General features: G+C 42.2%; 4 protein-coding genes, 1 long non-coding RNA gene and 2 pseudogenes across 8 annotated transcripts in view; 3 read left to right on the forward strand and 4 right to left on the reverse strand.

Annotated features, from left to right (window-relative positions):
* ZFP57 (ZFP57 zinc finger protein) overlaps window positions 1–2,990 on the reverse strand; it is a 5,606-nt gene extending 2,616 nt beyond the window's left edge. The window contains exons 1-2 of the mRNA XM_054568666.1: window positions 2,889–2,990; window positions 321–530 (exon numbers count right to left, since the gene is read on the reverse strand). Coding sequence (XP_054424641.1) covers window positions 321–452 — 132 coding nt within the window. The 5' untranslated portion in view covers window positions 453–530; window positions 2,889–2,990. The remainder of the gene's footprint in view (window positions 1–320; window positions 531–2,888) is intronic.
* Window positions 2,991–18,873: 15,883 nt separating this feature from the next.
* LOC129066961 (elongation factor 1-beta-like) lies at window positions 18,874–19,540 on the forward strand (annotated as a pseudogene).
* Window positions 19,541–25,214: 5,674 nt separating this feature from the next.
* LOC129066962 (uncharacterized) lies at window positions 25,215–29,973 on the reverse strand. Its single transcript, XR_008528747.1, has 3 exons — window positions 29,861–29,973; window positions 26,340–26,415; window positions 25,215–25,928 (listed from the first exon to the last, which is right to left on the reverse strand). It is a non-coding gene; the product is annotated as an uncharacterized LOC129066962 (long non-coding RNA).
* Window positions 29,974–30,048: 75 nt separating this feature from the next.
* On the forward strand, window positions 30,049–33,244 carry POLR1H (RNA polymerase I subunit H). 4 transcript variants are annotated; one of them, XM_054568669.1, is made up of 5 exons: window positions 30,049–30,186; window positions 30,316–30,470; window positions 30,717–30,817; window positions 31,000–31,109; window positions 32,876–33,238. In XM_054568669.1, the coding sequence occupies exons 2-5, from the start codon at window positions 30,335–30,337 to the stop codon at window positions 32,898–32,900; spliced, it is 372 nt and encodes a 123-aa protein (XP_054424644.1). In that variant the 5' UTR covers window positions 30,049–30,186; window positions 30,316–30,334; the 3' UTR covers window positions 32,901–33,238. The 4 variants fall into 4 exon arrangements, with proteins under 4 accessions (XP_054424644.1, XP_054424642.1, XP_054424643.1 ...); XM_054568667.1 differs by having other exon boundaries at window positions 30,056–30,210; XM_054568668.1 differs by having other exon boundaries at window positions 30,056–30,195.
* Window positions 33,245–35,029: 1,785 nt separating this feature from the next.
* PPP1R11 (protein phosphatase 1 regulatory inhibitor subunit 11) lies at window positions 35,030–37,953 on the forward strand. The gene is made up of 3 exons (XM_054568999.1): window positions 35,030–35,281; window positions 36,345–36,453; window positions 36,893–37,953. Exons 1-3 carry the CDS (start codon window positions 35,213–35,215, stop codon window positions 37,093–37,095), a joined length of 381 nt encoding a protein of 126 aa, XP_054424974.1. The 5' UTR covers window positions 35,030–35,212; the 3' UTR covers window positions 37,096–37,953.
* A 229-nt stretch (window positions 37,954–38,182) lies between these two features.
* On the reverse strand, window positions 38,183–42,949 carry RNF39 (ring finger protein 39). Its single transcript, XM_054568998.1, has 4 exons — window positions 42,457–42,949; window positions 41,228–41,250; window positions 40,925–41,016; window positions 38,183–39,494 (listed from the first exon to the last, which is right to left on the reverse strand). Exons 1-4 carry the CDS (start codon window positions 42,817–42,819, stop codon window positions 38,917–38,919), a joined length of 1,056 nt encoding a protein of 351 aa, XP_054424973.1. The 5' UTR covers window positions 42,820–42,949; the 3' UTR covers window positions 38,183–38,916.
* Window positions 42,950–48,781: 5,832 nt separating this feature from the next.
* Window positions 48,782–49,558, reverse strand: LOC129066964 (40S ribosomal protein SA-like; annotated as a pseudogene).
* Window positions 49,559–70,525: the final 20,967 nt, after the last annotated feature.

A 70,525-nucleotide genomic window follows, 5' to 3' on the forward strand; every position in this document is an offset into this window, starting at 1 on the left:
GAGGAACAAAGCCATCAACTGGGATGCATAAAACAGAAAGGGATGAGGAGAAGAAAAATACAGGAGACAAGGGAGGGATACATACTGAAAATAAACAGGAAGGGAAACAAAGGGGAAAAAGCTGCCACTCTGACAAATTTCAGGAAGTACTCCATGAAGGATGCCAGGGTGGTGCAGGGGACTGAGAAAGGCCTTGTAGCCCCTTTCCTGGGTGTTCAGCTTGAAACAGCCTGAGATTCCATTTGACCTGTAGATGGGAAACAGATGAAAGAGCTACTGGAGTCCAGGACCCAGCCCCTCTCTCTGCCACATGGTCTCACCTTTGCCCAGGCCTTCCACCAGTACTCTCTCTTCACAGCTGCCTGCGGGGCCTCCTTGTTGGAATCAGTGCTGGGAAGCAGCCTCTGCCCAGGTTCCATCTGCTTCTGCTGGCCAAACACCTTCTCTTCCATGGTGTCTCCTCCAGGTTTTATACGCTTCTGGCCTTGTTCCCAGGGCAGACTGTACACCTCCCTGGGCTATCTACCACCCTGAGGTAGCAGAGAAGAGAAGGAGAGGCTTTACAAGGGCCCCATGGTTTGATAAGGTTTCCTGTGACAGATGTATCTGCTTCAAGGGGCTGTCTTCCTTTGGCTTCCTCAAAGCCTAGGCTACAGAGTTCAGGGACCTGGTCACACTTGGCTTAGCTGCCATTGTCCAGTATTGCCAGGTTGGGTCTAGGAAGGTCACTGCTTGTGTTTCTCCCTGCTTCTAACTGCTAGTTTATGCCCACCTCTGGGAGCCTGATGTCAAACAGAAATAAAACACATGAGCAACAGATGGGAGTGAGGAGCAACAGATGGGAGTGAGGAACAACAGCTTCCTTATTTGGTCAAGGAACTTCAAAAGTTATCAAAGTCCTGCTCTGTGCCATGGAATCTTCTCAGTACTAACATGTTAGGTAACAAATGACTAACAATTTTAACTAACATAAAGTGTAGAGAGGTTAAGTTGCTCAAGGATACTTCGTGTCCACAGCATAATCAGTGTTCCGAGCCTAGACTCTGTATCATAAAGTCATGATATCTGCTCTCCCAAAGCACACTCTAGAGCAGCATATGCCTGAGGCAACCAGCCCTGGGCTGGCACAAACACCTGCACAATTCTCTTCATTCTGATCTGGTTTCATTGGAAAATGAGATTAAAGGAGACACTCTTTAAGATCCCATCTAGGAGCAAAAAATGATTCTTTGGATTTTTAATATATACAAAACTTTGTAAAGAAGAATAGTGATAACAACCCAACATCAAGCACTTACTCAGGGTTCAGGCTGAGCCCAGCACAGGGTTGCCTGCCCACCTAGGATTTCCTGCTCAGAAGCAAACCTGTCTGAACTTCCCTCTGCCTGCTGACAGTCACTTACTCCACTTCTCCCTCTTGAGACAGAATGAAAAGAATAAAGACATAAAAATCTGTTGACTTTTTTCTTTCAATTTTTTGGACTGGTGATAGAAATGAAAATACCAGCAAGGAAGAGGGCATCTGACAGTGGAGTTAACCCAATCCCTAAGAAGAACGTTGACAGGAAAGGTGTATTTTTGGGATCTGAGGTTGAGTCTGTCTCTCCTTTCCTTTAAGACTACCCAGAGTCATCCTGTGAGGTGTGCAGATCTGGATTATTCTCCTACTTCAGCGATTTTCAACCAGTGTGCTGAACAAATTTTTAAAACATGCAATACCTGACTACTTAGTCAGGAGCACTCACTTGTTTCCCCTTAGATTGTCAAATAACAAAAAAATGACAACAGTCAACACACAACATCCATCCCGTGCGAATTAATCAAAATTATATCTATATATTTTGGGGGGTCAGACAATTGGTGTGCTACAGAATTTTTGAAATTAGTCTATGTGTGCCATGAGATGAAAAAGGTTAAAAATCGTTCTACTTTCCTGCTGAACATTAAAAGTAACCTTTCCAAATAGTATCAATAATAGTATCCTCAAGGCCCTGGCTTTCCCGTTCTCCAGCACGAAAGACCCATAACTAGTCCTCAAAAATCGCATTTGCTGGGTTTGGTGCAAACTGAACCCAGCTGTGGTAGGGGCAGCAGGGGCGTGGCTGTGAAGCTGACTGGCACAGGTTCTGCACCCAAGACCGGTGAGTGCAGGCAAAATGGGCCAACTCCAGAGACTGTTCCCGGCCTGTCCCGCCCTTCCAGAATGTCAATCCGTGAGGGAACGTGTCGCCATTTTCCAGTCCTGAGTCCACCCAGTCTCTAACTCGAAACCGATCAGTGGTTTACCGCGGCACAGCCGTGAGATCCGCCCTCCTGCCCCAACCTGGTGCTCCAGCCACTTGAGTTTTCTGCTCTTTAGCCTAACAGGACAGTCTTCGCGTCTCCACTCAGTCCCTCAAGGGCCCTTTCCAGCCAATGCCCAGCCCTGCCGTCCAGTTCTTGGCCCCCAGTGGGTGCGGGCCGACCCATCGTCCCCTACCTCCAGCGCTCCCGGCGCGGGCTGCTCCCGCACACCGTCCGGAGGCGTCCGGCAGGCAGATAATTGAACACCCACTCGGTGGGGCTTCTGTGCTCAAAACGTCTGTCTGTCCCCCGAACCTTCCTTTCTGGGACCCCCACTTTCCCAACACGTTCCAGGACAGGTCCTGGGCGCCGGGCCACACCGCGACCGGAATGGGCAGCTCACTGGACCACAGCCCTGACTCATCCAGGTCGCCCCCAGCTGCCCCAGGGGGTCGGAAGCTCCTCCAGAACGAGAGGCGCAAGGGCTCTCCCGGCTGGGAGATCTCGCTCACGGATGGAGGCGTGCTGGATAGAAGTCATCCATTGGCCTAGACCACGACGAGCCTAACGTCTCCGTGTCTACTCGCCTGCCACGAAGAACTCACCCGGGGCCTGCGGCGAGCTGCTCCACCAGCGCCCTTGGTCCCGGGCGGCCAGAGACAGGCCCCTGCGACCCGGCCAACCCACGCGACAGATGAAGCCGTGGGCCGGCGTAGTCTTCATGGGTCTAAAAAGCCTAGAAGGTAGAGACCCGCCCCGCCCCATTAGCCTATCCCTCCTACCAGTTTTAACCGCGGATGCCACCTAGCGCTGGGATCTTTCCTTATTCTCAACCTTAATTTACTCGGAAGATGATTACATTTTAAATTAAAGCCTCTGATTAAAGCAACCACAGACCATCATCACCTAGAGCCCAAAGGACAAAAATGAAAACCTAAGAGGTCCATACCATTTTAGAAAAGCAAAGGCTAAGGGCAGCATACACAACGGTGACTTACATGATTGTTACCGTAAATAGTCATTTGGAGGGGTGGGCTGCTGGAGAGCTGCGCAGAGGGCGCAAGGGGGTCGGGATCCGGGGCTATCTCTGGACTCCAAACGGCTCCCTTGGGTGTGCGGTCACCGTGTCCAGCGTAGGGAGGCTGGCTGAGGGCTGGGGCATCTCTAGGCTTCCAGACGGAGGTCCCGCAGCTCCACACTTCCCCTACGCCGCCGCCCCCTCCCCCCGCCCCCCCCGCCCCGCCCCCCCGCCATTGACAGTACAGTACGGTAGTCGGGGAACTCCAGGAGTCTCCCCCATTGGCCAGGATGGTACAGGAGGAGGTTCTTACACTGAGCCTCCGGAATGGTAGAAAGATGAATCGACAGGGCCAAGCTAAGGAGATAATTGGACAGTAGGGGGAAAATACCCTCCCCTCCCTAATCCTGTAAGAATGTTGGGTTTGAGCAGGTATGGGACAGAGGTCCACCATTCTCCCAGGCCCGCATCTGAATAAACCTCTTTTCCTTTTGCACCAGCACCTGTCTCACGGGTTTGGCTTTCACTGGGCAGTCAGCCAAACCTGTCCACACCCCCCTACGCCCCTTACATGATGACAAATGGCAGGCACATGTATGGGAGCAGAAAGGACCATGCCCAGGTAGAGTTCTACTTACCTTGGTCACTTAGCCAAACCCAACTCAACCTTTCTTGGCAACATCTTTTTATTTTTTAAATCAGCCCAATGGAAGTATTTCACATTGACATAGGCTCTTGCAATTCACAAAATGCTTTTGTAAATAGAGCCTTCATTAAAACCCACAAACTCCATGGGAGGTAGTAATTGTTATTCCACCTTTACAGACCCAGAGATATTGAACCTTAACAAAGCCCACATCCTGCTGCTCCAGGAACTAAACCAGACCCTCTACTTTCAAGTCACCACTCTGGTGCATGCGCTCCATGGTTAGTACTGGATGGCTGGCAGGTGTATGTTTTAAATCTCTGTGTTCCCAAAGTACATAACAGTGCTCTGCTTTACGGACAGACAATTCATGCTGGTGGACTGGAGTCTCCAAATAGTCAGTTGGTGGGAAAAGTGACAGGAAAAGCATGAGGTTGAAGTAGTCATGTACATTATCACTATCTTTAGACCAATGTGAAAACAGGCTAGGAAAGGGGATGCCAAATTAACCATGGATTCCCATTAACTATGAAGAAACTAAACCAGCCCTTCAAAAAAGACAGGATCTGCCCTGGCCAGGTGGCTAAGTTCGTTGGAGTGTCATCCCATGCACCAAAAGGTTGTGGGTTTGTTTTGGGAACATACCTGGGTTTCAGGTTTGATTCCTGGTCAGGGCGCATACTGTAGGCAACTGGTGGATGTTTCTCTCTCACATGGATGCCTACCCCCCTCAAATTAGTAAACATATCCTCAGGTGATGATAAAAAAAAAAGAATCTGACCCTGCACTGCCATGAAACTGCTTCACTTGTTTACTCTGTCAACATAAGAAACATTTAAACCTGCAAAGAATTTTTATGAATTTGAGCCAAACTGACAATTGCCAGGAAGTAAAATCTCAGGACTAAGAAAATGCTCTATATAATGGGTTTTGCAGCTAATTTTTTGAATCAGAATCAAAGGAAGAGGTGTATGGGGGTTACATGAAATCTATTTGTGGTGTTTTAGAGAGGCAGGAGAACACAAAGTGGGGAAACCTCTGGGATTGTATACAAAGTAAAAGGAATAGATGCATACTTCTTTTACATAAGTGGATATAGGATAGTAACAGTTAACAATTAACATGATAGTAATAACAATGAAAGGATTAGTGGTCTCAGCTCTGGTGTAGCCTGTGCTGTGGAAAAAAGGAAATTACCCTGACATTCCAAAGGTACGTTATCAGTAGATGCAAAAAGACAATGGACAGGCTCAGTTAAAGATTGACCTTTGTTTGACCTAGGATATGACTACCTTCCATGACTTGCTTTTAGTTAGAAAGTTTTCATTTCAGACCATCCTCTGTAGTTACTTCAGGTCTCTGAGTTTTTAAGGCCCACCATGCAGGCCTACCCTGAACTTGGCAGGTTTAGTATGTGGCCCTGTTTTTGTCCACAACCATCATGCCAGGCCTGATTCCAAATCACATTATTTACAAAACTAGGCAGCTGGCTCCTGGCCCATAGTTTACTGATTTGATCCTCAAATCTTGAGGATCATCAAAGAGATATGGGATGAATAAGGCATTTATTCATTCATTCAGTAAGCATTACACCATAGGTTTGGAGAAAGAGGGAATGGGGTGGATCCAGTTTTATTCTTCTCTGCATGCCTCAACAACACTCAGCACAATGTTTGCTTTGTAGTAGACTCTCAACTGAGTTAGAGGAGTTTATAATCAAGACAGGAGAGCAGCGCCATATGCACCTATAATGCAGTGCAAAGTCCTAAGATGGAGAAGCAACCAGGTCAGGGAAATCAATTCAACTCCATGACAGAGGCTGAGGAGCATTCTAAAGTGTAAGATAGTAATGGTGGCAAGGGCACTATGCTGAGGTGGAACAAGATATAAGATAGATATTGGGGTTTGAGTGTGAAGACAATGAGCTGGAGGAGAGCTGGCTATTGTGGAAAATCCTATATATGAAGCCTGGGTTTAGTAGAACCGAGGGCTAATGAGAAGGGGAAAAATGGAGGAGCCGTCCTGATTCTGATCTACATGGTTCCAATTAATGATACAAACCCTTGAGCTAACCACCAGATTGGTGACAAAGACCCTGGTCTGAAGTTTAGCCACAGTCAGGGCTCCATCTGGGTAACTGTCTTTGAATCAACTTCCTGGTTCTGGGTCTTTCACCATTGCCCCAATTCTTTCTTATTAATAGGCAATAAAATGGAAGTCCTCCACCCTATTGTCACAATCTAGCAAACTGTGGCAAGTTTTCTACTTCTGAAGCTACACAAACCTTTGAGCTACTGTTTGGGGAGGTCATTGAAAGGACATGACAGCCAGTAGACCTATCAGCTGGACTGGGTAATTGGAGGTTCCATAACCCCTCCCCTGTATGTTCTGCCCACCATTCCCACACTAGGAGCTGTTTCAAGGACATAGCCTTGAGAATAAGATGTTGTCAAGGCCATCAGGACTGAATATGTGACTAATTAAAACCTCTAAACAAACTTTTAAGGTTCTGATGTGTGTGTGTGTGTGTGTGTGTGTGTGTGTGTGTGTGTAGATCTACTCATCTTGCCATCACCAAAGACAAACTTCATAGATAAGTTCCCTTGCTTATTTTTTAAAATATTTTATTTATTTTTAGAGAGGAGGGAGGAAGAGAGGGAAATATCAATGCGTGGTTGCCTCTCAAGTGCCCCCTACTGGAGGCACACAACCCAGGCATGTGCCCTGACTAGGAATCAAACAAGCGACCCTTTAGTTCACAGACTGGCACTCAATCCACTGAGCCACACCAGCCAGGGCAGTTTCCTTGCTTATTAAACTCTCCACCTACCAATCTGGAATGGCCTGCCTCTCAATCTCAGTGCCAGTATGCAGAACCAAAAATAGATGCTGTCACTTTACTTGGCAGGCACAACTCAAGACCAATTTCATCATCAATACCCTCTCCTTGATCGCTCTCCCTCTAATTTTACTGACTCTTGTGCTATTGGCCAATGGCCAAGTTATTTGGTCTGATACTTGAAAAACTAGACTAGTGAGACATCTCTCTTGGGAGCTTCAAACTGTGGAAATAAACCATAGCTGCTGACCTAACATATGGGTCACTGAGGTGAATGTCCACAGGAACAGTCTGCTTTCTGATGAGACTGACTGGAATCAAGCTGCTGATGGAGCCAATGTTGTGCAGATTGTCTCTACTGGTGCTTGGATCCATTATGACACCAGACATGGCAAGAAATTCACTATCTGGGCACAAAGTAAAGGACTCAATTTGATTTAGACTTGTCAATTTCTGTTAATTTTTACAAGGCAGGCCACATAGTGTTACCCAACAGGGATCAGTGTGGAACAAGTCCGCCTCGGGCTGGCCTGTAAGTGTGTGGATTCTTGACTCCATGCAGGGAAGATTTCACAAGAGTCTGGGTGATTTTTGGGAGTACATTTATTAAAGCTGGAACAGTGAAACAAAGGAAGGACTTAGGGTAGAAGAAGTAACCGGAGAGCCTATGCAGTGCTCTGCTTTGGCTCCCTAGAAACATTATAGGAAAGGAGTGAGCCAAGGCCAGGCTACTGTTAGCTCACTGGGAAGTGAAAATCACAGTGACAGAAATGAGCCAAAGTGGGTTTGCTTTTAGCTCACTGGGAAGTCAGAGAAAAAGGGTGTCTTGAAGACAGGATCAAGGCATAAGGGCAAGTTGAGCTGTCACTGCCCTCAACTCACCTGGCTGCAAGTCTCGTAGGGACGCTTAGGGTTTAGGAGGAAATAAAAAGTTTATGGCCAGGAAGAGGCATGGGCATGCTCTAGAGCAAGCCTACACTGAGTCTTTGTCCTGAGGGCTTTTTATCTTTCTTCTGTCAGTGAGAATATTAGAGGAGGGTTTCAGCCAAATATTTATCAGTCTTTCGGGTGCATTTTTAATAAGTTGATGTATTAAAATGAGTGTATAGGGGAGTTTGGGATTATTCTTTGGTCTGCTATACTGTTTTGTTTATCTGGCTCTAATGAGGTTTTTGTTATTTGTTGCCCTGACTTCATCTGTCCTTGGTTCTAGCTGGCACAAATGGTATTAATTGGGTCTCTGTTCTCTATTTCCCAGACCAAGGAAATTTAAGCTATGTATTCTTTTGTTAGGGAGGAGAGGTAGAAACCATTTGCTCTAAAGTGTCCTTGGTTAGGAGAGATAAGGTCTTCCAATTCACAAACTGGCTGTAAGCTGTTCCAATTGTTTGGTCATGTTTAATTTTTTCTCAGTTTCCCCATTCCACTTGCCCAGGAATTTTCCTAGCTTTTTACTATCCTGTCACAATAGCAAGGGGCATTGTTCACACCTGCTCCAGGCAATGAACTGCGGTGGATCTTTGAATCCTTCTCAGGGATATCAGTGATGCCTCACCACGGCTGACACGTTTTTAGGGCACAGTACAGTAATTTTAGTTCAATCAGCCTATTACAGAAACTAATCTGTCATGTTCTTGGCTTTCTGGACTATTTTTATTTTGAAAACAGTATCCCTTTTATTGTAAAGCTTCATGCTTCCTAACATCCTTCCTTCCTACAGGCTGAAACAGCCTTCTTAATAGTTGATTAGAAAGGATTTTTTACTCTTGCTCTCTCACCTCCTCCGGTCCCAGCTTAGTCACTGAATGCTGCTGTCCACCACCCTCCCCCCACAAAGGATCATCTCTTCATGGCCATTTCCCTCATAATAATCAGGATGAAAGGAATGGAAGATTATATAAACTTTGGAAATTCCTGGACATGGCACTCCTTTTTTCCCTAAAAGCCTAACAAACCCTGGCTGGCCTGGCTGGCACATCCTCTGGGTGGGTCAGCCCAACCAAATGGGGATGCCTAAGAGGTTCAAACTTAATTCTGGCCCATCTACTTGGATTTTCTTGTTGGATTTACTTGGTCCTAGATTATACAGATAATGATCACTTGATTGAGTACATTGCTCACTAAGTCCCAAGTCCTACACAAACCAAAGTGCAGGGCATAATGTATGTTTTATAGAAATGTTTTTGGCCTCTCCTGTTGAAACAGGGAAGAATTCTAATTGGTGCCATTAGGGTTACACCCTAATCTCTGCCAATCACTAGCTTGCACTAATGCCAATCATAGCCAAGAGATTGGGTTATGATGACTGACTGGGACTTGGGATGGGGGCAGTTTTCTGAAAGGAGGGTGGGATTTTGTTTATCAGAAAAAGGGACATTGGACAAGAACTACAAAAAAAAAAAACAAAAACAAAAACAAAACCCACCCATACTTATAGAACACATCTTTTAGTATATAAAATATAAAAATATCTGGATATGTCACACTCACATCCCAGAAAATTTGAGAAAGTCATTGGCTAAATTTCTTAATCCTTTCAATAGAATTTTCTGTCAATATGGGACATTTTAGTTCTTTCTCAATGAAGTCAGGATATATTAACTTCCCTGGAGCAAGATGTGTTGATGATTAAATAAAAAAAATAGATGGTGTTTTGACACATGGCAGACACTCAAATTTTATTTTCTCCCTCTATACCTTCTTTCTGCTATTGGGTTATGAACAGAAAATATGACTCATGACAGATGAGGTATAGTTTATTCACTCTATTGGCAGTAGGTAATACGTAAATTTTATTTTTTAATGTTAAATTATTTTTAAAATTGATTTTAGAGATAGAGGGAGAAATATTGATTTGTTATTCTACTCATTGATGCATTCATTGTTTGACTCTTTTATGTGCCCTGTCCAGAGTGAACCCACAACCTTGGTGTTTGGGGACGACACTCTAACTAACTGAGCTTCTCAGCCAGGGCTGATAACAGGTGGATTTTAGAAAGCCTATGCTATCCTGGCAATGCTGAACTGCTTACCACACCTCTTGTGGGATAAAATGTACTCTTGTTCAGCCTTATTATAATTTGTGATGCTAATACAATAAAAGACTTTATAATTAGATCTATTTAAAACAAAACACCAATCTTGTACACTTTACATTCTGAGGCTCAATTTTCAAACACTTCAACTTTCATGGCTAAAGATAGTATCAGGCATGTTTTAATTACTTCATTATCTCATGTACCTGATTTAGTATAATGGTTGTAATAATTATCTTTGTCTCCTGTCCCTGTAACCGGATAAATGTTCCCATTTTGGGCTTTCTTAACCCTCAAAAATTGGTTTAGTTCAGCCTAAGACTAAGACTTGTCCCATTCCTAGTGGATCCCAATTCAACAGTGCTATGGTCTGCTTTTGTCAGCCTTTCTTTTCCTATTCTGGCCTTTTACTCTGAATCCTGTAACTGCTTGCTTATCTTGTTCCCTTGTTCCAGCTCCTTAAATGGGTTCCATTGGTCTCTTGCCTGATCTCCAGCTCCTCAGGACTATTGATTTCCCTGCCTTCTTATTTTCTAAGGACTAGATTCCTACCCTTGAATTGTTGATCCCTCTCCCATGCTGCCTTTGCTGCCAAATGCCTGTCAAGTCTGCCTGTCCTTCTTTTTTCCAGCCCACCCTAACTGCCCATTGAATTTAGCTACATGGAACTCTCTGATGACTCAGTGAAAGGGGATTTGGTGGATTGATAAGCACTGAAGCCAGAATGCAGGCAGCTGGTACAGACTTTCTAAGATACCTGATTATGAAGGAATGCAAAGAAATAGCATGGTAGCTTATTTAAATGGGGAAAAACTTGAGCATATTTGTATCAGTAGGAATGATCCAGTTGAGAGGGGGCAGTTGCATATGGAAAGAGAAAGAATAGGCGATAACATGAAGTTATGAGAAAGCAGAGAGGCTCCTATCTTCCACTATGAGAACAAAGAGACATAGAAAACGAGTGAGCAGAATGAGAGAATGAGCAGATGCAAGGACAGATGCAGAAACAAGAGTTAGTAGGAGTACTGAATGCCTGGGTTTCAATCTCTTGTGAGGCACAATAATGTGAAACATCTTAAGATACTGCATACCAACTTTACTTTTCTTTATATTAGCCCAAGCAAGTTTCAAAGGCTTGAAAACAAGAAATTGTTACCATGATATTATTCTATTCCATTCATCTATTCTATTCTATTCATCAAATTTTTCGATGTTTATTTTTATTTATTTTATATATATATATATTTTATAGATTATGCTATGAGAGCTGTCCCATTTTTTTCCTCCCATTTGTTCCACTCTACTGTGCACCCCACCTCCCACTAGCATTCCCCACCCCCGCCTCTGTGCCTTAGTTCATGTCCATGGGTCGTACATATAAGTTCTTTGGCTTCTCCATTTCCTATACTATTCTTAACCTCCCCCTGTCTATTTTGTACCTACTATTTATTCTTCTTATTCCCTGTACCTTTCCCCCCATTCTCCCCTCTCCCCTCCCCTCTGATCTCCATTTCTGTGATTCTGTTCCAGTTCTAGTTTTTTGCTTAGTTTGTTTTGGTTTTTTAGGTTCAGTTTTGTTTTTTTATTTTTGCCCTCCTCCACTCATCCCCGCCCTCCCCCACCACTCCCACAGTCAATTCCCATACTGTTGTCCATGTCCATGGGTCATTCATACATGTTCTTTGTCTAGTCCTTCCACTCCTTTCCACCATTATCCTCCTTCTACATCCCCTCTGGTCACTTTCAGTCCACTCCATGTTTCCATGCCTGTAGTTTATTTTTCTCATTAGTTTATTTTGTTGAATAGATTCCACTTATAGGTGAGATCATATGGTATTTGTCTTTCACCAACTGGCTTATTTCTCTTAGCATAATATTTTCCAGGTCCATCCATGTTGTCGCAGGAGTTAGGAGTTTCTTTCTTCCTTTCTTTCTTTTTTATAAATGCAGATTGATTATATTTATTTTTTAAAAATGTCAAAATCCATTATAAAATATTAAAAGATTTAAATTCATTATAAAGTCTCAGCAATCAAACCAACATGACACCGCCACAGAAATAATCAAGTAGATCAATGAAATAAAATGAGCATCCTAGAAACAAATGTATATATCTAACAATGTAATATGTGATTAAGTTGATATTTCAAATCAATGGAGAAAATAAGGCTTATTCAACAAATAAAGTGCATGGAACACTATTACTTGAAATAAAACAAACATAGAACTCTATTTCACACATTATACAAAAAAAATTCAGGTGAGATAAAAATCAGTATGGACAATCCAAGGAGTTTTAGGAGAAAATACAAACTAATATTTTTCTTACCCTGAAGTAAAATATTCAAACCCAGAAGATATAAAGTAAAATATGGACAATCTGACTATATTAAACATTTAAGACTATACAATAATATACATATAAAAAACATTAAAAGACGAGTAATAGAATAGGAGAGTATTTGCAACACATCTAAAAAAGGGTTAATAGGTTTTTTTTAGGGAAAAAGTTCTACAAACATTTAATCAAAAATGGATAAAGAATACCAACAAGTCATTTAAAGCTTTTTAAAAATAATAGAAATATGCAAGAAATATACAAAAACAGGTTTAGTTTCAACAAATAATATAGGAAAGATTAAAATAACACATCATTGTCACAATCAGATTAATAAGTATTAAAAATATTGGTAATATCAAGTATTGGTGACTGTGAAAGGAAGTGGGTATTCATAGATCTTTTTCTTCATCTTAAAGTAGTCCCTTTAGCATATCTTGTAGCGCTGGTTTGGTGGAGGTATATTGTTTTAGCCTTCTTTTGTCTGGGAAACTCATTTCACCTTCCATTTTAATTGAGATCCTTGCTGGGTAGAGCAGTCTTGGTTGCCAACCTTTGCTTTTCATGACTTGGAATATTTCCTGCCATTCCCTTCTGGCTTGTAGTTTCTGCTGAGTAGTCAGATGCTAGCTGTATCAGTGCTCCCTTTTATGTTACTACCTGTTTCTCCCTTGCTGCCTTTAGGATTCTCTGCTTGTCTTTGATATTTCCCAATTTAATTAGGACGTGTCTTGGAGTGGGCCTCATTGGGTTCCTCTTGAATGGGACCCTATGTGCTTCCTGGACTTGTGTCACTTTTTCTTTCCTCAAATTAGGGAAGTTTTCCATCATCACTTTTTCAAAAAGGTTCTCTATCCTTTCCTCATCCTCTTGTCCTTCTGGTATCCCTATTATACAGATATTATTATGTTTCAGGTTGTCCTGCATTTCCCTCAATGCCTCTTCATTCTTTTTGAGTCTTTTTTTCCATTTCTTGCTCTTTCTGAAAGCTTTTTTCTACCTTGTCCTCCAGCTCACTGATTCGATCCTTGGCTTCATCTAGCCTGCTTTTGATTCCTTCTACTGTGTTCTTCAATTAAGAAATTGTATTCTTCATTTCCTCTTGTCTTTTATTGATGGTTTTTATGTCCTTTTTCATGCTGATATAGTTTACAGTAAGTTCCTCATAGTTTCTCTGTAGTTTTTGGTAATTCTCTCTGAGCTCACTGAGCTCATTGATCTTCCTTAGTATGCTGTTTTGAACTCAATATCTGATAGTTTACTTGCCCCTATTTCATTTAGTTCTCTTTCTGGTGATTCCTTCCTTCCCTTCGAGTGGGGGGTGTTTCTTTGTCTTCCCATTATATGTGAGACTCTTCTTTTTTTGCTTCTGCTTCTTAAATTGATCTGTCTTGATTTCCTGACTTTGCGATATGAACTTCTATGGTAGGAGATAGCTGTTTCTAATTTCTAGATCTCCCTCTGATGATGTCAGATGTTGTCCCTGTCTGACCTTAGGCAGTCTGTTTGAGACTTCTAGGAATCTACTGTCTGTGGCTGTCTCCTTCAGCTGTTAATCTGGTCACTCTGCACTCCGCAGTCAGGCTTAGACTGATAATACAGGGCGGTTAGAGCCCCTCCTGAGGGCAGGGTTATTAGATCCTCTCATACCACTGCTGCTCATGGGAGTGGCCCACCTCAGCCAGATGGCTGCTGCCCTATGTGGGAGGAGTCAGCACCAGGATCTTTCCAGCTATCTCTCTCTGTTCTCTCCCCAAAGCCTCCTTCCCCAGTCTCTCCTCTCATGTCTCTAGCCCACTGTGCCCCTGCCTTTGTTGGCAACCAGGGTAAGTGGCAGTAGGTTGTGCTAAAGCTGATTCTTCTGTCTGTCCAAGGTTGTAAGGTTTCTTTCTTGCTATTATTCAGTTGTTTGTTCCAGGTGATTTCTCCAGAATGTAGTTGTAATTCCAGATTATTCCTGGGACGAGGTCAGTGTGACTTCCATTCACTCCTTTGCCATCTTTGACTTTTTCCCATAAGGTTTCTTTTTGAGAAATCAGCTGATAGTCTTATGGTAGCTCCTTTGTAGGTAACTGCCTCTTTTTCTCTTGCTGCTTTTAAGATTCTCTCCTTATCTGTAATCTTGGGTAATGTAATTATGATGTGTCTTAATGTGTGTTTCCTTGGATCCAACTTCTTTGGAACTCTCTGAGCTTCCTGGATCTCCCGAAAGTCTATTTCTTTGGCCAGATTGGGGAAGTTCTCCTTCATTATTTTTTTTTTTTTCAAACAGGTTATCAATGTCTTGCTCTTCTTCTCCTTCTGGCACCCCTATAATCAGATGATGGAACATTTAAAGTTGTCCCAGAGGTTCCTAAGCCTCTCCTCATTTTTTTTTCTTTCTTCATTCTGTTCTGGTTGAATGTTTATCCCTTCCTTGTGCTCCAAATTGTTGATTTGAGTCCTGGTATCCTTCCCTTCACTGTTGATTCCCTGTATATTTTTCTTTATTTCACTTTGCATGCCTTCACTTTTTCATCCATTTTGAGACCATACTCAACCATTTCTGTGAGCATCCTGATTACCAGTGTTTTGAACTGTGCACCTGATAGGTTGGCTATCCTATTTTTGGAGCTCTGATCTGTTCTTTCACTTGGGCCATATTTCTTTGTCCCCGTGTACCTTTTATGTTGGAAGGGGCAGAGCCTTAGGTATTCACCAGGGTAAGGCAACCCACGTTGCTGCATTGTGATGTTGTAGGTGGGGGAGAGGTCCAATAGGGATCAATGTTGCTTGCTCGGCTCTCGGCTGGCTTTCAGTCACTTCCCTTGCTACCCACAAGCAAATTGGGCCCTTCTAGTGCTGATTTCTGGTTGAGTGGATTTGTGTATATTCTATTACCCTGTGGGTCTCTCCAACAAACTCTCCTGTGAGTCTGGGAGTTTCTCCCACTGCCGCATCCCCCACATTTTTACAGCCAGAGGTTTTGAGGCTTTCTTTTCCCACACTGGAACCCTGGATTGCACAGTCTGTCTCACTCCCAGCTGTTCCTCCTGATTTACCTGCACGCAAATGTGGGACCACCCGGTCTGCCATTTGCCACCTTGCTACGTTTCCTCTCTGCCCCAGCTGCCTGTCTCCATCCCTCCTACCAGCCTGGATGAATGTTTCTTCTTTAACTCCTTGGTTGTTGGATTCCCATACAGTCCATTTTTCTGGCAATTCTGGTTAATTTTTGTTTTTAAATTTTTGTCCTCCTTTTGGTTGTGCGGGGAGGCAAAGTGTATCTCCCTATGCCTCCATCATGACCAGAAGTCCTATTTATTTTTACAAGGACTTTTTAAGTTTACTTTTTAGATACATGGGGAGGGAGAAAGGGAGAGAAACATCGATGTGAGAGAAATATTGATCAGTTGTCTCTCATATGAGCCTTGACCGGGGACTGAACCTACAACCCAGGCATGTGCCCTGACCAGGAATTAAACCAGTGACCTTTTGCTTTGCAGTATGATGCACAACCAATGCGCCACACCAGTCAGGGCTCAAAGTTATTTTTAAAGGGTAGGCTCTTGAGTATAAGAAATTCCAGCATTCTTAGTACATTTGGAACTGACAATTCAGGACGTTTTTTCCTCTATCTCACCTCCTGCTTTATAGAGAAAATAAGAAACCATATGAACAAAACGCTTTCCTTCCTTTTCTTAATCTTCTTAAGTTACAACCTATAAATCATTTGATAGCATCTTTCATTTTGGACAGGTGTCCAAAATTGTAAAAATATATTCAAATGGAAAATCCCAATGGTTTGCAACTACATTGTTTTTACACACAATCACCAAGTTTGCTGCTTGGGATAAAGTTACCAAAATATTTGAAAATGCCAATATTCACAAACTACTTAGCAGGTCTCTCTGCAATTGCTTATAAAATCAGAAACCATTAATCATAGGCTGCCTCAGTATTTAAGTCCAGCATTCTTCTTTGTTCTTCAAACAAAATATTTTAATTGAAATCAAGTTCAAATGAACCTTAAAGTTATCTCTAAGGTAAACTTCACAATGATACTACTGTGGGGCATGTGAAGGAAACTGGAGGTAGGCTTTTCAATCAGCTGTGATTTAGATCTAGATGAGACAGGTTAGTGTAAGAGATGTTTTGGTATATATCCCTATAGAATTTTTTTTTGGCTGTTTTCATCTTTTAAAAACTTTTTAGAATTCAGTTTCCAACCCTATTTTAATAAAGGGTTGATGCCAATTGTATGACTACACTGAATTTTCACCAAAATGGTGGCTCCTTAATGCTGTTTTATTCAGTAATTTTCACTTCCTTTTACCCATCAGCCTTGTTCTCTGTCACTCTCAATTGTCTGAGTCAAACTGCTGCCATAAAAGATCCCATTTGTTCTGACCCTGATAATTTTTTTCAGCTTCCTCTACCACCACTCCTGTAGCCCTTACCCTCTGACCCAGTCACTTGCAGGTCATTTATACCTGCTGTTCCCTGGTCCATTTCCTTTCTCACCTGCTTATCAAATGCTCTATCCCTCAGTTCAGAAAGTGCCCATCTCTCCTCCATAGTTTTTCCAAGAGGTTCTTTAGCTCTATTCCAAAGGGCTAAGCAGTCTTTTTCCATTTTTTCTGAGGCACTTACAACATTTCTATTAGCTTTTCCTTCCTGTAATATATGTATCTATCTCTGTCTCTACTACTGGATTTTGTTCTCACAGTGCAGGGATCCTGCCTTACCCACCCTTATATCCCTGGCAATCAGCAGAGTACCTGACTAGCACAATTCTGTATCTATGGAATGGATGAATAAATGTGCTTTGTATCTAAAGAAAACACATTTTCACCTCCTGGATAATCACTTGCCATGGTCTTTATTACACCTACTTACCCAAGATTCTGCCTACCATGGGTATCCTTTGCTCGGGTATTTCAAACAAATGTACATAATACACACTTGGCAAAACTTGCTTTATTAACAGAGTAAATTTTTCATGCTTCTTTTTTTCCTTGTCTACAAACTGGCCTCTTTTCATTCATGTCTTTCCTTTTTCAAAAAAGATATAAATAATCTATTATTTATTTATTTATTTTTAGAGTGGGGAAGGGAGGCAGAGAGGGAGAGAACATGTGGTTGCCTCTCTCACACACCCTACTGGGGACCTGGCCCACAACCCAAGCATGTGCCCTGACTGGGAATCGAACCAGCCACTCTTTGGTTCTCAGCCTGGCACTCAATCCACTGAGCCACTCCAGCCAGGGCAGATTTTAGTAATTTTTTTAAATAGACGGAAAGGCAGAGAGAAAGGGAGGGACAGAAACATCAATGCAAGAACCATAAATGTGTTGTCTCTAGTAGGTGCCCTGACAGAGGCCCAAACCGGCAACCCAGGCATGTGCCCTGACTGGGAATCGAACCAGCAACCTTTTGCTTTGCAAACAATGCCATACCAACTGAGCCAACAGTCAGGGCTCCTATCTTTCTTATTTATTTATTTTTAAGTTTTATTAAATTTATTAGGTTGACATTGTTTAATAGGATTATGTAAGTTTCAGGTGTACAATTCCATTATGTATCTGTATATTGCCAAAGTCTAGTCTCCTCCCATCTATACATTTGATCTGAAACAATAAATTACATGGAAGAAAAAATATCTACTAAACCTATGGACCTTGGTCTTAGAGAGACTTCTGTGAACTTGACTCCAAAGGCAAGGTGAGTAAAAGCAAAATTAAATGATGAGGCTATATCAAACTAAAATGATGCTGTACAGCCAAAGGAACCATCAACAAAACAAAATATGAACCAACTGAATGGGAGAAGATACTGGCAAACAATGCCTCCAATAAAGGGCTAATATCTAATATATATAAAGAACTCATACAACTCAACAACAAAAAAACAAACATTCATCTTCTTTAGCATTCTTAAACTATGGGGTTTCCATGCCTTTAAGTAGAAATTTAAAGCAGAGCACAAAATTAGGGGAAGAAAACCAATAGGAGGACAATAATTCATATTCTGGCATTTTGTTTATAAAGTGCTTTATTCTTACCTCATGGGAACAATTGGGTGAGAAAGGTTTTACTAATCCAACAGTGATCCTAAGGGTAAGGGCTTCCTCACATCAGCCAGCCAATACATGGTTGAGTTAAAGCCCAAAACAAATCTCCAAATTTGAAACTCAATACTCTATTGGGGCTAAGTCATAGAATGCTTCAGGGCTAAGACACTTAGACTTTTGTACAACATACATCAAGAAACTGTTAGAGTCCTTGAATCTCCAGTGACTTTAGCATCCTGGTATTAGAAGGGAACTCCCAGTATTCCTTCTCTAGGAACCCTTTTGTTAAGACTTTAGTGAAACTTTATGATGCTGCCAGGTGTCTTAAGAGAACATGCAGGTGACCTGGTCAAGAAGGTGGAGAAGAAAGAGTTCTGGGTGGATCAGTTGGTTGGAGCATCATCCCACACACAAGAAGTTTTGATTCCTTCAAGGCATATACCTAGCTTGAGGGTTTGAACCCTAGTCGGGGTGTATATGGGAGGCAACGGATTGATGTTTCTTTCTCTCTCTCCCCCACTCCCTCTCTAAAAATCAATAAACATATCCTTAGATAAGGATTAAAAAAAAGAGAGAGAGGCTTTTCCCTTTTTGTCCTCGGTGCCCATTGCCTGCATTCCTCTTTTCTGTATTGCCACCAGGCTTCTGGGTCAGCCAACACCATGGGTTTTGGGGACCTGAAAAGCCCCACTGGTCTCCAGGTACTCAATGACTACCTGGCAGACAAAAGCTACATTGAGGGGTATGTGCCATCACAAGCAGATGTGGCAGCATTTGAAGCAATCTCCAGCCCACCACCTGCCAATTTGCATCATGCCCTATGCAGGTATAACCACATCAAGCCTTATGAAATAGAAAAGGCCAGCCTGCCTGGAATAAAGAAAGCTTTGGGCAGGTATGGCCCTGCTAATGTGGAAGACACCACAAGAAGTGGAGCTACAGATAGTAAAGATGATGATGACATTGATCTCTTTGGATCTGATGATGAGGAGGAAAGCGAAAAGGATAAGAGAACACCTTGCACAGCATGAGTCAAAGAAAGCCAAAAAACCTGCACTTGTTGCCAAGTCCTCCATCTTACTAGATATTAAACCTTGGGATGATGAGACAGATATGGCAAAACTAGAGGAGTATGTCAGGAGCGTTCAAGCAGATGGCTTGGTCTGGGACTCTTCTAAACTGGTTCCAGTGGGGTATAGAATTAAAAAACTTCAAATACAGTGTGTAGTAGAAGATGATAAAGTTGGATCAGATATGCTGGAGGAGCAGATCACTGCTTTTTAGGACTATGTGCAGTCCATGGATGTGGCTGTTTTCAACAAGATCTAAAATCCATTCTGGATAACTGCCCTTAAATAAAAGCTTGAAAGATAAAAAAAGAGAGAGAGATTCTGGGAAAGGGGATAGAAGAAAAAACAAATCTTGAATTTATTGGAAGGGTATTAAAAAACAAATTAAGTAAATAAATATATTTTAGTACCTCAGCTGAAATAGAAAACAAACAAACAAAAAGGTTGACTATGATTGTGTACAGACAGAAAGCATTAGTGGTATATTATCAGCTGTTTTTGTATTTTGGGCCTGCATCTCTTGGAAACAGTTCTGTTTCCAGCAGTTAACAAATGTTCTTCTCCCCGCCACCGACCTCAACTAATATTTATTAAGTATAATATGTGCCAGACTCTACAGAATAGACCTTCGGGTATAAAACCACAATGGAATAAAAATCTAACAAACTCCAAGCTTGTAGTAATGGTCACACTACAACTTACATACTCTGGAGAAAGACTTGCACGTGTGCACCAGGAACATGTTAAAGGAATGTTTACAGAAGTACCATTTGTAGAAGAAAACAAACCCAAAGCTAGAAACAACCAAAATGACACCAACAGTAGAGAAGGTCATCAAGTTTTGGCATATTTTATGTCATGAAAATGAACTACATAGAAATATGCATTTGGATTACTGGTGTATCAGGGTATAGATGATGTTAAAGCCCTAAAACCCAGTGAGATTAATGAGAAAGTTAGTGAATGGAAGAGGTCTAAGATTTAGCTCTGGAGCACTCCAACACACTGGAAGATTGAGAAGAAAAAAAATGAACTACAGTGCCACATATTAACATGAATGAACTAAAAAATGTTAATGAACAAAGGAAGTAAATCAGATACAATATATTTCCATTTACAAGAAGGCTATAAACAGGCAACTATTAGCAATTATGTCAGGAATACAACTGACCCATGAACAACATCATTTTGAATTGTATGAGTCATCTTATACGTGAATTTTTTTTTCAATAAATACGTAGAGTACTATGAATGTATTTTCCTTATGATTTTAATAACATTTTCTTATCTTTAGCTTACTTTATTGTATGAATACAATATATAATACATATACAAAATATGTATTATTCAACTGTTTATGCTATTGGTAAGGTCAACAGAACACTATTTGTAGTTAAGTTTTTGGGGAATCAAAAGTTATACATGGCGCCTAACCATTGTGCCTCAGTTGACTGGGCATTGTCCTGCAAATGGAAAGGTCTCTGGTTTGATTCCTGGTCAGGCACATGCCTGGTTTGCAGGTACAGTCCCCAGTCAGGGTACATAGGAGAGGCAACCAATCAATGTTTCTCTCTCACATCAGTGTTTCTTTCTCCTTCCCTTCCCCTCTCTCTAAAAATAATAAAATCCTTTTTAAAAAAGGTTTAAAAAAATGTACATGCAGATTTGATAGCTCGGGGCGGGGGGGGGGTGTTGGTGCCCCTAATCCCTGCATTGTGTAAGAGCAACTGTACATGCATAAATGGTAAAAACTATTAAAAGGTGACAGTTACTACAAAATTCAGGATAGTGATTGCCTCTAGGGCTGAGGAGAGGGGTGTGAATGGGGCAAGCACAGGGCTCGTGGAGTGTGGTGATGTTCCACTTCGCAGCCTGAGCAGTGGAAGCCTGGATATCTTTTACTGTTCTTCCAAATGCACGTATACATTTTCATCTGTATGTTACATTTCACAATGAAAAGAAAAAATACATAGGACGAAAGAGAGGCATTAAGTGTGACATTATTATGGCATTGTGAAAAGGCAGTGAAAATGCCCGGGCAAGTGGAATGGGGAAACTGAGACAAGAAAATTAAACAAGGCCAAACAGTTTGAGCACCTTACTGCCAGCTAGTGAATTGCAAGACCTTATCTCCTAAAAAAGGACACTTGAAAGTAAATGGTTTATATCTCTCCTCTCTAACCAGAGACTACACATCACCCTGGTTTGGGAAATAGAGAAAAGAGACACAATACCATTTGTGCTAGCTAAACCCAAGGACAGATAAAGTCAGGGAAATAACAAAAACCCTGTTAAAAGCCAGAAGGACCCAAGATAAAACAATATAGCAGACCAAAGAATAACCCCAAATCCCCCTATATGTTCATTTTGACCCATCCATATAGGAAAAATGCACCTAGAAAGCTGATAAATATTCAACTTAATGCCCCCCTCCTAGAGTCTTGCCCCAGGAGCAAGGGTGGGCAGTGACTAAGATAAAAGCCCTCAAGACAAAGATGCAGTGCAGCTAGCTCTGCTCTAAAGTATGCCACTTCGGGGCGTGAACTTTTTACTTCCCCCTAGACCATAAGGGTCCCCAAGAGACTTGCAGCCAAGGGAGCAGTGGACCATGGCAGCTCGACCCAGGCTTACCCCGTGATCCTGTCTCCAAGGCATCTTTTTTCTCTGACTTCCCAGTGGGATAAAAGCAACCCCGCCTTGGCCTACTCCTCTCACCGTGATCTTCACTTCCCAGTGAGCTAACAGCAGCCCAACCTTGGCTCACTCCTTTCCTATAACGTTTCTAAGGAGCTAAAACAGCACTGCCTAGGCTCTCTCCTGTTACTACTTCTACCCTAAGTCCTTCCCTTGTTTCACTGTCCCCAGCTTTATTAACATACTCCCCAAAATCACCTGGACTCTTGTGAAATCTTCCCTACATGAAGTCAACAGCCCACACACCACAGGCAGACCCACTCTGGTAACAGTAACATTCACATATAGAACAAGGAAATGAAAAGGTACATAGTTTCTGAGGTGGAGATATGGGTTCCAGTTTGGCCAAACTGAACCCAGACTTTTATTGTGAGCCCTGAGGTATTAAATCACCAGTTGCTTTTATGCTAGATTTGGAGTTGGAAGAGAGGGCAGCTGAACTCACCAATTCATAGGTACAGCACCGAAAATCTTCATTGTAAGCAATTACTAACAGTAATGCATTGTTACTGTAACAGAGAATATCAAGGTCCCCCCAAATGGGGAAGTTCCCCCACCAATCTGGCTGGGGGAATGGAAGAGCAGGACTATTCGAGAGTTACTTTGCATATCTAAAGAACTTGGCCAGTGTTTTAGTAATGCTAAACGCTAAGTGTGCCACAACCTCAGAGCCAGGGAGATGAGCGTGATGCTAACCCTGATACAGCTGTAAGGCAGTCCCAGGTTGCTCTGGTTGCTGCGCCTGTGCCAGTGGCTTGGAGGTGATTTCTGTCACAGGGCCACATGTGCCCAGACTAACAATGGCAGCCAAGAAAGGTGAAAGAGACCAGACTACAGGTAGGTGTAACCCTTTGTTGGAGGAGTCAGAAATAGGGTTACGGAGGAAGATCCGTGCTGGGACTTAAACCCAAGTGAGCTTCAGTCATGCTAGAGCCCTGGACCATGCGGCAAGGAGACTGGGAGAGCCATGAAAGGCTCTCTCCCTTGCATGCTCGACCATGTGGCTTGGGCAAGAGAAGCCTCTTCACCATGTAGCAGCTATACAGGGTCTTGGCCACGCGGTTTGAACGGATGCAGAAGGACCCCCCCAGCCCACCATGAGGATGCCGTTTTGGATTAAGAGAGCCTAGCCAAGCACAGTTGACTGGAAGAAGCCGGAATCTGCCCAGCTAAGCTACAGACTTATATTTCTTTTTCCAAAAGACAGTACTTCTAACTGGCCTGGTTTGGCAAAAGGAGGCAAGACTGTGTTTGTGGGTGGTTTTTTTGTTGTTGTTTCTAAAAGGCTTCCCTTTTAACAGCATTTACTGGCAGAATTCTGCCATTATTCTAAGTGTGTATAACTTTTGAATAGTTCCTTTCCTTTCATAAGACTCTGGCATTGGGAGTCATGGTTCTTATTGGCAGTGGGCAATAGAACCCTGAGCAATAGAATCCAGAGTGGTTCTGTTTCATTACTTTTCAGTCCACTCAACTCAAAGAGCTATTACCCTGTTGATTTGAATTTCTAAGTCTTCAACTCTTGCACTCTGATGATCCATCTCTTTGAAATGTCTAGAACCTAAAGCTGAAACATGGTGATGAAGACCAGGGAACATACAGGGGCAAAAAAAATGTGCATGTGACAAATCAGGTGGGTAGTAATGAGATTTTGGTATGTGTCCTGGTCAAATTCTAGAATGTGCAAAAAAGGTCCCAGTTCCTGAACCTAACTTAAGCAACTTCAGCCATCTCATTTCCACACAGAAGTCATCTACAGTGCTTTTTGAATTTCTTTAAGGGATTAGGGAGCCTCTCAAATACAGAAATGAAACTGATACTAATGTGAAATGAGCAGTGATCTCAAATATTATCAAATATTTGCAAATATTGTCAAAGACAGAAAGCTGATTGTGGGACTGAAGTCTAGAACACAGGAATTATGCTTGCAACATGTGGCAATTTAAAATTAATTCAAATTAAAATAAAAATTTCAGTTCCAAAGCTGCATTGCCTACATCTCAAATGCTCAATAGCCACGTATGTAAAGTGGCTATCATATTGAAAAGGAAAAATATAACAGTTATATAACTGCATAAAGTTATATCAGACAGTGCTGATCTAGCAACATTCTGGTGAAGGGTGTTCTGCTAGTACAGAAGGGTGGGCATCAGGAATATCACAAATTAAGTATAAATATTCCTTAGGGCATCCAATTTTCATCTCTGATTCTCTACTAACCAACTTTTAACCTCTCCTTTTGCAACTTCCTGGTTATTTGAAAAGAAAATGAACTGAATGGAAAACAAATTTCATTCTGTTTAAAATTCTCATTAAATTCATAAATTTGTTTTCAGATTTATCAGGGTATAGATAAATCTGTTTGAGAGAACGTAAGTTTGGTTAGCTCTGGGTAGGTTCAAACAATGGAAAGGTCTCACTTAAGTGGGTGTTAGAATATGACAGTATGTGGGGCTGGAAGAAAACTGGGACTACCACATTCCCTTCTCTGACATCCCTCCTCCTCATCCTACTCACCCAGTCCAGGTTAGGTAACCCTCTTCTGTACAGCTCCTCTCCATACCTCTACCATAACCCTTACCATATCTTATTATCTATTTAGAGAGTGATCTATGCCTTCGGGTGCAACCTATTAGGGGGCCAGAACTTCCCTTTATTCACTCCGAGTAACTAACAATGCCTGGCACATAGAAGGGTCTCAAAATTAGGTTTCTCATATAAATTGCACAGTGCAAGTTAGACTTTTTAGGGAATGGTTAACCGTTCCCTGATAAAGGTATGGATGAGAAATGAAAGACCATATACTTACCTGTAGCAATCTAATCAAGATAACCTTCCAGGGTTGGGAGCAGGGAAAATGGGAGATGCTAATTAGAACAATTCCTTATTCACTATCACTGCCCAAGCCAGGTCTTCCCAAGTGGGAAACTAACATTTTATGAAACATCTACTATATGCTAATGCTTCAAAGAAATCCTAATTCACCCACAAATGCTGTAAAATATTATTAATCCCACTTTACAGGTGAGGAAACTGAACATCAAAGAGAATAAAAGCAACTTTAACTAAAAATAGCTAAGCTGGTTTCCAAGGCCAGAGGTTTTTGGTATTTCTGTATCTGATACAAATGGGACTATTCACTGAACTCTGGGGACAGACGAGAATTAACATTAAAAAAAGATTCATTTAAGAGACAATTTATCAGAAAAGCTCTGAAACTTTACTAGTAATCTTTTATTTTTTTTTGCATTCTCAAAAAAGGGTGGCACAGTTAAGAATTTTTTTTGATAAGGTTTTATAATTGTATTTTCTTCTGTATTCTGAGACGTTTCCATAAGAATATTCACTTTAATCTGACTGGCTGGAAAACTTGATATGCAATAATGCTTTCAAACTCTTTTATTTCTTTATTCTCCCATGCTTCGCCACTGTAAGTGGGTGGTTCTGGCTTTTTCTCAAGAATTCTTCCTTGAGTCTTTGTAAGTTTTTTCCCTCAAAGCATGCGTTCCTGGTGATCTTTAATTTGTATCTGTTCCCTCTCTTTTACCTGTTTTCTTCTCTGTGCATACTGGATACCATGCTATTTTGGCAAAATTTTTGAGAATGTTGTTTTACTAGAGGATCTTAATTGTCTAAATGCTTCCCTCTTAAATTCTTTGATCTGTTCTGCTTGATATATGTGCCTCTCTCTGTTTCATCTCTCTCTCAGGTACCAAATAGTATCGTTTTTTAATCTCTGTGCTTTGGGTTGTTTTCCCCTCCAATTTCTTCTTGATTTCACTGCCTCTCTTGTTCTTCATCATTTCCACCAATATTTTATTATAATAACACCCTTTTTGGGCAAGCCAGTAGTCAAGGGAAAGATCTTGCTCCCTATAGAGTGCTTCATACTCTTCTTGATTTTTTTGAGTTATCAGCTATCTTGCTGCTTCTGCATGTACACCACCTAGATTCTATCAGAGGGAGGGACAGAATGTTAGAGTGTGACCGTCTTTTTTACATTGAACACATTTAAATAGGAGCTTACCCTGACTACTGACACCAAGAAAAGATGAATTGTCTTTCATTTACTTTGGGGTAAGAACCATGATTTTACTCCCATCATTCCTAGGTGGAGCCTGTGAGCTCTAAAAGTTGAACTAACTACTACCAAAATCAATAACTAGTTTTTTTAGGGCTTTTTTTCTTTTAACATAGTGTTAAAAGTTTTCAAAATAATACTTTGTTTTGCAAGCATGGATATAGCTAGAAAACATTTGTCAGCGTAGTCACCCTACTCAAGAGTGTCACTTTAGCAGAAAGACTTTAAACTTAAGGTTCTTCCTCTCAGTAGTTTCACACTGTATGATGTGAAGATAATTTACCAATATTTTTTTCTCCAGTGGGTTCTGCTGACCTGAAGCAATCCTGTGGTCTCTAGATGCTTTAACCTAAGCCAATCTGAAAGATAAAAAAGCAAAGATAGATTGAAATGTGGGAGATGTCAGAGCATATCTCACATACTGACTGAACCAAAAAACCCAATTGTCTTGGCCAAGGGTATTTCCACTTAGAAAGAGAAATCCTGATAACAGGCATGACTACAGCAGGACCATTTCCCCAAAGAAACCTCTGTATTCCTATGGTGGACAATAATAAAATGAATGCTTTTTAAATAAGAGCATATCATACTTTCATATAAATTAAAAGCATATTTGTCTTGTAGATTCAAATGCAAACCATTCTGAATCTTGTATCAGGGTTGGGGGAGGGGAGAGACAGGTTCCTTGGTGAAGCACTGCCCAAACACATCTATGCCAGATCGCTCAGTTCCCCACCCTCCACTCTCTTTTGAGATAACCCTAGGCTGACTGTTACCAGTTCATTCAGTTTCTGTGGTTTCTTGGTCTGGGCCCTTTCTGCCACTATTAGCACATACAGTATCTCTGCCCCCTAGTCTTTGCTCTGAAATTCTGTTCTTCCTTATACTGCCATTTATCCTTCACCTTAAATCCATTATGGCACCATTCCCTGTAGAACCCCTTCTGAGGAGAATTTGTGCTTATTCTGGATGATCTATTTATAGGACAAGCTGCTGGCAACACAAGCCAAGACTACCAACTTTTTATGCTATCCCTGGCCTAATCTGTTTACTGTGAGGTCATGTATAACCCATCATAGATGCCTGTCATTCCACCTGTATGCATTTTTAAAAAATACTATTTATGGATAAGAGCATGAGCTTTGAAGCCTGACAGGGCTATGCCTGAATCCTAATTCCACCACTTCCTAGGTGTGTGACACAGAGCAAGCAACTTAATCTCTTTACATCAGTTTCCACATCTATAAAATGGAGATATAAGATAAAAATTTGCCTCTTGGGACAATAAAGAACAAATGCGAATTGATTCAAGAACTTAGCATAACGCATGATATATGGTATTTTCTCAATAAATGCCAGCTGTCTATCCCCCAGAGGTCAAGCTCCTCTCTATAAAGTCTTTTCGTATAACAGTGATTTTGCCTTCCTTTGAACTTAACATTTTTAATTATATAATTCATTTGAAAATAAATCATGATTTACATTGTGATTTCTGTATTCATGTCACTTTTAAAATTCTGATACTGAAATTCAGACTCATAAAGTGTGGGAATTATAATTTATATCTACAACTACAATGATGTTTCCATATTATCAGAAAGAATCTGATATCAAATATTGGAACTCATTGACCTCTTAGGTGCATTCTTATTTCCTTTACTATGTATATCTATTTTGAGATTCAAAAAATGACCATCTTCCTTTTATTTCTCAGTACACAGCATCTAGCACAGTACTTAACATTAGTCTGTGATCCCAAGCTCTCATAATTAATGATTTGTTGACTGGTGATTATCCTTGTCACATAATATCTGAGCATCTTTCTCTTATGATCCTCATTGTACCTATTTTTTATGAAAACATTTACCAGTCTTTCTTGAAGTATACACGTATATTTGTTTTATATGCCTGTCCTATGGTCTCACATTATGTCCTACTAATATACTTTCATTGTATTCTGATTAGTCATTTGTACTTTTTAAGGTCAGAGAACATAGTTTTCAACTCTGCAGCCCCAGCTTCAACTCAAAGACTGGCACAATTACTTAATAAATACTAACTAAACCTATTGTGAGCTTTCAATGGAAAAGGCCCATGACTTGTAACATTTGTGTTCCTTTACTACATTAGGACAGTATTCAACTCACAGTTGACCTTTAATGAAAAGGGAAGGTTGGTGAGGGAAAAGCACTAAATTTCCATTTCCATTTTCAAAGCAGAGAGACACACAGAGAAGTGAGAATAAAAATTGCCTCCCATTATGGGCTCAGCAACAGACTTCCCTTTGTAAGACAAACAACATGACAACCAGGTAAATGAAATTATGGGGCTTGTCACTCTCTGGTAGCTTGCTCTGAGTGTAATGGGAAATAAGAACTTGATACTACTCTCACTTCCCATGAAATAAAGACGTTCTAACAAACTGATAAAAAGAACTTACATACTGACAGTTTCTTTGTAAGTATATTGCAAGTGCCAGCAGTTCCAGTTCCTGCTTGTACAAGAAATGACTTTGATCTGACTTCAGTTGACACAGATCACCCAGCTGCAGAAATGTGGCTGGCACTGACCAGCTTCCAGGATGTTTACATTAAAGACCCATATCCGGACCAGCAAGGACACTGCCTGTAAGTCCACAGCCTCTCCCCCTGATCTCTCTGTTCTGCTTGTCCCTCTCTCTCTTCATAAAAATCCCTGCCTGCACTGAGATGTTAAGATGGGCTTTGAGATGAGAGTCCATCTTCCACGTTGACTGCACCTGAATAAAACCATTTTCCTTTACATCAGCACCTTCCTCTTGAGTACTGGCTTTTGAAGCGGCTGGCAGCTGGACTTGCATTCAGTTACAAGAGTTTTAACTTCTTCACTATTACGTGTCTTTTCATTATTGCAGAGAAAGGAAGACCAGAGCTTTTTAGGTAGAGACCACAGCTTGTCTCTTTCAGAGAAGAAAATAGCGATGGCTCCAGAACATTTACATGTAGGAGCTTAACACAGCTACCTGGCTGGGTGGGGATGGAAGGGCTGAGAGGGAACTAGAAACCCATCCAGAAGCTGTACCTTCAGGGCAAATTTCTAGTTTAGATTGTACTTACAGATGACTGAAAGTAGCAATATTTTCTAAAGCTTTTGTCCTCATGTTTTATAAAATATTTGGGAATGTTAACTGTCCACCTAATGGGTGATATTGATGATGCTTGACAGTTGGACGGGAGTCAAAGGAACAGGTAAATGAGAGTCAAACTTAGCTGAAGTCTTAGTGAAATGCTAACCCAGGATAATCCCTTGACTAATGTTAGTGTCTGAGGACTGGTCCAACCTCTTCTGTTGTGCCACCTACAAAGTCCTGAGCCATATCTCATATCATTACTGCTTCCTTTTATTCCCAGGGAGTCAGCATTCCTCCTCTGCTTTCACTCTCCCCACGTCTTACCCTTTAAAAAGCCGAATCACCCCCTTACAGAGGCCCGGAACACCGTCCAAAGCACGAGAGCTAGGTTGGACTCTTCAGAAAGTCCTTATTTGTCCCGCGAGGCCCCAGGAGCGCTAAAACTCTAATTCCCCGAATGTTTAGCTTTCTTTTTTTTAACCACCGCGCAGTCCCAAAAGGGAAATACAGACTGAACAATGGCGGGAGTTGTAGTTCTCCGTTTCTAAGAAATTAATATTCGATAAGATTAGTACGATTTTCGGGGGGACACTTCTCTCCCCCCGCACTGAGTCCCTGTAAGATGCGAGACGAAGAAAAGAAACATCCCATGTTTGGGGTCCAAGAGGAAAAGTAGCGGCAGGTCGATCAATTACCCGTTCTCTTATCCGAAGTTGGAGAACCAAGGTGAAGATGTACACTCATACACTCAGAAACATCTCCCTTCACAGAGGATCCACACCCTCTCCAAGGTTCTCGGAACCACGTTTGCGCTTACTTACGACGTCACAGCCAATCGTGAGCCGGAACGCTTTGACGCTCAAGCCGGCCTCTTGCTCCCTGCCCGGCTGCCCACACAGAGAGGGCGCTCTAGCCCGCGGATTTGGCTGGCTCCTTTCGCCTGCCCCAGGAAAGCCCCCAAGTCTGGCGGTACCCAAAGCGGGCTGGGAATTCCGGACTCCGGGGCTCCGTGGTCGCAGAGGCACGAGACGTGCGTGGGAGGGAGGTTCGAGTTACATTTATGTCCAGGAACAGAATGGGAATGACCCCTGAGTGGGGAGGGGTCTACTTACTTCACTCTCTTTTAATATCCTTCTCATTCTGTTCCCAGGTCTTGACATCTGCCCATCATGGACCTCGCCTGCACTTGCTCCAGCTTCCAGTCGGATCTGGATTTCTGTCCTGATTGCGGCTCAGTCCTGCCTCTGCCAGGGACTCAGGATACAGTCACCTGTACTCGCTGTGGCTTCTCCATCAACGTGCGAGGTGAGGGGCTCCTAGGCAGCGGCCCCGCCTGAGGGCCCAGCGAGGAAGGGTCGGAGGCTTAAGGACCTCCAGATCGGTTCGATTGGAATGGGACACTAAAGCAGGAGATTAGGCACTTATACTTTCCGTTGGGTCGAAACCTGAAGGGAAGGATGTAGGGCCACCTGCACCTGGCCTAATTGAGAGGCGGTTGAGCCGTTAGCTCCCTCCGCGTATTTGTACAACCAGTTCTTCCTGCCTGTGCAGACTTCGAAGAAAAGGTTGTGAAAACCTCAGTCACGTTCCACAAACTGGGGACAACCATACCTATTTTGATGGAGGAAGGACCTGAATTCCAGGGACCCGTGGTAAGTTAATGACATCAAGGACCGGCCCCACAGGGAAGGTGGGAAAGAAACGGAGATCTGGAGAGTTTTGTACCTAATTCCAAGAAAGTAGAGGGGCCTTTAGAGCAGCAGTGTCCTGGGAATGTGTTATCTGCTTCCTATAATAAGTAGGGGTATATGACTAGAACTCCGTAACCCACCAGGTTGACAGGCGCTGCTCTCGCTGTGGTCATGAGGGCATGGCATACCACACCAGACAGATGCGCTCAGCCGATGAAGGGCAGACTGTCTTCTACACCTGTGCCAACTGCAAGTGCGTATCCTTTCCCTTGCCTCTGCCCATTCTTATTTTGTTAACTAAACAAATATAGCGATTTACTTTTTTGTACTGAATAAACAATTGTTTCTTTTGGTTCCGTTCATGTTTTATACAGTTCTGATAATAGGGAGATTTGTGGTCGTTTTTATTTTTTAAAATTACATTTTTCTTATCCTTTTAATACCAGTGAACTAAACATTTTAACATACGTAAAAGGAAATGAAAAATACAGAAGACAAGTATTGCTTAGTGGTCAGTGTGTTATATTGGAATCTTCCACCATACTCAAGGAAGTTGTACTTTAGTGAGAATTAGTCGTGCATGATTTAAGGAACACAGGCTCTCTAAATGGCTTTAAGAACTCTTTGTCTTTGGCGTTCTTCAGTTTTACTACAATATATCAAGATATGGCTTTTTAAAAAAAATGGGGGGGGGGTCTGTTGGATTTTCCACAATGAGGCTTGATTTTTCTTCTTATTTTCCCATCAGCTTTGGAAAACTATCAGCCATTATCTCATTGAATATTGTTTTTTCCATGTTCTCAATTCTCACATGCTGGAACTCTAACTGCTTAGTTGTTTGTTAAGCTGTCTACCCTCCTTTTCTCTCACCCTGTCTTTCATATTTTCCATCTCTTCTCTCTGTGCTGCTTCTGGGTAATTTCTTCAGGTCTCTCTTCCAGATCAATGAGTCTGTCTTCAGTTTATTTCAATTACTATTACAGTAAAAATTTTTTGAGTTCTACTTGATTTTTTTAAATTTCCTCAGTCATTTATAATAATTTCTAATTCCTTCATCATTTTTTAAATTGGTCTTTTTTTAAAATATGCATTACATTTAAATATATTAAACATGGCTATTTATATTGTGTCTCACAATTCCAATACCCACAGGTTTTGTGAGTCTGATGCTGAACAATGGGAATTCTTTGAGGCCTAGGGTAAATGCTGTATTCTCTACATTTGTGTTTCCTGTTCCAGTACCATAAGGCACTACCAAACCAGAATCACTTTAAATAAATTCTTGGTTTCAGGTTGTTTTTGGACTACATAGGTAGCATGAATGTCAGCTGCAAATTCATGTAAGGGCCAGTTTAATGTTAGAACATCTCAGGGGAGATTTTTCTTCCTCTGCCTACTGACACAAATTCCCCTTCTGCAGAGTTAGATTTTTTTTTTCTTGTTTACCTTTACACAGAGGGGTAGCCCCTTGGGGGTCCCAAATTTATGCAGAGTATCTCCTATCAGACCTTGTAGGTTTGTCTCAGGTTTTTCCATATGGCTGTCAAAGCAGCACAAGGACGATGGTAGCTGGTTTCAGTTTTAATTTACCTGTTTAGTTTCCTGGTTTTACATGATTTACCCAATGTGAAGATTGCCTTTACTTTCATGCCATTTCATCAATGGATTTAAAATGTTTATTGTAAGATATATCTTTTGAGAGTATTTTCCCCACTCTTACCTATTTATTTTCTTAAAAAAAATTGTTAGGTCTAATTTATCCTTTAAAAAAAGTCTTTTATGGCTAGTGCTTTTTGTGTCCCAAGAAATCCCTGCATTCTTTAATGTCATAATTTGTTATATATATTTTTAATCCCAACATTTTCAGTTGGCTTGAGGTTGGAGAATTGTGTAGGGACACTAGTCTTCCACAGGTCATAAATAGAAATCCTTCCTTGATTATTTGAGTATTTCATCTTACACTGCTAGAACCTCTTACTTTGGTTCAATGTAACAAAGAAATCCTTTTTTTCTCCATAGGTTCCAAGAGAAGGAAGACTCTTGATTTTTTTGTTTTGTTTTGTTTTGTTTCCTGGGCAACTCAACAACCCCTCCCTCTCCTTTTCCTTGGAAGATGAAGGATATTGGGTTCCTAGATCCTTGTCCATCTTCTGGCTGCAATATTTGCTTCCAGAAGAGAAGCAGATCATCATGTGGGGATTACCATTGTCCCCAGGGTACTCCTATTCCAAGTTGAGTTTTTCTTATTAAAGCTATATTTTTCAATAAGACCCAGATATATGTATGTTACTTATAATTTGTCTTGTTCCAAATGTAATTTAAATCTTATAGAGATATATTTGTTCTTTCAACAAATATATCAGCTACACAAAGATGTAAATTAGCAGATGAGAAACAAAAATAAAAATAAAACCCCCAAAATTAAGCCAGCAAGGAGGCTAATATTACAAAAGCAATTATAAGATTTTCTCACTATCTGAATCTATTTGGTTCTTGAGTTTGGGGAAACAAACAAACAAAAAAAAGGGAGTTTGGACAGTGAGAGATTCAACAGAAAATTTAACCAGCTCTATGTGGCATGTAAGTTTGGACAAGAAAATATATGACACTAAGGGATATCAGTATGTACTTACTACAGGTGAACATTTTGGAAATTATTTTTTATTGCTCTTGAGATAAATGTAATATCTCAAGATTAAAAAGTAATGGATCCATGTCTAGAAAGAAAAAAGTAAAAATTACAAGGAATCACATTCTACAGAGAGATTTGTTATTTTAATGTGCTATACTATACAGGCCTAGTTCTGTCTTGCTTTTTTCAGTTTGAACCAAAAACTTAAAAGGGAAACAAACATATAGTCCAGGCATAATAAACATGTTCAAATTTTAGTTTGGGAATCAGTATTCCTGCTTCTTGGCTTAAATGGTGATCAAGTTGTGAGAGTAATAATGATTATCTTGTAATTGTGTAACCCTTGTGTATTCAAAACTCTCTGACATATGCTATCTTGTTTGACTCTCTAAGCCACTTTGAGAGGTGGGCAGAACAATCTTCTGCACTGTACACGTGAACTGTTCTGGCAATTGACTTCCCTGCTCTATTCCTGTAACCTGAAACAAATCTGATCATTGTTTCTACTCTTCGTTAAGTCTTTCTCTGGCCCATAACATTGACTAGTTAAAGTCCAAGTTTCTTAACAAAGCATACAGGGCATCCAAATAACCAAGCCTACCTGTTGAGCCTTGTCAGCACTCTCCTTACCTCCCAGCTTTGTACATCCCAGCTGCACGCCCTTAAGTACACACACCTATGACTCTCTAAGCTGCTCTTTTTACGAAAAAGAGAAAAACTGTCTGCCTTCGGGTTCCCTTTAAACCGCTCTTGCGCATTGAGAAAAATATACATATTTTTATCATAGCATAAATTGCCCTGCATTATAATTTATGACCATTTCTCTGTTTACCCCAGAGTGTTGGCAGTATGCAGCTAAATTCAATTTCACAGATGAGATTTATATCTAAGTTAATATCCCAACGTCTCATATTTTTGTTCTTCATAGGCATGCCAATCTTTCCCACTAGACTGGGAGCTAGAAGGCAGGGGCTGAGTGTTTTCATGCGCCTCCATCTTAAGGGCCTGGTGCGACCACAGGAAAAGATCCAAGCTGAACGTGGATTAAATGCACTGCTCGAACACTCACAGGCACAGGATGGGTACTAGGACTCATTCTTTTTTGAACCCAGGTGGTTCTTAATCAAGTGTTTTCAGCTGCTCCTAGGTCCCGTTTCTGTAATTCCCAAAAGAAATAGTAAGGAAACAGAAGGGACCATTGTAGGGTCATTACTTTTGCTCCTTAGTTTCCCCCTACTCCCACCAAGCCAGGGAATGGGGGCGGCAGCCTGTCCGCAGCTCCTAACCCAGCTCTCCCTTCGGGACCACCCCCTCCTGCCTGACGCGCGATGGCGCGTTGCCCTTGACCGCCCTCCTCCTTCATCACTGCAGTGACTTCTTTTCCGCCAGACACAGCTCCTCCCTGCTGCGCCTGCGCGCTGTTACATTACGACGGAACTAATCCGGCGACGCTTGCGCTTGACGTCTGCAGTGCCCGGAGAGGGGAGAGGGAGACTACAAGATGCGTCACACCCGGAAGTAGAGAGCCGGAAGTGGGGTTGGACAGGTTATCCCTAGGGGTGGGGAAGCAGAGGCCCGGGAAGCGGGGGGTGGGCGAAAGAAGGTGGAGGATCCTGCCTGCTGCTCAGAATCCAATACGGATCCTCCTAGACCCCAGAAACACAGAACAAGGGAAGGGTGTCTCATCCTCCTTCCTCCACTTCTCCCTTTCCTCAGCCTTAGCCATGGCCGAGGCAGGGACTGGGCTGAGTGAGACCGTCACTGAGACAACGGTTACCGTGACAACTGAGCCCGTGAGAAAGGGTGGGGGGGCGGTGCTGGTTAGGGATCTAGGAGATACCGTGGGAGAGGGAATATAGCTTTGGAGAGTTGCTGGAGGGGTTGATCTTGGGGATAGGGGAGGAGTGGTGCTCAATGTGTGTAGTTGGGAGAATCGCAAGGTCTTGCAGATATTCGGAGTAGTAGAGATGGTGCAAAAGGCTGGTCAAGCGACACGTTAGGATATAGGTGGCGATGCCTGGGGTGGTGGTGTGTATAATTATTGAAAAATGGGAACCTGGGGATTAAGGAGCAAGAGAAGTACTGGGGGGAAATGAAGGACTGTGTAAGAAAACATGGCTGGAGGCCAGCTATAGGGGAATATGACTGTAAGAATACTTAGGAATAAATATTTGTTGAAGGGATAAATGTAAAAGGAAGCAGAGAGAATGAGGGAACGAATGAAAAGGAAATAAAGATAATATTTTGAAAAATCAGAGGAGATGTAAATAGAGAAAAAAGATAGCATTTTTCAAAAACAGGTTAAGTTGTTTTCAAAGAGAGAAGATTGTATAGGGCTTAATAACACCTGGATTAAGGGAGTTTATAATAGTAGTTACCAGAGATTCCAGGATGCTAGGGAGTCGGTAGATAAGAGGTAGGTAGAGCTGGACTTGAGGGTGAGAGAGTTGAGAATGGAATTCTTAATGGGAAAAAGAATAGGGGATCTGGAAAAAAATATATCATATTAGGCATTGGGACTGAAAATAATTTATGTGAATTAATACCACTAACGTATTTGGGAAGGAAGATGGAGAAACAGCAAGGGCTATATTTTTCTTTGAAGATTTGCTGGGACCTTTCCTAGGTTAGGAACTGTGACTTCTTTGTAGTGGTTATCAGGAACAGGAAATACTACTTTATGATTCCTCAAGGTCAGAAACCTGTTCTATTTCATCTTCCACCACTCAGCTCTTCTGGTGCTGCCTGTGATACTGATAGATTTGGGATAGGGCCAAGAGGAGGCCCGTGGGAGGGAGTGGGAATGGTCAGTCAGAGGGAACTACATAGGTATGTCTATCTCTTTTAATCTTCCAGGAAAACCGGAGCCTAACCATCAAACTTCGGAAACGGAAGCCAGAGAAAAAGGTGGAATGGACGAGTGACACTGTGGACAACGAACACATGGGGCGCCGTTCATCAAAATGTGAGTGGTTGTTGGCCCACAGTAACCCTGGAGTCCTGGCTCCCAACTGTATACCTTCTACCTTTTCATGCCCATTGACCATCCTAAAGCCCCCAGATGCCCCCAATCTTGTTGCTACCCTGGTGGTTCTCTGGCATAAGGGATAGGAGGTTAAAGTTAGAGGGGAAAGAGGTACAGAAGGGTTCAAATTGAGATGAGATGTGCCAAGGCAAGAAGTATCAGAGGTGGGAGAAGTGGAGCTTTGGATTCCTGGCTCTCTAAAAGGATAAGGGAGTTGTGTGTCTGAATGCCAGGGGGTGAGCCTGGGAAAACTGGATCCTGGAAGGTAGTAGGAAACTATGGTGGAAGTAGGAATTCTTACTGAGATCCAATGGGAGTGGAACTGACTCTACATCTTACGCTTTCTCCTTTCTAACTGGGCTTCTCCTTCAAAATTCAGGCTGCTGTATTTATGAGAAACCTCGGGCCTTTGGTGAGAGCTCTACGGAGAGTGATGAGGAGCAAGAGGAGGGCTGTGGTCATACACACTGTGTACGGGGCCACCGCAAAGGACGGAGTCGTGCAACCCCTGGACCGAGCCCTACCACCACTCCCCAGCCTCCTGACCCATCTCAGCCTCCTCCAGGGCCAATGCAGCACTAAATTCCTCTCTCCCCCACCATTCCTGTGTCTCTCTGTCTATCTGACCCTGAATGTATTCATGTGGCTACTTGGGGACAAAACCCATGGTTTGATCATTCTCCAGTCCCCCCTCCCCTCTCCCCTGCCTGATAGAGGGAAGAAGGAGATGAGGGTGGACAAAGATGCTGGAATTCTGATTTGCTGCTATTCTAGCATCCAAGCTTCTGGGTTCCCCCAGCCCCCATGCCCCCATTCCTATCCTCCTTTCTCCAGGGATCCAGGCACCTTGGTCCCAGTCTCTTCCCTTAGTTCTCACTGCCAAACTGCCTGTCCTGGGATCCAGTTATCTTTGCCCCCTGCACTCTGTACTTGAGTCTCAAACTCTGCTATTGGGTTTCCAACAGCCCCAGCTTTCACTGCCAGGGTCCCAGACAGATTCCAGGCAATCTTGCCCCAGCTATGCTTTATTGATCCTGGCTTAGAGCTCTTCTGCTAATGTATTTATATAGTCCAAACTCATAGTCCTTGCCTGTGGTATGTGAGGTATTATGGAGGGACTCTCAGCTCTTCTGCTCCACTCCTGCCCACTTCTCTTATGCCCTTAAGGGGAGGTAGGAGAAAGGTATTTGCCATTCTTATCTTTAATGGAAAATGAAAAAGAAACAGTCATGTTGTATCTCCTCGCCCTTCTCATGTGATCTAGGATTTCTGGCAAAGCTGGCTTCCAGAGTGGTTACTTAGACCAACTATCTTCTCAGCCTTGGGTTTTCCAGCTTCAGAGACAAATCCAACATAGTCCCAGGTAGAGGCAGCAAAAGGCAGGGAAGAGATGGAGTATGTCCCCTACATTATAGTCTCACCCCTTCCTTCCTAGGCTTTGATGTCTGCCAGTCCAGATGTCCATTGCCCATGGCCCTCCCCACATCTCACTGGGATCTGAGTATCATTCTCTAGGCCTCTTGTCATGCACGCATACTTGCAGAGATCAGTCAAATCCATTCAACCATGGAGATCTCATTTATTGCCACAGATGCACAAAATAAATAACCCATCATAAAATGTGTTAAATACGGGCCCATTTATACATATGGGGAAAGATGTGAAGCTGTATACAAGACTGCCTTGAGGTTGTATGGAGCATTCCCAGGTTGAGGAAAGGAGAGGTAGCACCATTGGTTTCTTATTGTGAGTATGAACAGAGGGTAGTTTAAAGAAGGTTAATGGGAAAGTACTGAACATGGAAAGCATGGTGGCATAGAATCATTCCCCCTCCCCAAAAAACCCCACCAATATAAAGCTTCCTAGCAAGTCAAACCTTTCTCCGCACCGCCCTCCCCCCCCCCCAGGAGGAGGGTCTGGTTTCTCTTGAGAAACTTGAGAGTGGATAGGGCAGGAAAGCCCCAGCCTTAAAGCTGAGGGGAAGGCACTGGGCATTTGAGACTAGCAGAGGTAGGAGTGACAGGTAAATATTTGAGGAGCCAGGGACTCTGTGTAGTAAACATGGGCTGTTGACTAATTCCGATGGGAGCAGGGCCTGTTCCCCAGCTCAGACCAGGAGCTGTGTAAGATAGGTGGGAAGACCTGGGGTAGCTATGGGGGGAGAAGCGTCCCAAGAGGAGGAAATGGGAGTGGATTCGTTTTTGGGAGTGGATGTGGAAACTAGAGGCCAGTTGAGGTCTTACTATTTGGGAGAAAAGAGTGTATGTGGGTGGATGGTGCACATCAATCAATACTTTGGCTGCGAGCATGTGAGCATGATCCTTGCATTAAGTAGGGAGTTTCCAGCCCAGAAGAAGAAGCCTCACTGGGGGCCAAGCTAGCACGAGGTTGTGGGCCTGGTTGTCAGCCTTCCGCTGGCACGATGCGCAGTGGGGCACGTGGGTCTCGAGTACAGAACAGTGGGAAGATGCGCTGCCCCAGGGGGCCAGGCGCCTGGAAGGCAAACAGCAGGTCGAGCGAGCGGCCATCGTAGAAGGCCACGCGGCCCCGCTCCCAGTCCAAGTCCACCCGAATTCGCCGTGGTGGGGGCCCAGCGTAGCCCAGCAGGGTGGGCTCCGGTGCTGTGAGTGCCCACAAGCGGCTGCCACGGCCCTCTACGGCCCACACAGAGCCAGCGGGGCACAATCCTACTCGGCCCTTGCGTTGCACCGACTCCCCGGCCGCACCCAAGGCATAGTGACTCTCCGTGTCCTCATCCTCCCCAGAAGGATCTCCACAAGAGGCCGTGTCCGTGGTCTCCACCTCCCAGCAGTGGCGGCCAGCCCCGAAGCCCTGAGCACCCAGCACTGCTGGGAGCTGATCGAAGCGCGCTGGGCTGTCAGGGGGCTCAGGTGTCCCTGGTGGGGCCAATCTGACACTGCGGCGGTCAGCGGAGATGAGCAGGCAGCGGTGTGCTGTGCCAGGGTCCAGAGTCAGGTCGGCTGGGAAGTGCAAGATAGGGAGAGGACTGAAGTGAGAAGGGTTTCTGAGTCAGAGGTGGGATAGGACAGAGAACATACAGCTGAAGTCACTTCAAAGGCCCCACACCAGTTTGAAAGATGGCTGTGGGGCCAAAGAGGGTGAAGGCATATGAAAGGTAGGTCTAGGCAGGACAGAGTCTGTGCACTCATGCACCATTTCTGTAGAATTGGACTTGGAGAAGGACCTAGCTAGTCCAGGACAGGAGCACAGTGCAGAGATCAAAGGAGAGAATGCCTGATTTGTGGGGTGGGGGAAGAGTGAGGCTGCTTTGACACAAGGGAGGAGTGAGGACTGATATCTCAATCTGCAGTATCTGGGGTGGGGCTTGGGAGCTGGGTCAGCAGGATGGGGAAAGTGGATCTAAAGAGAAAGACTGATACCACATACTGGAACCCCAAGTGTCAGAGGGGAGGGGCAAAGGGAGCAATCCTAGGTATCCTGACAAACCAGCCCACCCACTCACAGGAACAGGTAGGAATGGATAGGCCTATTTCTATAGGAAGAGTGGGACAATTTGATGATAGCCAAAGGGACCAGAAAGAGTCATTGGCCTTGAGTGTATGGGGTGCCTTGAGAAAAGACTTCTGGATCCAGGGTACTAGAAGCAACCTGGGTTGGGTGGAATGGTGGTGACTGAGAGGGTGGAGCATCTTCTCCAGAGAACAGCCTTGATAGGGACGGAGGAAGGAACTGCCCAGGAGCACCAGAGAAGGTCCAGAGTCCCAGGGGCAGAGAAATATAGGAGTCCTGTGATCCTTCTGAATAGGAGTGAGGATAACTGGTGGAAGCAGAGATTCCTGAGAGGCAGCTGACTTCCAGGGGTCTGTTGTGTGTTTGAAAAGATAAGAGGGGGGAATGGCTGGAATATGAGGAATTGAGGATAGACAATGTTATGGGTTGAATTCTGTTTCCTCCCAAAAAGATGTGTTAGTGTCTTTTACCTCACAATGTGACTGCATTTGGAAATTAAGTCTTTACAGAGGTAATCAAGTTAAAATGAGGTCATTTGGGTGGGCCCTAGTCCAATATGACTGGTGTCCTTATAAAAAAGGTAAGTTTGGATCCAGAGGGAATATAATGTGAAGACACAGGGAGAGTACCATCTACAGGCCAAGGTACATCAGAGAGTACCAGAAACTAGGAGAGAGTCATGGGACAGATTGTCACAGCCCACAGAAGGAACCAAAAACTGCCAACACCTTCACTTCTACTTCCAGAACAGTGAGGCAATAAATCTCTGTTGTTTGAGCCACTCAGTGTGTGACACTTTGTTACAGCATCCCTAGGAAGCTAATTTACAGACATCAAAAATGACTTGATTATTTTGGAGAGAGAAAAGGAGCAAACCTAAAATAGACTCATTCACTTTCCTCCCTTCTGCTCTCCTTACCTGTCAGTCTGTGAAGCATGTTTTTGACCACTGGATAATCATCAGGGAGATTGTCCTCTGAGTTGGATGACTTGGGTGTTGGGGCATCAAATCTGGACAAATGAGGGAGAAAGGTCAGGAAGCCAGTAGACACCCTCTGTGCTCTGTTGCCCCCTCCCCTACCTCACTCGCATCTCTGGAGCAGGAAGGGGTAAGGCACACCCAGAAAAACTGTGAGTGGGTACAAAGATGTGGGCCCAGTAAGAGAGTGATGAATAAGGCAGCTGGTAGTGGAATGGAAGGAACAATAAAAATGGAACTCACCTTCTCCATGTCTTTCTCGTATCCTGGGTGGGCAGAAGGAAAAATGGATGTGAGCTCTGAGCTTCATACTGTTGGGAGCCCAACCCCTCCTCCCCACTCAAGTGAGCTGGGTCTGAGCTGGTAAGGGCCCTTCCCATTTCTCAGCACATATGCTCTCTACCACTATGCTCTCTATTCCTCGGTCTCCCCCCTCCTTCATGATCCTTTCCAACACCACTTCTCATTCTCCTAACACCACCAGGCACTGTGCTCCCCTTCCCCATTCTCCAAGAGCTCTCAGTGCCCAGCCTCAACCGTGCCCTCTTTTTATTTTAGTCCTCACCTGAGGATATGTTTACTGATTTTAGAAAGGGGGGGTGAGGAGGGGCTGGGGGGTGGGGAGAGAGAGAAACGTCAATTGGGAATCCTCAACACCTGGAGGTAGGGCAAGGGAATAGGGCTGGTTGATGGCCAAGGAGTTGGGGCTCAAGAGGGGCGTAGCTGGTGGGTGGATGATAAGGCTGGGAAGTAGAGGAGCCAGAGGCCCCAAAGGCAGTTCTTCAGACTTGACCTCCACCCTTAACTGCCCCTGCTTGGGTCTCTGGGAAGAGCCAAGGACAACAAAAACAAACAAAACTGAGTTTGGCCAGGGCCCAAGCCCACGATGCTGCAGGGGCTTTTGGATCTGCTACCCTCTCCCTTCCTGCTTTACCTGGCGCCCTTCTTCCCTGGTCCTCCACTGCAGCCTTTTCTCCGGCCTCCTTCGAGCTCCCCCACCCCTATGTTCTGATCTCCCCACCCTTCTCCCCTGTGCCCTGCTCGCTTAGCCCGAGTCAGCTTCACTCTCCGCTGGTTCCTCTCCTCCCTGGGGTCCGCGCATTTCGCAGGGGCTCCAGGAGGACCTAGCATTCTGTCCAGTGCCCGTGCCCGAGCGCCTTCTCTGCTCCCAGCTCTCCCGCAGGACTCAGGCATGCGCCCAGCGGTCCCCCTTTCCCCGCCCACCCTCTCCTCCCCAAAGGCAAACTGTCAACTTCTTCCTCCGTTTTTCCATCCATCTCTCACATCATTTAGAGGACGTGCTGTCAGCTCCCGTCCTCTCGTCCTTCACTTTTCTCTTCTCAACTTCATTGTTCGCCTCAACTTCCATAAAGGTCCCAGCTCAGGAGGTACCATTCCCTACTCCCCTAGGGAACCCACGAAGCTCCTCCTTCCCCCGACAGCGGCAACCCGTGAAGCGCACTGGGCCTCACCTCTTCGAGCGGTTCCAGGCTTCCCATGGTGGGGATGCGGCCCCCTCGGCGTCTCCCAGCGCGGCCCCCGGGCTCGGCCAGCTTCTCCCGCAGTCCACGGCTGATGCGCACCTCCACCGCCAGCCGCACATTGGACCTCAGGCTCCGGCGAGGGCACAGTAGGCCGCAACAGGGACATGCGGTGGGGGACTCCTCGGTGCCTGTCACAGTCGGAGTTCCCCAGCGGCGGACAAGGCACGCGCGGCAGAAGCTGTGCTCACACGCCAGGAGCACTGGGTCCTCGAAAGGGCCCCGGCACAGCGGGCACGTAGCCAGCTGCTCCAGACGCTCCACCAGCCCAGGGCCCAGCACGGGCGCCTCCATGGGAAGCCAGTGTCCGGGCGCTGTCCCTTCCGCGACCCCCTGGACCGCCTTAGAGCACGCAGATGGCGAGCCACCCCTACTGCTTGCAGAGTTGATGTCCTTCTCTCCTCCCGTATTAACTTTCTGACTCTTCTCTGCCCCTCTGCTGGGATTGCCTCTTTCTTCATCCAGTCCCAGTCTCCAATCTCCACACAACGTCAGGCTTTATAGGGAGGGAGGAGGCCCCTGCAGGAGGTAAACATCAGGCGTTGCGTAACACCTCATCTGGTTCTCCCGCGTCCCGAGTAAGGTTTGGGGGAGGAGGGCGGGAGGAACAGACACCGGATCCTCCCACCAGGAAGGTGGTCACTAGGGGGAGGCTCTGTGGGCGAGGTATCTGGGTGTGGGGAGGGTAGCCCCCTGTCATCCCCCAAAGAGCCTGAATCTCACCTCCCCCTTGGCCTGTGGTGTGTAGGTGGGCAGGGTGCTCAGGCTCGTTTTTTTGGCATGTGTGCCCACATCGCCAGGGTGTGAGTCATTCCAGGTGGCTGGCACACCTACATCTGGGGGCTGGTGTCAGAAGCACGGATCCTGTTGTGTGTGGCTTTGGCAGGCCTCTGAGTGTTGGTGTGTGGATGTCATTTCAGGTGCTTCTCTCTTTCCACCTTTTTACCTTACCTTTTAAGGACTTAAGGACACTCTGAAGCTTTGGGGTAAAGGGTGGGTAGCAGATGCTCACACTCTTGCCTCAAGGAGTCAGGGTAGGGCTCTCTCAGCTCTACTTCTAGCTGGCTTCCAGGGCCTCTCCCCTTATTTTCCTCCTGTGTCTTTCTTTCTATTTTTTCCCTGTGTATGATTTTATTTCTACTTTTCTCTCTCTCCTTCTTTGAGTTGTATCCAAGGGTTATCTATTTCAAATTTCTTGGTAAACTGAGGCCCAGAGAGTTGGCATTGCTAGGGTCACTCTGCAAAGGAGTGACCAGAAGTGGAGCCATACCCACATCTAATCTGTGTCCTTTCTGTGACTCCACCAGGCTTTTTTTTTTTTTTTTTTTAAATTTATTTTAGATCCCTAGAACTCCTTTCTGCTTTCTGACTTTTTCCCTCTGATCTTTCCTTGTGCCCTTTCCTCACCTCTATCTCTCTGTCTCTTCCTTCCTTCCCCTCCTCTACCCATTTCTCCTAGTTTCCTCTCTGCTTCCTTGTCTTTCTAGCTTCTCCATCTATCTCTAGCTAAGCCTTCCTGTCTGGATACCCTTGGGGGTTTGTGAATAACTAACATTCAGATATCTACTACTATGATTGTACACACTCTTGTTCAAACATGCATGTGCATCCATCAATGTCTAAATGCCCAAAAGTGCACAGACTTACAGACAGGTACATTTACACAATGCAAACATCACAGAGATGCTCAAAGAATGTCATACACACCGAACAAATATCATAGGGACAAACACCAAGTATTATTTAGGGTCAGATAGCCATACTCAAAGAAAACAGGCAGAGACCCTCTGTCATTAGTTTTATTGTCAATAAGAACAACAATACAACAGCAGTGTGTCTTTATGGAGCCAGAACACTATATTAGACATCCCCTCCAGGTATCCTGCCCCTGCATACTTATCAGGGAGACATTCAAATATGACACCATGATAAACAAACTAACACAAATAAACACATGTATACTCATCTTGAAATAAATCTCCCAGCTCAATACCCATAAAACACACAGATACCGAAGTAAAAGACTACAGAAATGATCAAATATATTATGTAAAAGATAGGCTTCTATGGTTTGATGGTGGGATAATGATTCCCCAAAGATGTTCACATCCTAATTCCTGGAACATGTAAATATGTAACCTTACATGGCAAAGCAGAATTAAGTTTGCAGATGGAATTAAAGTTGCTAATCAGTGGAGTTTAAAGTAGGGAGATTATTCCAAATTACCCAAATGGGTCTAATATTATCTCAAGGGTCCTTCAAAGTGGAGGACAAAAACAGAAGAGAACAACCAGAAAGGTGGAAGTATGAGAAGTATGTGGCCAACATTGCTGGCTTTGATGACTGAGGAAGGAGGAGAAAACAAAGGAAGTGGGTGGCCTTCAGACACTGCAAAGAACAAGAGAATGGATTCTCTCCTGGAGGCTCCAAAAGAACCCAGGCCCTGCTGACACCTTGGTCTTAGACTATAAGAACTATTTTGAACTTCTGACCTCCAGAACTCTTAAGAAAATAAATGTGTTGTCTCACACATTTCAAACATAAGTTTGTGATCATTTGTGATAGCGGTAAATACAAAACTAATTCAGACTTTCTTTTTTTATTACTTTGACTTTTTTTAAATTTAAAATCATGTTTATTCTATTACAATTGTCTCAATTTCCCCCCCTTTGCCATCCACCCATCCCACCCCTCACCCCACCCACTGCTCCCACAGTCAATTCCCACTCTATTGTCCATGTCCATGGGTCATTCATACATGTTCTTTGTCTAGTCCCTTCCCCTTCTTTCCACAATTGTCCTCCTTCCCCATCCCCTCTGGTCACTTTCAGTCTGCTCCATGTGCACACACTTTCTTTCCCTTTCTTTCCCAGTCTCTGGCTCTTAGAGACTGTCTGCACTTGTTTGCCTCCTTCCTATTTGTCTAATTTCTCTGAATTTCTCTGCTTCTCTTGACCTTCTTGTCCACCACTTTTGGTCTTTTTTTCTTTGTATTTATTTTCTTGGCTCCCTCCCCACCCCAAGGTCTCTTAGACATTGGGTTCTTTTTGGATCTGGGCCTATAGTATTGGGGAAATTCTTCTGTGTCTCTGCATGCTTGCTTTGAGTATGTCTATCCCTGAATAATACCCAGTGTTTGTCCCTATGATATTCAATGTGTATGAGATTATTTGGGTATTTCTGAGACATTTGCATTATGTGAATATACCAGTCTGTAAGTCTGTGCACTTTGCAACATTTAGACAATTAACCAGATTAACCAAACAATCCTGATGCCTAGAGACATGACCCAAGGGCAAAAACTAAAAGTGTTTCCCTTAAGATCAAGAATAAGGCAGGGATGTTTGTTTTTGCCACTTTTATTCAACATAGTACTGGAAGTCCTACCCACAGCAATCAGACAAGAAGATATAAAAGGCATTCAGATTGGAAAGGAAGAAGTAAAACTATCATTATTTGTATATGACATGACACTGTATATAGAGAACCCTAAAGATTCCACCAAAAAACTACTAGAACTGATACATGAATTCAGTAAAGTAGCAGGATACAAAATAAATATCCAGAAATCACTTTTATACATCAATAATGAACTATCAGGAAGGGAAACTAAGAAAACAATTCTGTTTACAATTGCTTCAAAAAATACTTAGGAGTAAATTTAACCAAGGATGTAAAAGGCCTGTACTCAGAAAATTATAAGCCAGTGAAGAAAAAAGTGGAAGAAGATACAAATGAGAGAATATACTGTGTTTATGAACAGGAAGAATCAACATCATTAAGATGTCCATACTACCCAAAACAATCTATAGATTCAATGCAATTCCTATAAAAATACCAATGGTGTTTACACAGAACTAGAACAAATATTCCAAAAATTTATATGGAACTAGAAACAACCCTGAGCAACCCTAACAAATAAGAACAAAGTTGGAAAAATCGCACTTCCTGATAGCAAACTATACTACAAGGCCATAGTAATTAAAACAGCATCATGCTGGCATAAAAACAGACAGATAGATCAATGGAACAGAATAGAGAGACCAAAAATAAACCCATGCCTTTATAGTCAATTAGTATTTGACAAAGGAGGCAAAATAATACAATGGGGTAAAAATAGTCTATTCAACAAATGGTGTTGAGAAAATTGGACAGATACATGCAAAAATAGAAAAAGAAAAAGAAAGTAGACCACCTTCTTACACCATACACAAGAATAAACTAAAAATGAATTAAAGACTTAAATGTTAGACTCAAAACCATAAAAATTCTAGAAGAAAACATAGGCAGTGAAATCTTGGACATTTCTCATAGAAAAATTCTTTCTGATATATCACATTGAGCAAGGGAAACAAAAGAAAAAATGAACAAATGGAACTACATCAAACTGAAAAGTTTTTGCACAGCAAAGGAAACCACCAACAAAATGAAAAAAAAAGACAACCCGCTGAATGAGAGAACATATTCACCTATGATACATCTGATAAGGGGTTAATATCAAAAATTTATAAGGAAATTCAAAAAATCAACACTAAAAAGCCAAGCAATTCACTTAAGAAATGGGCAAAGGACCTAAGTGACTTCTCCAAAGAGGACAGACAGATGACCAATAGACATAGGAAAGGATGGTCAATGTCACTAATCGTCAGAGAAATGAAAGTTAAAACCAAAATGAGCTATCACCTTACACCTGTCAGAATGGCTATCATCAATAAATCAACAAACAACAGGTGCTGATGAAAAATGGGGAAAAGGGAACCCTAGTGCCCTGCTGGTGGGAATGCAGACTGGTGCAGTCAATGTGGAAAGCAGTATGGAGTTACCTCAAAAAATTAAAAATGGAACTGCCTTATGACCCTGCAATTCCACTTCTGGGAATATATCTGGAGAAACACAAAACACTAATTTGAAAGAATATATTTATTGCAGCACTATTTACATTAGCGAGGATTTGGAAGCAGCCAACGTGCCCATCAGTAGATGAGCGGATGAAAAAGCTATGGTAAACTTACACAGTGAAATACTATTCAGCAGTAAAAAAGAAGGAAATCTTACCCTTGTGACTGCATGGATGGACCTGGAGACTCTTAAGCTAAGTGAAATAAGCCAGTAAGAGAAACACAAGTACCAGATGATTTCACTTTTATGTGGAATCTAATGAACAAAATAAATTAACAAAGTGGAGACAGATCCATGGATACAGAGAACAGACTGACAACTGTCAAGGGGAGGGAGATGGAGGCTGGTGAGAAGGGTGACACGATTAAGCAAAGAAAAAAAAGACTCACGAACACAGACAACAGTATGGTAATTGCTAAAGGGAAGGGGAGATGAAGAGACAGAATAGGGTAAATGAGGGATAAATGGTGATGGGAAGAAACTTGACTTGGGGTAGTAAACAGACAATACAATATACAGTTGCTATATTTAATTGTATACCTGAACCTTATATTATTTTATTAACCAATGTCACCCCAATAAATTCATTAAAAAAAAAAAAAGACAGCTCTGGCTGGTGTAGCTCAGTGGATAGAGTGCTTGCCTGTGAACCAAAAGGTTACTGGTTTGATTCTCAGTCCAGGCATATGCCTGGGTTGTGGGCCAGGTCCCCAGTTGGGGTCATATAAAAGGCAACCAACTGATGTATCTTTCACACATTAATGTTCCTCTCCCTCTATTTCTCCCTCCTTTCCCCTCTCTCTTAAAATAAATAAGGAAAATATTGAAAAAAATAAAGTGTACATTTCAATGTTAAAAGAAAAAATAAAGACATGATCCAGGTCATAGGAATATCATCTTCACAGTCTGGTCTCTTGTTTAATACTACAACAACCATGGGACTGAGAGTCTAGCCATTTGTAGTGAGGACTCTGGGATTCCCACATGGTCAGGGATCTGCCTAGGCTCAAACAGCAGGTTAAAGGCAGAGCCAGGAATGAAATTCAGATCTACTGCCTGCAAATTTGGTGCTCTTTCCCTTAAATGTGACTTCCTCTGTTCTGAGATTTAATTTATCTTTCCTTTTTCCCTCCCAGAAGCCTCCTTCATCCCTGCAGCTGCGGCTTTCAAGCTCTACTTAGGGCATATAGCTTCTGTCAGAGAAGTTTATCCTAGATGCTCATTTGTTCTCTTTCTTTCTGACAATCCCCTATCAGTGTAACTTATTTTTATTCACCTTTTTAAAAAAATTTTATTTTAGAAACTGTTTCTGTGTAATTTATTTCCATTCTGTTTAAGAGTTTTTGGAAGAACAGCTTAAGACCACTCAGTGGTGTTTCCTACCCATTCAGTGGCCTGAGCAGTGGGGGCTGAAGACCAGTCTTCAGTGACAGCTGAGCACCCAGGATTCAATAGGAAGTTGCAGACTAGCCAGGAGGGCATCAGGATGCCTTCAGACCAGTCCACGACCTCAGGTCATGCAGCAGTGAACTTGGAGCTGGAGCAAATGCCTCCTTGGTTACAGCCTTTTTAGCAGTGACCTGCTCTTCCTTTCCAGTCTCTTCAGGACCTCTGTAGAAGTAGATATCAGGTAGAACCTCTGATGGATAGTCATAGGAGATGGTGCCTCCCATGAGCAGAACTTCCCAGGCCAGCATCAATCACATCAGTCCCACTGAGTGAGCCCCCTCGTTGTTGCCAGGGATGGTAATGTCCACATAGTACAGAGGAGAGTCTGTGTTACACAGAGCAGTAGTAGACAGGTTAACACAGGATGCTTCCGTGATCAGACCTGGGACCAGCAACCACCAGAAGTCTTGGCTCCTTCAAGGCTGCCTATATCTGGTTATTGAAGCTTCCAGAAATGAAGCAGCCAGCAACAAGAGTGACTGCAAAGGTAGTAGCAAACATCAGCACAGCTCACTGGCCAGTATTCCTGGACAGATTTATGATGTAGATGTCATCACTTTTCCTCTTGTAGATGTACTGTTCCATTTGGAAGTCAAGGTTGGTGCCACCTAAGTGGGTTCCTACTGCAAGAACTTTGAGAACATACTCCTCCTTCATTTGCAGGACATCAAGAGCACAGGACATTGTGAAAGAATTTCCCTTTAAATTACTTGAGAATGAAAACAATGCCACGTGGTCCTCTCTCTGAGTAGTGCAGAAAGGCTATCCACCCTTCAAGTTCCCCTTTAAACATTTACTAATCTTTATTTTCTTAATGTTCCCTAGGCTTTCTTATTCCTTACCACTTTAGCAGTGTTTCTTTAGGAGCCATGCATTCATTCATTCATTCATTCATTTATTCACTCACTCAATCATTCAACGACTATTTATGAAGCACCTACCATCTATCAAGCACTGTTCTAGATCTCGTATCCTCTAGCAATTTAGATTCTGTTGGGAAAGACTAACAATAAGCGGGTAGAAAAATAAATTAACAAGATAATTATATATGTGACAAGTACTTTGAAGGATATAAAGGGGATTATATGAGAAGAGTTAACTGGAGGAGGTGTGCACTACTTGTAATAGGATGTTAGAAAAAGCTTCTCTGAGATGACTTTTGAGCTGAGCCCCTGACTGATGAGAGGGAATAAGTAGTGACAAGAACTAGGGGACAGTTTTCCAGGTAGTAGGGACAGCAGGTGCAAAGACCCCAAAGTGGGAAAGATCTTGATAAAGCACAAGGTGTGATGACAATGGTTTGACATGGGATTGGAGAGATATTAAAGGTCAGGCTGTGCAGGCCCTTAGGAACCAGGAAAAGGAGTTGAGTTTTGTCCTAAAAACAGTGAATGCCACTGAAAAGCATGGTCCAATCTGTGTATTTAAACATTCACTTTGTCCTAGTCTCTTCTCTCTATATTTTTCTAACTCTTGTCCTCCTTTGCACATTTACTTTCAAAATGAGCATCCCATTTCCATGCTACTTTCCCATGGGAGAGAATAAGTCTTCCAAACAAATTGCTTTTTAACCTGCATGATCAAATGTAGATAACTTGATTCTGGTTCCCATCTCTATTAGGGAGTTCAAATAATCAAGTTTATAAACAGAGTTGAGGGGCATTAATGACATGTAATCTAATCCTTACATTATGGATAACAAAATTGAGGCCGAAAGGGGTAACCCAGCTTCTGAAGATAACTTGAATTTTTTTCCCTCACCCCAAGGATTTGTTTATTGATTTTAGACAGAGAGAGAGAGAAGAAGAAGAAAGAGAAACATTGATGTGAGAGAGAAACATCCATTGGTTGCCTCCCGTACATGCACCCTGACCAGGGGCTGAACCTGCAGCTAGGTATATGCCCTGACCAGGAATTGAACCTGTGACATTTTTGTGCACAGGACGATGCTCCAACCTGCTGAGCCACCTCTGCAGGATGATAACTACTATGTTAAGTGGAGGAGTCTTTCTGGTCTTTACCTCTGGGGAATGCAGAAACAGGTTGTTTCCTGTCCCTTAAACACTGGTTTCAATTTAAAAAGGTATTAACTGACCACTTACTATTTGTCCAAAATCAGGGCCAAGGTTCACAAGGAATAAAGGAACAAATGGTGAGGTCCATGCACAGCAACACTGGGGTATGCTGATCAGCGTCACAGCATCACACTGCCCTCAGGCAACTTAGAATTTATAGGCAAGAGAGATACGGTGCAATTGTACAGTATACACAAATTGTGGTATGAAGGAAAGTACAGGGTGGTGAGGGCTATGTTAGGTAGGCCTTAATGCAGGGAGTAGAAATCACTCTAGATGTTTTAAGCAACAATGGACTAAATATAGAGAACTAGAGGAAAAATCACTCAGAAGTCTGGAGAATTAGAACTGAAGTGGTTCTAACAGGACTGCTGGCCTCAAGGTCACTTGTCTTAGGTCAGAAATACTGCAGCTACCCCTAAAATAACAGTTACTGCTGCCTCCCCACCAACTGTCTCAGTGGCATGGACCTCTCATGTTGATGGGAACTTGTCTACACTATCTGTTAGAGGAAAATGGCCTCCACTGCACTTCTGCCTTTACAGTCTAGTTTAGGCCCGGCTGAGTAGCTCAGTTGGTTAGAGTATTGTCTGAATATACTTCAGTTGTGGGTTTAATACCTGGTCAGGGCACAGACAGAAACAACCAATGAATGCATGAATAAGTGGAAAAACAAATCAACGTTTCTTTCTTTCTCTCCTTTTCTCTCTAAAATCAATTTAAAAAGGAAAAGTATACCTCATTACACTGTTTAAAAAAATAAAATTAAGAATAAATAAAACTTCAAACAAATGCATCTAGTTAGAAGAACTTAACTCCTGTACAGAACCTAACTGCAAAAATTTCTGAGAAATAGAGCTTCTTTTACTTTCCAGCCTCTCCAAATAGAAGAGGAATGAAGCCAATCCATATATCTGGAGTTGCCAAATAAAATACAGCTCTCCAGTTAAATTTAAATTTCAAATAACAATGAATTTTTTAGTATAAGTATCTCCCCAAAATTGTATGGAGCATAATTATCCTAAAAAATAATTTATTATTTATTTGAAATTCAAATTTAAATAAGTGTCCTCTATTTTTATTTGCTAAATCTGGCAACCCTATGAAAATCCAGCACAGAGACTAATTAATAGTTGAGTTACCTAAGTTAGATTGGGGTAACCTGAGAGATGAATAAAGTTCATCAGGCACAGAGAAGAGGGAAAAACGTTCCAAGCAAAGGGAGCATCTTTATAAAGACTGAGTCAAGAGCAAACTGGGCTAATTTAAACAAAGTTAGCACATGATGAGCTGGGGGTAAAAGTGGTACAAGGTGGATGAAGACAGGCAGAGAACAGATAATGCAGGGTCTTAAGTTCTGAGTAGTGCAATAAAACAAGTATAAAATGGGAGAGACCCAGGGCCATTATGTGCTAATGACATTCCCCAGATTTGTGCAAGGTGGTCATCCTGAAGACAGAAAATGATTCCAGTGATTTAGGTGAGAGATAATGATGGCTTGGGAGCTGGGAGCTGGTGAAGATGGAAATGAGCAGGACATATATTTGGTGGCTAGAACTGACAGATGAGTTGGAGTGGTACTTAAGAGGAGAGGGTAAGGAAAATCAGGGATGAATTCCTAGTTCCTGGAACTGGTTAATGCAAGTGCTATTACAGAAATGGGAAGAACTCTCTTACTGAGTTTTGAGTGTTGAGATGGCATCAAAGAGAGGAGGGAAGGGTAGAGTGATGAGGTGTTTAGTTTTGGCTGGACAGCAGGGCACGACCACTGCCTCTATCTGCAGAACACTTCCTGACGTTTACTCATCTGCTGCTCCTTCACTTCCTCTTTCAAGGTTTCTTTCTCCTCCATCATTTTTACTTTCTGATTCTCTCATTCTCTCTCTCTCTCTCCCTCTCTCTCTCCCTCTTTCTCTTTCTCGCTTTCTCTCTCTCCCTCTCCTTTGCTCTGTAGTCATTCCATTTCCTGGACAGAATCAGAGGCTTAGCCAATGAGACAGCTGGAGTGTAAGAAGCTAGATATTGAAATGTTGCCATGTTTCTGTGGTCCACAGTTTCCCAGTGACCTGGTAAACCATTTAGCATCTCCTTCGCAGACTGAGGGAGGAGGAGGCTGGAGAAGGCTTAGACAAAAGCAGCTGAGGAGGCATCCTCTATTAGAGTCTATCAGAGGGGAAACTGATTAGTCCAAACTCCACATTTTACATCTGAGAAAACTGAGGTGTCATGACCAACATCTGACTCTTGACATAGTCGGGACAGATGAGGTGTGATTGCACAGCAGAAGCAGCCACGGTTGGGTCTCTCGGTCATCCCTCCTTGCATGCCTGCTATTATTGGTGGTTGGTGGTGGGGTTTTACAGCAATTGTACCCTACTGCTAAAAACTCACACAGTTCCTCTGATACTGCCCAGAAAGAATTATTAATTGCAGGGCAAAAAGCCCCTGACCACCCCGCTGCTTCCTGCTTCACCTGTCAGGAAAGTTAATATTAGACATTGGGCAGGCCAGTTGCCAGAGAAGTGGAGAAAATGCTCTATTGAGAGTTCCCCCTGGTGGGACACCACCTCCCAGAATTATCACAACCACTACGCCTCCCATACCCTGGACAGGAGTATGAATGAATGAAGACATATGGGTGAATAGGCAAGGGAAGTTAGTTAGGTATTATTATTAAGTACTTGGGAACAAATACATAGAAATCCTCCTCTTTGTGTATGACTTAAAGCTAAACCTCCACAGAATAGCCACTAGGGCTGCTGAAACTTCTGTGACTTTGGTTGGTTTTAAAGACTGCACATGACACAGGGGCTGCACCTAAACAAAACAGATGGGATGTCGATCATCTCCCCAGACAGGTAGCCACAAGGGGCTTAAAAGTAACTTTTATAGAATAACTGTTCTGTCTGTTGAACTTGTCTTGGCCTTTGCTGATTTTTGAGAATTATTGATGGACATTTAGTAGGAGATGGTGTTTTGTACTTCTCGCTCTATTTGAATGTCCAAATAGCCCTCCTGGTCGGAATGACCTTTGCTTAGTGATGTTGTGTTTGCAAACAATGGTATTTTTCCAATCAAAGTAACTGTTGCTAAGAATGATTGTATTTAAATTTCCCTGTACTACGCTGTGCTATTTTTTATAATAATCTTTTATGTAATCATATCAAGTATCAGTTCCTTGTATTACCTCTATAAAAATAAAGTTCCTAAGCTTAAAGGTGTCAGTCCAGACTCCCAAGTCTGGCTGTCCTCCCACACTTCACCCTACTGTCTCCCTCCATTTCTTCACCGACGCCGTCTCTCCTTTGGGGACCCTGAGACCCGCCGAGGCTGGACCCCGGCACTGAGGCCTCAGGACGTTCTGACTAAACAAGGTAAGAACCTGCACAATATGAAGAACATACACCTCACTTGAAAACAGTGGAGTTTTCAATATTTGACTCAACTCTTATTTGTTTTGTGACTAAAGTGGAACAATTATATTTACATAGAAAAATTGTTTTAAGGATCAAATAAATAACATATTTATTTACTTAAAAAATGCTTTTTAAGCATCTACTATGTACCAGATATTGTGCTGGGAGCTGAGGACTCAGCAGACAAGAAAGTAGACAGAAATCTGCCCTCATGGGAATGACGTTCTAATGAGGAAAACACATATTTAATAAATAAATGAAATGTAGGATAGATACCATAAAGCAACAAAACTGTGAAAGAAGATACAGGAATTGGATAGAGTTGGCAGGATTACAATTTTAGTAGGTAATATTTGAGCAAAGATTTGAAGAAAGCTAAAGAATTAACCAATTGCTTATCTAGAGGAAGAGTGGTCCAGTTTGAGGGAAAGACAAGACAAAGACCCCAAGGCAGAAGCTGCTAATACGTGAGATTTAACATGAAGGTCATGTTGCTGGAGCAAAGAGAGCAGGAGAGAGAGCGGTAGGAAGTTAGAGAGGCAATAGGCTGACTGAGAAAGATCTGGAGGCCACTGTGGAACTTTCTTTCATGATGAGTGAGGTGAATCTGATGGGGATGGAGGTGGCTAGATGGGGCTGACTTCTGGGCAGGAGTTGATGGAGAGCTGGCAGGGTTTGCTGATGTAATGGATGTGGAATGTGAGAGCAGTCAGGAAGCTCCAAGGTTTGGCTCTAGCCCCTGGGAGGACAGAGTGCCAATGACTGAGGTGTGGAGGACTGTGCCAGTGGGTTTGGGGGGAAGTTCTGGAGTTAGAGCATGGACATGGTTAGCTGAGTTGCCCGTCAGATATCCAATAGCTTGGTGAACTGTGCAGCCCTCTCCAAGCATATCACATAGTGAGTGATGGCAAAACCTAAAGGATCAAGAACAGGTAACTACTTCAGGAGAATGTATATCGTCATTACAGGACAAAAAAAAAAACTGGGCCCATGCTCCCTGGCACAAGGTCAAAGGCTACAAAGGGTAAAGTCAGGGCTGGGACTCAAGTGTTTCTTCTCCACACAGTGTTATAACCCTGACTCCTGTCTCCCAGGGACCAGAGACACTAAGAGAACTGGGGACATGGAGTAAGAGCCAGAGGAATCAAGTCAGAAACATGAAAAGAAGCAAGAGGCAGAGAAGGGGGACTCATGAGGGAGACAGAGAGTGACCTAGAAAAGATTAATGAGCTGCAGAGCCAGTTGAGAGGAGCCCCGCCAGCCTCGCCCACATGATAAATTGAACTTCTCTTCTTTCCTCTTCCCAGGTGACCTGTCACCAAAACATTACTGGCATGCTGCTGGCATCCAGCCTGCTAATTCGTTCAGGAGCCTCTCCCTGGACACCTGAGCCTCAGGTGTACTGCCCCCAGCACACTCCTCCATCCTATCCAGCCCCACCCTGCATCTCGGGGAGGAAAACTGGTCTTAAGATCTGCCCTAAGTCGGCTCCCTTCGTCCAGCCCCTCCCCGCGCAGAGTCTGGCATCTTGAGCCCTTTTATCTGCCATCTCTGAGCACCTTTGCAAGCGTCCTTCAAGCGGGTGTTGGATACAGGCCACTATGTCCAAGTCTGGCGCCCCTCCCGGTGCCACACCCCACCCCCACGGGTGTGTGGCAGTCGTTGGGACGGGGTAGGGAGAAGGGGAGCCCTGAGGAAGCTCCACACTTGGGAGGAGAAAGGAGAAGACTGCAAACAGGTGGTCACAGGAGGAGTTAGGGTGAGCAGGTGGGGCCCACCAAATTATATGAAAGGGAAGGAAGGGTGAAATACCAGAAATGGTTGGGGTATCAGGAACTTAAGTCAAGTAAAGGAACACTCATTGAGCATTCCTATATGCCAGACAGCATGCAAAGTGTTTCCATATACACAATGCAGGTAGCAGCTGAAAAGAACACGAAAGACCTGTTTGGGCAGACATGAGAAGATCTCTAAGACCAATGGTTGAAAGAAAAAGTAAGTGTAGAGTATTTTGAACTATGAGTTATAATCCATATTAAAGAAATACATGAGGAAGTGCTTGGTCGCAGGGACCAGGGAGTACAGAGCCAGGCAAGCCAGAGAGAATGAGGTGTATCGGCAGAATGGCAGGTAGTTCACCTGGATGAGGATTTGGTGTGTGCCAAGGATGGTGGGTTGTGCCTGGGTTGCAGCTGACAGGGATGTGGAGCTTGCCATGCTCTAGCTTAAAGTCAACCCTATTCTCCTAGATAAATCTCAGAGCACTTTTAAGTGGGAAGAAACATTCCCAGTTAAACGTTCTAATTAAACATGCTACAGAATGGTTCTGTCTGCAGGTAGAGAATGTATTTGAAGGGGGAGGAAGACCCCTAGGGCTACACAAGGCCGGGTCATGTGGGAATGGGGAGGACGAGAAAGGAGTATGTGAAATCGTCTGAGGGAATGAGTGGGTAGCACATCTCCATATGGCTGATGGGGAAAAAAAGGAACATAAAACACAGATTATTTTTCAGGATTGTAATTGAAGATATACAAACATATGAAAAGTCAAATAATTAGATGAGTTAATGAGAAAAATTAGTGGCCCCACCCCCATCCTCACCACCTTCAACTCTTTTAGCTGATTTGCTTTTTTGATGTTTGTCTCCATATCTGGAAACACCAGGATTATGTGGTTACTGCATGCTTTTTTCAATTTTGGGTATCATGTAATAATTTGCTTTTATGAAAGATAACCTTTTTTAAACCACCAAGTTCACTTGGTTCATAAACAGATAACCTCACTATCCCCACCATCCTTACTTTATAGTTATTTCAAGAAAACATATACACACACCACATATATATTTCTCTGTGTACATGAATATGTACATAAATGCACAGAAAAAATGTCCTGAAGGACCATATCAAACTAGGATTCAGGAGGACACTGGCTGAAGGAGAATTTCATTCTGTTTGGTTTAAATTCTTTCTTTTAAAAAAGATTTTTTTTTATTTATTTTTAGAAATGCAAGAGAGGAAGAAAAGAGGGAGAGAAACATCACTGTGTGGTTGCATTTTGTGTGTCCCCTGCTGGGGACCTGGCCTGTAATCCAGGCATGTGTCCTACACGGGAATCAAACAGGCAACCCTTTGGTTTGCAGACCAGCACTCAATTCACTGAGCCACACCAGCCAGGGCTAAATTCTTTACAAATGAATGTATACATTAATCACTTGTGTAACAGAGTTTACAAAGCAAAATGAATCCACACAATAATACAAAAAAAGATAATTATTATTATTATCCACAGTTTACAGATGTGAAAACTGAGGCCCAGAGATTTAAGTGCTTTGTTCAAGGTCTTACACCAAGAAAACACAGCTCGTAAAAGTGAGATTTGAACCTAAAGGAAGAGAAGGGGCAAGCAAATGGGGCAGGACAAAAGGAAATGAAAAAGAAAGCCAGGCACTGGAGGATGGTGAGGGTAATGAGGAACATTTAACAGGATGGTTGCCACCTTTGGCAGAAGGGATAAAGGAGGCAGAGACAGAAAGGCAGTAACACTACAGCTGTTGATTTGAAGGAAATTTAAGGGCTTTGTGGAAGAAGGGGACTCAGTAATAGTCAGAAGAAATAGTCTAAAAGAGAAAATGTCTTGGTCCCACATCCTTAGAGAACATCCCAAGAAAGCACAGTTAGAGAGCATTCCCAGAGAGCACAGATGCCAGACACCTGCAGGGAGTCACTGGATCCCAGAGACTGATGGCCAAGAATGAGATCATCACCTCAAAAGGCAGGGAGCAGAGACAACAAGGCCCTTAAGATCCAGAAAGCTTAACTCTTCTGGTCAGAGGCTACTGTCACAAAACCAACAAAGAATTCATGTCTAATAGGTTTTCCTCGGGGCCCAAATGAGTAAGTATGGGAGTCACTCGGAGGCTGTGATACCAGCAAGATGACTCACAAAAACAGCCCAGCCAAGCAAACAAGCTGCAGTCTCTGCCCTGAGAGAACAGGGCTGCCTGGGGAGGAGCAGGTTGGAAGAGGTCACAGATAAAGCCACCAAGACAGCTGGTTCCTCCTTAATCACAACTTAGCTACACCAGCACTCAGGGTCGCCTGTCCCCTCCCATGGTCACGGGGGTGGTGATTATTAGGGCTGAAAGCCTCAGTCCAGTAACCTGAGATTATACAACTAGGTTGGGGATTGGACACAAGGTAAACTTGAGACTTTTGTACAGATATACTCACATACCCCAACCTTACCATTTTATCCTTTCCCTCATTCCCCACCTAAACACTGATAAAGTAAAAAAAAAAAAAAGAGCAGCTTTTGACAGTCAGAAGCTGGCCTGACACTAAAGATCTAAACCATGTCATTCTTCTATTAGACATCAAGTACCTTTTAGAACACCAACCTCAGGTGACTTTACTCTGAGACCATAATAAAATGAGACAAAGTAAGTCTAGTTCATAATTCTGTGTGAACACAGACAAAAACAAGGTCACTCTGCCACCCACAACATAGCAAACATCCTTTCTGTGGGCCAAAAGGAATGACTGCTACTTTAAAAAAAAATCATTTATAGCTTTATTCTCATTCTAGTTTTCCCTGCCTGCAGATAAAATTAACTGAGATACCCAGTCATAGAATGTTCTCTGGTTTCTGACACTATTCAATCTAGAGCAAATCTCTACTTTCTTAGACCCTTCCCCAAGTCACCAAACCAAAGTACAAATCTTATAAGAGGCTTTTTCCCCTACCACTCTCTTACTGAAATGTCCCACAGTTCCTTGTGATATGCATCCACTCTTGCTGCAAAGAGAAGTAAACCCGACTTGTTTACTGCAGGTGTGTTTCTGGGGGTCTTTGGCTGGAGGATATTGATAACACCCAGTGGGATTTTTTTTTTTTTATTCCTACCCTCTGGGATCTACCCTGAGATTCTGAGGCCAGACTGTGTGGGAAAAGATGATACAAAGGCAGGAGGTACTGCCAGAAGGGACAAAACTAGTCACACATTCACTCAACAAATATTTATGGGGCACCCACCTGTGCCACAAATTGTTTCAGGTGCTAATGACAATCGACAAATAAAGCAGGGCCTATGATTATCAAGAAGCTCTCAGTCAGAAGCAGAAGTGGGTAGATACTTGAACAGATTGCTGTGACTCGCGGAGGTAAGTGCAATGACTGAGGTGTACCATTGGGACTGTTCCATCTACACTAGTGTGGTAATGGAGGTAGTGGTAGCAGAGGTAGGGTACCAAGAAAGACTTTCTGGGGAAGCGGGTATTTGAGGCCCTGCACGCTGAGAACAATCTCATGAGAATGGAAAAAAAGAGCAGCTCAGGAATATGATAATGAGATGGTGAGTGGAGAATTTTACATGCAATTGTGATCTTATTAGAGTGAAAAATAGGAGGCAGTTTAGGGGAGGGCTTAGGCTGGAGGCACTAATGACTCATGATATAGTTTGGGCTTTACCATTTAGTGAAAGTGGTCATCATTAAAAATTTACTGGAAGTTCAATAAGTGCTGACATGATTATATTATGTTTTTAAAAATATTTATTTTTTAATTACAGTTCACTTTCAGTACTATTTATATTAATTTCAGGTGTACAGTGCAGTGAATAGACATTTATGTCATTTATAATGTGATTCCCCAAAAGTATTGTACACTTGGCTCCATACAGAGTTATTACAGTAATATTGACTATATTCACTATGCTGTATTTTACAACCCCATGACTATGCTATAACTACCAATTTGTACTTCTTAATACTTTTACCTTTTTCACACAGTTCCCCAAGCCCCCTCCCATCTGGCAATGATCAGTCTGCTTCTCTGTATCTATGAGTCTGTTTCTGTTTTGTTTGTTTGTTATTTTGTTCTTTAGATTCCTCACAAAAATGAAATCTATTGCTATTGGTCTTTCTCTGTCTGATTTATTTCAATTATTATTCCATAATACCCTCTGGTCCAGATGGTAAGATTCCATTCTTTTTTATGGCCGAGTACGTTCCATTGTACATCTGTACCACCTCTGCTTTATCCAATCTTCTATTGTTTCCATACCTTAAACATTGTTTTTTAAAAGATTTTATTTATTTATTTTTAGAGAGAGGGGAAAGAAGGTAGAAAGAGAGAGGGAGAAACATCAATATGAGAGAGAAACATTAATTGGTTGTTTCTCACATGAAAGCCTTCCAGGGACTGAACCTGCAACCCAGGCATGTGTCTTGACTGAGAATACAACTGGCAACCTTTCGGTCTGCAGGTTGGCACCCAACCAACTGATCCACATTTGTCAGGGCCATATTTTAACTTTTGTTAATAACACTACAATGAACATATGTTTGCCTATATTTTCAAATTACTGTTTTGGATTTCTTCAAAAATATTCCCAGAAGTGAAATAGCTGGGTGATAAGGTAGTTTGGTTTTTAATTTTTTAAAACCCACCATACTGTTTTCCACAGTGACTGCACCAGTCTGAATTCCCACCAACAGTGCATGAGGGTTCCCTTTTTTTCACATCCTCACCAACATTTGTTCATTGTTTTATTGATGATAGCCATTCTAACAAATGTCAGGTGATATTTCATTGAGGTTTTCATTTGCATTTTTCTGATTAGTGACATTGAATGCCTTTTCATGTCTACTGGCCAATTTGTATGTCTTTTTTAGAGATGTGTCTATTCAGGTCCTCTGCCCATTTTTAAAATTGGGTTGTTTGTGTGTGTGTGTATGTGTGTGTGCGCGTATTAAGTTGTGTGAGTTTTTAATTAAATTTTGGATATTAACACCTTATTGGATGTATCATTGGCAAATATAATCTCCCATTCAATATGTCACCTTTTTGTTTTGTTGGTGGTGTCCTTTGCTGTGCAAAAATTTTTTAGTTTGGTGCAATCCCATTTGTTTATTTTTTTAATTAATTTCCCTTGCCTAAGGAGATATATCAAAAAAAAATTACCAAGCACAGTATCAGAGTGTGCCTATATTTTCTTCTAGAAGTTTTATGGTTTGGGGTCTCACATTGAAGTCTTTGATTCACTTTGAGTGTATACTTGTATATAGTGTAAAGAGGTGGTGTAGTTTCATTTTTTTAATGTATCTGTCCAATTTTCCTAACACTATTTATTTATTTATTTTTTCAAATACATTTGTCTCTGCCTACCCTTAGTATAAATAAATACCCTTAGTATTTATTTTTAAAGACTAATGTTTATTTTTAAACTTTTATTTATTGATTTTAGAAAGAGAGAGGAAATGAGAGAGAGAAACATTGATTTGTTGTTCTAGTTATTTATGCATTCATTAGTTGATTCTTGTATGTGCCTTTATTGGGGATTGAACCTGCAACTCTGGCATATCGGGACACTGTTCTAACCAACTGAGCAACTGGCCAGGGTCCTTACACAATTTATTGAATAGACTGTCTTTGCCCCATTTTATGCTCTTGTCTCCTTTGCCAAATATTAATTGACCATATAGGTATGGGTTTATTTCTGAGCTCTCTATTCTGTTCCATTGATCTTTGTGGCTGCTTTTATGAAAGTGTATTTATGCCAGTAATCAATATAACCTTGTAGGATAGTTTGATATCAGGTAACATGAGCCCTCCAACTTTGTTTTCTTTCTCATGACTGCTGTGGCTATTCAGGGTCTTTTGTGGTTCCATACAAATCTTGAGATTTTTACATTTTAGTTCTGTGAAAAATGCCATTAATATTTTGATAGGGCTTTCATTGAATCTGCATTTTGATAATGTTAATTCTTTCTATCCATGAGCACAGTATACATTTTCATTTATTTGTATCTTCTTCAATTTTTTTTTCAATATCTTACAATTTTTCAAGTACAAGACTTTTACTTCTTTGTTTAAATTTATTCCTAGGTGTTTTCTGATGCAAATGTTGATAGGATTGTTTATAAATTTCTTTTTCTGATAGTTTGTATTGGTTTATTAAAACACACACACACACACACACACACACACACACACAGAGAATCAAGATGGCGGAGGAGTGAGGGGAAGTCACACTGACCTCCTCGCAGGACCAACCCGGAATTACAACTAAATTGTGGAGAAATCACCTGGAACAAACAACTGAACAATAGTGAGAGAGGAGCCTTGTACCTCGGAGTCAGAAGAATCAGTTTTAGTGCAATCTAACTGGTAAGGAGTGCAGTAGAAACTTGAGAAGGTGGGTGGGGAGCCCACAGGCAGCAGCACCACAATGATGTTGAAATGGCCAGTTGGATCCCCCCTAGAAGAGCGGGGAGGCACTAAATCAAAAGTGCCTCCAGCACCAGAGCTCAAAAAGCACACAGAAAACAGCCAGCTGCAAAAAGTGACAGGGTTGCTCTCTGCCAGAGACAGGCATCTGGAGAGGCAAAGACCCACTTAAAGGCCCAACGCATAAATTTTTGTTTGAAGCCACTTACCCTGGGCTTTGGCAAAGACAGGAGAAGAGTGGGCTAGAGACACCTGAGGAGAGACTGGGCAGGAGGCTTTGGGGAGAAAACTGAGAGAGTAGCTGGCGGGATCTCGGTGCTGACTCATCCCCCATGCAGCAGCAGCCATCTTGCTCAGATAGATATCACTCCCCATGAGCAGCAGCAGCATCAGAGGACCCAATAGCCCTGGCCCCAGGTGGGATTCCAACCCACCCTGTGCTGTCTAAGCTGCCTGCTGAGTACAGAGTGGCAGCCACAGATAATAGATCCCTGGCTAAAGGGGGCTCAGGGAGGTCTGAAGACACTTGAGGAGAGACTGGGATGGAGGCTTTGGGGAGAGAATGGATAGAGTAGTTGGCAGGATTCCAGTGCTGACTCCACCCCTATATGGCAGCAGCATCAGTGGACCCAATAACCCCGCCCTCAGATGGGACTCCGCCCACCCCGAGCTGTCCAGGTGTACAGTGACTAGATTAACAGGTGAAGGAGACAGCCACAGACAGTAGATTCCTGGAAGTCTCAAACAGACTGCCTGAGGTCAGATAGGGACGACATCTGACATCATAAGAGGCAGATCCAGAAAGTAAAAACAGCAATCTTCTATCATAGAAGTTCACACCACAAAGTCAGGAAATCAAGACATATCAACTTAAGAAGCAGAAGCAAAAAAGAAGAGCTTCACAAATAGTGGAAACACAAAGAAACAACCTCCACTCAAAGAGAAAGGAGGAATCCCCAGAAAGAGAACTAAATGAAATAGAGGCAAATATACTACCAGATATTGAGTTCCAAATAACAGGTCTAAGGAAGCTCAATGAATTCAGTGAGCTCAGAGAGAATTACCAAAAACTACAGGGAAACTATAAGGAACTTACTGCAAACTATATCAGCATGAAAAAGGACATCGAAATTATCAATAAGAGACAAGAGGAAATGAAGAATACAATTTCTGAATTGAAGAACACAGTAGATGGAATCAAAAGCAGGCTGGATGAAGCTGAGAATCAAATCAGTGAGCTGGAGGACAAGGTAGAAAAAAGCTCCCAGAAAGAGCAAGAAAATGAAAAAAGACTCAAAAAGAATCAAGAGGCATTGAGGGAAATGCAGGACAAGCTGAAACATAACAATATCTGTATAATAGGGATACCAGAAGGAGGAGAAGAAGAGGAAGGGATAGAGAACCTGTTTGGAAAAATAATGATGGAAAACTTCCCTCATTAGAGGAGAGAAAAAGTCACACGAGTCCAGGAAGCATGCAGGGTCTCATTCAAGAGGAACCAAGTGTGGCCCACTCCAAGACATGTCCTAATTAAAATGGCAAATATCAAGACAAACAGAATCCTAAAGGCAGCAAAGGAGAAACAGGTAGTAACATATAAAGGCGCCCCAATACAGCTAGCAGCTGACTTCTCAACAGAAACACTGCAAGCCAGAAGTTATTAGCAAAAAAATATTTCAAGTATGAAAAGCAAAGACCTGCAACCAAGACTGCTCTACCCAGCAAGGGTCTCAATTAAAATGGAAGGTGAAATAAGGAGTTTCCCAGACAAAAGAAGGCTAAAACAATATACCTCCACCAAACCAGCACTACAAGATATGCTAAAGGGACTACTTTAAGATGAAGAAAAAGATCTATGAATACCCACTTCCTTTCACAGTCACCAATACTTGATATTACCAATATTTTTAATACTTCTGAATCTGTGACAATGATGTATTATTTTAATTGTTCCTTTATTATTTATTGAAACTAAACCTGTTTTTGTATATTTCTTGCCTATTTCTATTATTTTTTAAAAGCTTTAAATGATTTTTTGGTATTCTTTATTCATTTTTTGATTAAATGTTTGTAGAATTTTTTCCCTAAAAAGAGAAAACCAACAAACCATTAACCCTTTCTTAGATGTGTTGCAAATACTTTCCTATTCTATTACTTGTCTTTTAACTTTTTCTATATTACTGGACAGTCTTAAATGTTTAATATAGTCATATTGTCAATATTTTACATTATAGCTTCTAGGTTTGAATATTTTATTTCAGGGTAAGATAAATATTATTTTGTATTTTCTCCTAAAACTCCTTAGATTCTACATATTGATTTTTAACTGACCTGAATATTTCTTGTATAATGTGTGAAATAAGGCTCTATATTTTTTTATTTCAAGTAATAGTGGTCCATACACCTTATTTGTTGAATAAGCCTTATTTCCCCCACTGATTTGAAATATCAACTTAATCATATATTACATTGTTAGACAGATATACATATTTGCCTATAGAATGCTCATTCTATTTCATTGATCTACTGGATTGTTTCTGTGCTGGTGTCTTGTTGGTTTAATTGCTGAGACTTTATAATGGTTTTACATTTTTTAATATTTTATAATTAACTTTGACCTTAAAAAAATCAATAAAATCAATCCACATTTTGAAAGAAAGGAACAAAGAAAGAAAGAAAAAGAAAGAGATGGAACTCCTATCTTTTGCAACAATATGGTTGGAACTGGAGAATATTAAGCTAACTGAAATAAACCAGTTGATGAAAGACAAATACCATATGATCTCACCTATAAGTGGACTCTATTCAACAAAATGAACTAATGAACAAAATATACCACACGCATGGAAACATGGAGCAGACTGAAAGTGACCAGTGGGGATGGGGAAAGAGGACAATGGTGGAAAGAAGGGGAAGGGACTAGGCAAAGAACATGTATGAATGACCCATGGACATGGACAACAGAGTGGGAATTGACTGTGGAAGAGGGGGTGGGGGTAGGATGGGAGGACGGTGGTAAAGGGGGAAAAATTGAGACCACTGTAATAGAATAAACATGATTTATAAATTTAAAAAAATTTAAAAATAAAACCACAATGAGATACCACTCCACACTGGTCAGAATGGCAATCATAAACATATCAACAAACAAGTGCTGGCGAGGTTGTGGAGAAAAGGGAACCCTAGTACACTGTTGGTGGGAATGCAGACTGGTGCAGCCACTGTGGAAAACAGTTTGGAATTTCCTCAAAAAGCTAAAAATAGAACTGCCTTTTGACCCTGCAATTCCACTGCTGGGATTGTACCCTGAGAATCCTGAAACACTAATTCAAAAGAACCTATGCACCCCAATGTTCATAGCAGCACAATTTACAATAACCAAGTGCTGGAAGCAACCTAAGTGCCCATCAATAAATGAGTGGATCAAAAAACCAGGGTACATTTACACAATGGAATACTACATGGCAGAAAGAAAGATGTACTACTCTTCATGACAGCACGGATGAAACTGGAGAGCATTATGCTAAGCAAAATAAATCAGGGGTGAAATACAAATACCATATGATCTCACCTACAAGTGGAACCTGAACCAGAAAGCAAGCAAGGAAAATATAACCAGCAACATTGAAAAAAACAAAACAAAACAAAACCAACAATAAGGGAAGGAGAAAGGAGGGTAATGGGAAAAGAAGAGGAAGGATCAAGTCAAGGAGGATGTATGAAGGACCCATGGACAAAGCAAAAGTGAGGAAGGATTGAGGGTGGGAGTTGAGGGTGGGTGGGACAGAGCAAAGTGGTGGCAGGAAAATGGAGACAAATGTATTTGAACAATAAAAAATAATAATAATTAAAAATAAATAAATGAAATTTAAAATAAATAAATATAAGACCTAAAAAAAAAAAGAAAATGTACTTTTTTCTATAAGAACTCTCAACTCTGTTTTCTTCTTCCAAACACTCTGGATATCACCTAGTTGTGTTTCCAGTTTGCAAACTCTAATATCCTTGAATAAATCTATATCATTTATTTCTAAAGAAACACACATACAACCAATTTCTGAATATTAATTTTGTATCCTATTACATTATTGAATTTACATATCAGTTCTGGTAGTTTTTTGGTGGACTCTTTAGGGTTCTCTCTGTAACGTACCATCTAATCTGCAAATAATTACAGCTTAACATTTTCCTTTCCATTGAGATGCTTTTCATTTCTTTTTCTTACCTGATTGCTGTGGCAAGGACTTCCAATATGTTGAATGAAAGTGGTGAAAGTGGACAACCTTGTCTTGTTTCTGATCTCAAGGAAAATGCTTTTAGCTTTTCCCTGTTGAGTATAATGTTAGTTATGGGTTTCTCATATGTGGTATTAATTATGTTGATGTCCCCTCTACTCTCAGTTCATTGAGAATTTTTATTATACATGGTGCTGGAATTTGTTAAATGTGTTTTCCACATCTATTGATATGATCATAAGATTTTCATCTTTTATTGTAAATATGTGGTATATCATGTTAATTGATTTGCTGATACTGACCCAACACTGCATCCCAGGATAAAACCCACTTGATCATGGGATTTATGATCGTTTAATGTATTGCTAAATGAGTTTGTTAATATTTTAAAACCTATTTTATTTATTTATTTTTAGAGAGAAAGGAAAGGAGGGAGAAAGAGAGGAAGAGAAACATCAATGTGTGGTAGACTCTCGTGTGCCCCGTGCTGAGGATGTGGCCCACAACTCAGGCATGTGCCTTGACTAGGAATCGAACTGGCGACCCTTTGCTTTGCAGTCCAGTGCTCAGTCCACTGAGACACACCAGCCAGGGCCAGTTTGCTAATATGTCTTTGAGGATTTTTCATTTATGTTCATCAGGGATATTGACCTATATATTTTTTGGAATGTCTTTGTCTTGTTTTGGAATCAGGGTAATGCTGGCCTTGTAAAATGATCTTGGGTTCCTCCTCTTGAATTTTTTTGGAATGGTTTGAGAAACATAGGTGCTAATCCTTCTTTTAATGTTTAGTAAAATTCACCTGTGAGGCCATCCAGTCCAGGACTTCTGTTTTGGGGGAGTTTTTTGATTACCGATTTGTTTTTTATTACTAGTTATGGGTCTGTTCAGATTTTCTGTTCCTTATTGAAATAATTTTGGATAATTGTATGTTGCTAGGAATTTATACAATTCTTCTAGATTATACAATTTGCTAGCATTTAATTCTTCACAGTATTTTCTTAAAATTCTTTGTATTTCTGTGGTGTCAGTTATCACCTCTTTTCTTTCATTTCAGATTTTATTTATTTGGGCCTCTTTTTTTTTTTTTTTTTTGATGAGTCTGGTTGAAGGTTTATCAATTTTGTTTATCTTTTCAAAGAACCAGCCCCTGGCCTCATAGATCATTTGTAATATTTTTATATTCTATTTTGTTCATTTCCATTCTGATATTATTTTTTTCTTGTGCTTACTTTGGGCTTGTTTTGTTGTTGTTTTTACACTTTCTTCAAGTATAAAATTAGATATTTTATTTCAGATTTTTTTCTTGCTTCTTTTCTTTTTGTTTCAACATTGCCTTTATTTCATTAATTTATTTTTAAAATTGTATTTTACTTATTATGCTATTACGGTTGTTCTGATTTTTCCCCCTTTGCTCTCCTTCACCAGGCACCCCCCTCCCACTCCATCAGGTAATCTCCCCACCCTTGATCATGTCCACAGGTCATGCATGAAAGCTCTTTGGCTTCCCCCTTTCCTATACTGTACTTTACATCCCCATGGCTATTCTGTAACTACCTATTTGTACTTCTTAATTCCCTCATGTATCACCCATTCTCCCACACCCCCCTCCCATCTCTTTATCTTTAACCTTTGGCATTTTAATTATGATGTGTCTTGGGGTGGGCCTCTTTGAGTCCATCTTGTTTGGAATTCTCTGTGTTTCCTAGACTTATGTTTCTATTTCCTTAACCAAATTAGGAAAGTTTTCTTTCATTATTTTTTCAAATAGATTTCCAGTTTCTTGCTTTTCCTCTTCTTCTTCTGTCACCAACATGAAAGAAATGTTGGAACTCTTAAAGTTGTCCCAGAGGCTTTTTATACTATCCCCATTTTTTTGCGGGGGGGGGGGGCAGGATTCTTTTTTCTTCTTGTTCTTCTGATTGGTTGTGTTTTGCTTCCTTATGTTACAAATCATGGATTTGTTTCTCAGCTTCATGCACTTTACTGTTTCCCTGTAAATTGTTATTTATTTCAATTAGTATAAGCTTTCATTTATGATTGGGTCATTTTTATGCTGTTAAGGTCCTCACTAAATTCCTTGAGCATCCTTATAACCACTGTTTGGAGTTTTGATCTGTCCTTTCATTTGGGCCATGTTTCTTTGTCTCCTTGTCTTGGCAGCCTCCCTTTGTTTGTTCTATGTATTAGGTAGAGCTGCTTTGATTCTGTATCTTGGTAGTGTGGTCTAATATAGTCGGTGTCCCGTAGGGTCCAGTAGCACAGCCTCGCCTATCAGCCAAGCTGGGTACTTGAGGTGCACCCTTTGTGTGGGCTGAGTACACCCTCTTCTTGTAGTTGCTGTTGGCAGATCAATGGGAGGAATTCACCCAGGCCAGTCAGCTGCAAGGACTGGCTGTGACCACTGATCACCAACCTCCACCCTCCATGGAGGATCAGTTGTGCAGGGGCAATGTTGTGGTGCTCTGACATGGTTTTTAGCTGTCCACTGGGTGTGCTGGCCTTGGAGTTTTCTGGGTGGTGCAGGCCAAGGTCAGCCCCAACCTGTGTTTCCCCAGTGGCTATGATGCCTGAGTTATAAAGCAATGTGAGATGGCTGCTACTTGTGTTGGGCTTGGAGATTTCCAGATGAAGCCAAGCTGTGAATCTAGGGTGCTAGTTCTGAGCCTGGGGTTCACTGACGCTAGCTGCTGTTTGTCATATTTTTCTTGCTTCTTGAGGTGTGCCTCTGTATTGCTAAGAATTTCCCTCCTAGGATGGCTTTTGCTGTGTCCCACAGATTTTGGGTCATTATGATTTTATTTTCATTGTTCTCAAACTACATTTTCATTCTTCCTTGATCTAATTGTTAACCCATTCATTGCTTAGTAGTGTGTTATTTAGCTTCCTTGTATTTGAGTGTTTTCCAGCTTTTTTCTTGTAATTGATTTCTAGTTTTATACCACTGTAGTCAAAGAAGATGCTAGGTATGAATTCAATCTTATTAAATTCATTGGGATTTGTTTTGTGGCCCAACATGTGGTCTATCCTGGAAAATGTTTCATGTGCAATTGAAAAGAATGTATATTCTGTTGTTTTGGGGTGAAATGCTCTGAAAATATTAATTAAATCCATCTAATCTAGTGTGTCACTTAAGGCCTTTTTTCCCTTGTTTTCCATCTAGGAGATTTACCTATTTATGTCAATGTGGTGTTAAAGTCCCCTACTATGACTGTATTACTGTCAATTTCTCCCTTTATGTCCATCAATATTTGCTTTATATGTTCAGGTGCTCCTGTGTTGGATGCACAAATGTTTATCCATTTAGCTATCCTATGTCTTTTGATTGGAGCGTTTACATTTAAAGTGATTATTGACAGGTGTGTAGTTATTACCATTTTGTTATTTATGTTTATGCTCCTTTCTCCTCCTACTCTTCCTAGAAGTAAGTCACTTTAACATATCTTGTCACATTGGTCTGGAGGTAATGAACTCCTTTAGGTTTTTCTTGTCTGGGAAGCTCTTTATTTATGTCTCTTTCAGTTTTAAATGATAGCCTTGTTGGGTAAAGTAGTCTTGGTTGTAGAGTCTTCTTTTTCTAACTTTGAATATTCTGTTCTGATCCCTTCTGACCTGAAATGCTTCTGTTGCAAAATCAGCTAACAGTCTTTTTTTTAAGTGCGTAATACAGTATTATTTATTAACTATAGTTATAA

Source organism: Pteronotus mesoamericanus, unplaced genomic scaffold, assembly GCF_021234165.1.
Source record: "Pteronotus mesoamericanus isolate MK-2021 breed Mesoamerican mustached bat unplaced genomic scaffold, CSHL_Meso_final contig_20, whole genome shotgun sequence".
In the NCBI taxonomy this organism is placed as follows: domain Eukaryota; kingdom Metazoa; phylum Chordata; class Mammalia; order Chiroptera; family Mormoopidae; genus Pteronotus; species Pteronotus mesoamericanus.

What these genes read in the sequence shown, in the direction of transcription:
- RNF39 (XM_054568998.1), bottom strand. Translation starts at nt 42,819, where the DNA reads ATGGAGGCGCCCGTGCTGGGCCCTGGGCTGGTGGAGCGTCTGGAGCAG. An exon ending in ACGAGAAAGACATGGAGAAG is followed by an intron (nt 41,017 to 41,227) that starts GTGAGTTCCATT and finishes TCATTTGTCCAG; the next exon opens with ATTTGATGCCCCAACACCCA. An exon ending in CATGCTTCACAGACTGACAG is followed by an intron (nt 39,495 to 40,924) that starts GTAAGGAGAGCA and finishes TGCACTTCCCAG; the next exon opens with CCGACCTGACTCTGGACCCT.
- POLR1H (XM_054568669.1), top strand. Translation starts at nt 30,335, where the DNA reads ATGGACCTCGCCTGCACTTGCTCCAGCTTCCAGTCGGATCTGGATTTC. An exon ending in CTGAATTCCAGGGACCCGTG is followed by an intron (nt 30,818 to 30,999) that starts GTAAGTTAATGA and finishes GTAACCCACCAG; the next exon opens with GTTGACAGGCGCTGCTCTCG. An exon ending in TACACCTGTGCCAACTGCAA is followed by an intron (nt 31,110 to 32,875) that starts GTGCGTATCCTT and finishes TTTTCTCCATAG; the next exon opens with GTTCCAAGAGAAGGAAGACT.
- PPP1R11 (XM_054568999.1), top strand. Translation starts at nt 35,213, where the DNA reads ATGGCCGAGGCAGGGACTGGGCTGAGTGAGACCGTCACTGAGACAACG. An exon ending in TTACCGTGACAACTGAGCCC is followed by an intron (nt 35,282 to 36,344) that starts GTGAGAAAGGGT and finishes TTAATCTTCCAG; the next exon opens with GAAAACCGGAGCCTAACCAT. An exon ending in GGGGCGCCGTTCATCAAAAT is followed by an intron (nt 36,454 to 36,892) that starts GTGAGTGGTTGT and finishes TTCAAAATTCAG; the next exon opens with GCTGCTGTATTTATGAGAAA.